This window comes from Arachis hypogaea, chromosome 4 (genome assembly GCF_003086295.3).
Source record: "Arachis hypogaea cultivar Tifrunner chromosome 4, arahy.Tifrunner.gnm2.J5K5, whole genome shotgun sequence".
Classification (NCBI taxonomy): Eukaryota; Viridiplantae; Streptophyta; class Magnoliopsida; order Fabales; family Fabaceae; genus Arachis; species Arachis hypogaea.
Window position 1 is genome coordinate 54682793 of NC_092039.1, and position 72089 is coordinate 54754881.

General features: G+C 41.0%; 2 protein-coding genes and 1 non-coding gene across 3 annotated transcripts; 1 reads left to right on the top strand and 2 right to left on the bottom strand.

The window, feature by feature from the left end:
• Positions 1–29528: 29528 nt before the first annotated feature.
• LOC140184126 (uncharacterized) lies at positions 29529–29930 on the bottom strand. Its single transcript, XM_072234414.1, has one exon. It carries the CDS (start codon positions 29928–29930, stop codon positions 29529–29531), a length of 402 nt encoding a protein of 133 aa, XP_072090515.1.
• Positions 29931–30016: 86 nt separating this feature from the next.
• On the bottom strand, positions 30017–31417 carry LOC112794867 (uncharacterized). The gene has a single exon (XM_025836839.1). It carries the CDS (start codon positions 31415–31417, stop codon positions 30017–30019), a length of 1401 nt encoding a protein of 466 aa, XP_025692624.1.
• LOC112799175 (small nucleolar RNA R71) lies at positions 31314–31420 on the top strand. Its single transcript, XR_003200753.1, has one exon. It is a non-coding gene; the product is annotated as a small nucleolar RNA R71 (small nucleolar RNA).
• Positions 31421–72089: the final 40669 nt, after the last annotated feature.

Sequence of the window (72089 nt, forward strand, 5' to 3'; positions counted from 1 at the left end):
TGTGAATTCAAAAGCAAAAAGCATCATGATCATAAACAAACAAGGCATTAAAGAAGATTTTAGCATGTGCATACAAGTATTGGAAAGCTAGTATGATTAATTGTTGCTCAATTGCATTGGATTTTATTTAATTGAAGTTTTTCATCTAGTACATTTTGTGAAATCTTTTGAAATCATGAAAACCTTGAAGAAGCAAATACAATTAAAGCAAGAAAAGAAAAAGGGAAAGAATGAGAAAGCTAAAGGCTCTGAGTACCAATGGCAATTTATTTGCTAAGTGCTTGTGGTGTTTATGTATCAAGCCAAATGCTTGAAAACAAAACACTTAGAAGTCAAGGCTAGGCTCAAGTGCAAAAGCACTCCCTCAAAGCTCAAGGCTCTGAGCATCAATGATTAGAGAGTCAAGAAAAGAAAAGAAAAATGAGCTTAATGAAGTCCTCTAATTAAATGCTTGTGGTGCTTATGTATCAAGTGGTAATACTTGAAAACAAAGCATTTAGAAGTCGTAGCTTTGTTATTAACTCATGGGGCAAAGCACCCAAAAGGAGAAAAAAAAAATCAAAAGCTTGTTTCAAGGAAGAATTATAAGAAAAAGATTTCATAAAATAAGCTAGATAGAAGCATCAATCATTTACATCTCTTTTGTAATTGTAGCATGCATAGAAAACTAGCTTGCCATGAACATTGAGTTGCTATTCTTCTTACCTTGGATTGTCAATCTTTATTGCATGATTCTTTTCTTGCTTGGGGACAAGCAAGGTTTAAGTTTGGTGTTGTGATGACAAGTCATCATATACCCATTTTTCAAGCTAATTTCACTTGTTTTGTTAGTTTTTATACACTTTCTTGCATCCTAAGTAAGTGATTTGGAATGAAAATGCATGAGTTCTTTAAATCAAGCAACCACCATGAAATTAATGTTAATCCATGAGGTTTAAGCTAATTTTAATTGAATTTTAATTGATTTATAAGCCTCTTGAATTTAGTGATACTTTGAGTGGTTGTTTTGGTTTATTGTAGGTGAAGAAAAAAAAAAGAAGAAAACGTGGCCTAAAGAAAGCGTGACTCAAGGAGAAGGAAGCGTGGTTAAAGGAATGAGAAGTGTGCCGCATGGAAGGGAGGAAGCAAACATTGCCCTCCACAAGGGCACACTGCCCTCTAGGAGGGCAACATAAGGAAACAAGCTTGAGAAGCAATTCTTCCCTGCCCTCCTCAAGGGCAATGTCGGGCTCACAAGGGCAGAATTGTGATGCAAAGTATGGTTGGAAGCAAGAATTTTCGCTAAGTTAAAATCTGGCCGCACACAGCATGACCATGCCTACTTCAAAGGGCTATAACTTGAGCTACAGACGTCCAATTGATGTGCTTCCAGTTGCGTTGGAAAGCTGACATTCAGAGCTTTCCAACGATATATAGCAATCCATATTTGGCGCAAAATTGAGGCAGGAACGAGAGGCATCTTTAAGGGCCAAAAATAAGCGAAAATAAACAAAAATGCTTCCATCAAGGTTCGAAGAGGGAGACACACGGTCAAGGAAGTGGTGCGCGCACAAGACACACCAAGGCAACATTGCCCTGCCCTCCACAAGGGCAGGGCAGCATCCTAAGCACCAAGCAACAAATTTGGCGCACCAATTTCCCCCCCTGGCAGCACCAACGCACGCACGCCTCAACCTTGGCAGCACCAACTTTTCTGCCCTGCCCTTGGCACGGGCAGGGCAGCGTTTTGCAATCCTGGCAGCACCATGGCCGCACCAACTCGCATCAACACACACCAAGGCCGCACCAACCTCATGCACCATGCACCAAATTTCTGCCCTGCCCTCCACAAGGGCAGGGCAGCCTCCTGGGAGTGAATTTTCATGGGCCGAAAATTCAAACTAAAATCCCATTTTAATTCATTTCTTCACCAAATCAAAAGCCCATCCAAATCCCAAAATCCAACAATAGAAAGTGTATAAATAGGAGCTAGTTTGATGTAATTAGGACCTTTTGCTTTGCTTTTGAATTTTGCACTTTCTTTGAGCTTTGAATTTTATTTTTGCACTTTGGAACTTCTCTTGGTGACTTCACTGAGAGTTCAGAGAGTTGGGGAGGAGAATTGATCTCTCTTCTTCCTCATTCTTGCTTGGGTCTTTTTAATTTCCTTGTTTTGAGTTTTGGGTGTGATGAGTTGAGGAAATTCTGTCTCAACCTCCATTCCAAAATCTCTTTAATTCTGTTTCTGCATAATCAATTGAATTTCAATTTCCTTTACTGCTTCTTCTTTAAATTTCTGTCAATTGCTTTGTGAATTTGGATCTAGGAAGGCAAATTGGGTTTTAGGCTCTGATACCTAAGCCCTTGAGTCCTGAGATCAGAATTCACTTGGGTTCTTCTGTGAACCTCTTCTGCATTTTATTTCCTTTCTGTCTGAATGCTTACTGTTTCTGAGTTAATTTTTGCTCTCTTAATTGTTGCAATTTACTTCTTCTTTGTTTAGATTCTGCAATCCCATCCCTCAATTCCCTTTTATATTCAAGTCATTTATCTTTCTTGCCATTTAAGTTACTGCAATTTACATTTCTTGTCATTTAAGATTCTTGCAATTTACATTTCTTGCTCTTTAAGTTTCAATGCAATTTACTTTCTGCAACTTTAAATTCCCTGTCATTTATAATTCTGTCGACTACACTTCATCCAAATTCACTTCAATGTTAGCTTGACTAAACTAATCACCCACTAAAGTTGCTTGATCCATCAATCCCTGTGGGATCGACCTCAATCTTGTGAGTTATTATTACTTGATGCGACCCGGTACACTTGCCGGTTGGATTTGTGTGTTGGAAATTCGTTTTTCCACAAAAACACCATCAAGTTTTTGGCGCCGTTGCCGGGGATTGATTAGATCAACAATGATTAAGTGGGTGAGAAGTCTAGATTAGGCATTTTTTTATTTTTATTCTCTTCTTTAAAGTGTAACCAAGGTGTTTGAGTTATTGCCTCACTAAGAAATTCTTTCTCTGTGACATGAATTTCAAATTTCATTGATGTTTACAAAATACAAATGGAGTTCAACTCATCTTATGGTCAAACAAAATTTTATGGGATATCATCCACCATCACCAATATCTAATGATGGTTGGGAATATCACCAAGAGAATACACATTATGAGCACTCCAACTCATGGAGATTTGCTTCAGAGACACAAGATGAGCAAGAAAATCATATGGGATACCAACCACCACCACAAAATGATTCATATCATTATCCTCATGATGGATGGAAGTATCCCCATTTTCTATGCTTTTTCATACAAGAAATTGATGATTTGTGCTTAAATATTGAATGCTTTTTGTACTTAAATGATATATTTTCTTGATATTTTAATTTTATAAATCTTGTAGGAAATAAGAAGAAAAAGAAGCAAAGAAGCACAAAAAAAGGAGAAAAAAAGAGCTTTGGGGTACACTTTGAAGTTGGGGTACACTTTGGAGCCTTAGGCCACGCTTTTAAAAGCGTGGCCCATGACCAAATCAAGGAAGGAAGCAGCCAGCACGCACACTGCCCTGCCCTTGCCAAGGGCAGAATCGTGATGCACATTGAGGATAGGAAGCAAGAATTTCGCTAAGGTAAAATCTGGGCGCTCACAGCATGACCATGCCTACTTCAAAGGGCTATAACTTGAGCTACAGACGTCCGATTGATGTGCTTCTAGTTGCGTTGGAAAGCTGACATTCAGAGCTTTCCAACGATATATAGAAATCCATATTTGGCGTCCAATTGAGGCAGGAACGAAAGGCATATTTAAGAGCCAAAAATAAGCAAAAATAAGCCAAGGAAAATGATGTAGCGTGTGCGTCCTCCCAGGTTCGAACACGGGACGAGAGAGTTGGAACATTGCCCTGCCCTTGGCGCGGGCAGGGCAGCATCGTGTGTGTGGCAGCACCATGCACGCACCAATTTCGATCCTGGCGCACCAATTTCCTCCCCTGGCAGCACCAACGCGCGCACTCCACAATTCTGGCGCATCAAACTCTTCCTGCCCTGCCCTTGGCGCGGGCAGGGCAGCATCCTGGCGCACCAAACCTTTCCTGCCCTGCCCTTGGCGCGGGCAGGGCAGCATCATACGCACCAAGGAAAATTTTGCCGCGCCAAGCTTGCACCAAGGCTGCACCAACGCGCACCAATTCTCGCACCAAGCTTCATTTTTCTGCCCTGCCCTCCACAAGGGCAGGGCAGCCTCCTGGGAGCATTTGGGCCAAAATGAACCAAAATTCAATTTAATTCAATTCCTCACCAAATTGAATCAAGGCCATCCAAGACCCATTTCTCTTCAAATCCAAAGCAAGCAAAGCCCACATCATCACTTAAAGGCACAAGAACAAGCTAGAATTAGGATTTTCATTTAATTTGTTTTTCATTTTCAATTTTATTTTGTAAAAGCCTATATAAGGCATCATTTCCATCTTTGAAAGGAGGCCGGCTCCATTAGGAATAGATAGTTCTCTCTTTAATATTTCTCTTGTTTTGAAATTTTGGATTGAGGTTGGAGGAATTCTGTTGCAATCTTTGATCTGAAATTCAATTGTGTTCTTCTGCATAATTAAAGGAATTGTGATTTGAATCAAGGCTCTCTTTGCTGCTTCTATTTTTCTTTCTTCTTCAATCTATTTGCTGTTGGATCAAGGAAGGGAGTGAGATCTAGACTTGTTTTCTAGTCTCATTGATTCCCTGAGATCTTGTCTCTTTAAATTTCAAAATCAAGCTGAGTTACATTCTGTGTTGCTTCTTCAAGCAATTTTCTATTTCTGTTTAAATCTGCTGCACTTATTTCATCTTTTACTTTTCTGTTTGATTGCTCCTTACATTCTCTTGTTGAATTTTAAATTCCCAGCACCCAAGTCCTTTTAATTTTCATGCAATTTAATTATTCTGCAATTATTCTAAGTGTTGCTTATTGCTTTCCTTTAAATTTTCTGCACCCATTCCCCTTTACATTTAATGCAATTTACATTTCTTGTCATTTAAGATTTTGTCAATTTACTTTTCTTGTTCTTTAAGCTTCCTGCCTATTTACATTCTGCAATTTAAGTTCACTGCTATTTACATTCTGTTGCCACAATTCTCACTTAAATGTTAGCTTGACTAAACTAATCACCCACTAAAATTGCTTGATCCATCAATCCCTGTGGGATCGACCTCACTCTTGTGAGTTATTACTACTTGATGCGACCCGGTATACTTGCCGGTGAGTTTTGTGTTGGATCGTTTTCCACCCATCAAGTTTTTGGCGCCGTTGCCGGGGATTGATTAGATTAACAATGATTAAGTGGGTGAGAAGTCTAGATCAAGCATTTTTTTTGTTTTTGTTCTCTGTTTTAAATTGATAGCAAGGTGTTTGAGTTATTGCCTCACTAAGAAATTCTTTCTCTGTGACATGAATTTCAAATTTCATTGATGTTTACAAAATACAAATGGAGTTCAACTCATCTTATGGTCAAACAAAATTTTATGGGATATCACCCAACATCACCGATCTCTAATGGTGTTTAGGAATATCACCAAGAAAATACAAATTCTAAGCACTCCAATCCATGGAAATTTGCTTCACAGACACAAGATGAGCAAGAGAACCATATGGGATATTTCCTTCCACCACAAAATGATGCAAGTCATGATTCTAATGGTGGCTGGGAAGGGAATTCTAAGGCTCCATATGATATTCATCCAAAGATATCATCACTTGATCATGCTTCAACAGAAAGCCTCTTTCAAAACTCACCACCCACACAAACTTCCATGAACCAAAGCCTCTCAAAGCTTGAGACCATGTTTGAAAAATATGAGAGGGAGGCACAGATATCATGGAACGAGCAAGAAAATTCATTCAAAAACATGGAAATAATGTTAGCTCAAGTGGTGAGTGCAACGAAGAAGGAGGAAAAACAAGAGGAAGAGGCTACTGCATCAAGTGAAATTGCAAAGAAGGAAGAGGTGATGGAAACATTTGAACCTAAAACTGCACTTGAGATGACAAGAGAACCTGAACACTCACAACCTCCTCAAACTTCCCTGGACCAAAATACCTCAACACTTGAATCCATGATTGAAAGGTATGAAGAGGAGATGAAGAAAGCTTGGGAAGATCAACAAACCTCCTCCATGAAAGAGCTACTAAAGCAAATGTTGAGTGTAAAAGAGGAAGGGGAAGAACAAGCTAGTGAGGAGGACAATCAAGAACGTCCAAACTCAAGGGAAACAGAGAGGCTCATGAAGGACAAGCTCATTGAACCACCAATTCAAAAGGCTCTGGATGAAGATCAAACTCCAAAAATCATACAGCAACCATGTCTTAACATCCAAGAAGTGAAGGCAACTAACAAGAGCATCAATTCTGTCCCTAAGCCAGCAAGCAAGATCAATCAAGCCATTTGCAAAAGGAAGCTTGCTGAGGAAAAGCCAAGACAAGGGACAAAAGCTGAAACTTCTCCTCCCTTGAGGTCATTCCTCTTAACAAACTGGAAAAAGAGGAAGAAAGTGAAGAACAACATGTCAAGCTAATGACACTAAAAGAGCACTTGTTGGGAGGTAACCCAACCGTAGGTACATTTCTTTCTATGCTTTGTTTAAATTCAATAAATTGGCATATGGTTACATTCTAAGTTTGGTGTTGCCTTGCAACAAATTGTTTTCAATCCTTTTGGATGATTGTATCAAATCAAAAATGAAAGTGACACACCAAGATTCTAAGTTTGGTGTGCCACTTATTTTCTATGCAATTCATTCAAGCAACACTACTTGTTTGCATAATCATAATGCTTCTGCAATTTTATTTTTCTCTTTCGGTTTAACATTTCAGTTTCCTTTTTGTTTTATTCATTTACTTGTTTTTAATGCTTTCTTTTGTTAACTGTGTTTGTTAATACATCACCAAAAGACCTTTATTCATGACAAGATTCTTGGCTTGGTGATTATATTTAACATACAACGGTTTCATTTAGTCTTATGTCAAATAAAATGGACATAGGATTGCATTCTAAGTTTGGTGTTGCTATGCAACACAAATTTGTTTCCACTCTTTATTGGATACGTGCATTAATTCCAAGTGAAAGTGTCACACTAAGTTTGGTGTGCCACTTATCTTTTATGCAATGTATCATGCACACCATCTTATGTTTGCAATCACAATGTTCTTATTTCTCTGTGCCTTGATGGTTACTCTTAATCTTGCTTGCCTAAACACATATGCTACTGACATCCTTTTGTGTGAGACATTCATGATCCATTTTAGACCCCACCACCATTGTTCTAATTGTTGCTTAAGGAAGAGCAAGCATTCTAATTTGGTATGGGAAGGAGAAGAATGGGAGGAAAGTGACAACAATAGAGAAGATGGATTACAAGGTTGTAAAGTTCCTTTTCCTCTCATTTGTTTCTAGCACTTTAAATTGCATGATTGTCTTTATATTCTTAGTATGCATGTGTGGTATGAATAAGCATAGCTTGAATTTTGATTTATAATATGTTGCTGTGGCATTATAACTACCAACTTGAGTTTTGTGAATTCAAAAGCAAAAAAGCATCATGATCATAAACAAACAAGGAATTAAAGAAGAATTTAGCATGTGCATACAAGTATTGGAAAGCTAGTGTGATTGATTGTAGCTCAATTGCATTGGATTTTATTTAATTGAAGTTTTTCATCTAGAACATTTTGTGAAATCTTTTGAAATCATGAAAACCTTGAAGAAGCAAATACAATTAAAGCAAGAAAAGAAAAAGGGAAAGAATGAGAAAGCTAAAGGCTCTGAGTACCAATGGCAATTTATTTGCTAAGTGCTTGTGGTGTTTATGTATCAAGCCAAATGCTTGAAAACAAAACACTTAGAAGTCAAGGCTAGGCTCAAGTGCAAAAGCACTCCCTCAAAGGTCAAGGCTCTGAGCATCAATGATTAGAGAGTCAAGAAAAGAAAAGAAAAAAAAATGAGCTTAATGAAGTCCTCTAATTAAATGCTTGTGGTGCTTATGTATCAATTACTTGAAAACAAAGCATTTAGAAGTCGTAGCTTTGTTATTAACTAATGGGGCAAAGCACCCAAAAGGAAAAAAAAAAAATCAAAAGCTTGTTTCAAGGAAGAATTATAAGAAAATGATTTCATAAAATAAGCTAGATAGAAGCATCAATCATTTACATCTCTTTTGTAATTGTAGCATGCATAGAAAACTAGCTTACCATGAACATTGAGTTGCTATTCTTCTTACCTTGGATTGTCAATCTTTATTGCATGATTCTTTTCTTGCTTGGGGACAAGCAAGATTTAAGTTTGGTGTTGTGATGACATGTCATCATATACCCATTTTCTATGCTTTTTCATACAAGAAATTGATGATTTGTGCTTAAATATTGAATGCTTTTTGTACTTAAATGATATATTTTCTTGATATTTTAATTTTATAAATCTTGTAGGAAATAAGAAGAAAAAGAAGCAAAGAAGCACAAAAAAAGGAGAAAAAAAGAGCTTTGGGGTACACTTTGAAGTTGGGATACACTTTGGAGCCTTAGGCCACGCTTTTAAAAGCGTGGCCCATGACCAAATCAAGGAAGGAAGCAGCCAGCACGCACACTGCCCTGCCCTTGCCAAGGGCAGAATCGTGATGCACATTGAGGATAGGAAGCAAGAATTTCGCTAAGGTAAAATCTGGGCGCTCACAGCATGACCATGCCTACTTCAAAGGGTAATAACTTGAGCTACAGACGTCCGATTGATGTGCTTTCAGTTGCGTTGGAAAGCTGACATTCAGAGCTTTCCAACGATATATAGAAATCCATATTTGGCGTCCAATTGAGGCAGGAACGAAAGGCATATTTAAGGGCCAAAAATAAGCAAAAATAAGCCAAGGAAAATGATGTAGCGTGTGCGTCCTCCCAGGTTCGAACACGGGACGAGAGAGTTGGAACATTGCCCTGCCCTTGGCGCGGGCAGGGCAGCATCGTGTGTGTGGCAGCACCATGCACGCACCAATTTCGATCCTGGCGCACCAATTTCCTCCCCTGGCAGCACCAACGCGCGCACTCCACAATTCTGGCGCATCAAACTCTTCCTGCCCTGCCCTTGGTGCGGGCAGGGCAGCATCCTGGCGCACCAAACCTTTCCTGCCCTGCCCTTGGCGCGGGCAGGGCAGCATCATACGCACCAAGGAAAATTTTGCCGCGCCAAGCTCGCACCAAGGCTGCACCAACGCGCACCAATTCTCGCACCAAGCTTCATTTTTCTGCCCTGCCCTCCACAAGGGCAGGGCAGCCTCCTGGGAGCATTTGGGCCAAAATGAACCAAAATTCAATTTAATTCAATTCCTCACCAAATTGAATCAAGGCCATCCAAGACCCATTTCTCTTCAAATCCAAAGCAAGCAAAGCCCACATCATCACTTAAAGGCACAAGAACAAGCTAGAATTAGGATTTTCATTTAATTTGTTTTTCATTTTCAATTTTATTTTGTAAAAGCCTATATAAGGCATCATTTCCATCTTTGAAAGGAGGCCGGCTCCATTAGGAATAGATAGTTCTCTCTTTAATATTTCTCTTGTTTTGAAATTTTGGATTGAGGTTGGAGGAATTCTGTTGCAATCTTTGATCTGAAATTCAATTGTGTTCTTCTGCATAATTAAAGGAATTGTGATTTGAATCAAGGCTCTCTTTGCTGCTTCTATTTTTCTTTCTTCTTCAATCTATTTGCTGTTGGATCAAGGAAGGGAGTGAGATCTAGACTTGTTTTCTAGTCTCATTGATTCCCTGAGATCTTGTCTCTTTAAATTTCAAAATCAAGCTGAGTTACATTCTGTGTTGCTTCTTCAAGCAATTTTCTATTTCTGTTTAAATCTGCTGCACTTATTTCATCTTTTACTTTTCTGTTTGATTGCTCCTTACATTCTCTTGTTGAATTTTAAATTCCCAGCACCCAAGTCCTTTTAATTTTCATGCAATTTAATTATTCTGCAATTATTCTAAGTGTTGCTTATTGCTTTCCTTTAAATTTTCTGCACCCATTCCCCTTTACATTTAATGCAATTTACATTTCTTGTCATTTAAGATTTTGTCAATTTACTTTTCTTGTTCTTTAAGCTTCCTGCCTATTTACATTCTGCAATTTAAGTTCACTGCTATTTACATTCTGTTGCCACAATTCTCACTTAAATGTTAGCTTGACTAAACTAATCACCCACTAAAATTGCTTGATCCATCAATCCCTGTGGGATCGACCTCACTCTTGTGAGTTATTACTACTTGATGCGACCCGGTATACTTGCCGGTGAGTTTTGTGTTGGATCGTTTTCCACACATCACCTGGGCGTTTAGCAAAACGCCCAGTGATGAAGGGGTTTCTGGCATTTAACGCTAGCCAGGGCACTTGGCTGGGCGTTAAACGCCCAAAAATGGCCAACAATTGGGCGTTAAACGCCAGAATGGATACCATTCTGGGCGTTTAACGCCAGAAAGGTGGGAGACAGAGATTTTGCTTTCCACTTCACATTTTTTCAAACTTTCCTGTTTTGATCCATAATCTTCTATAGAAATACATTTCAAATCTTCCTCATTCACCTTCAAATTTTCAAAATTAAAATCACTCTTCAAATCTCTTTCAAATCCTTTCCAAATCTTCTTCAAAAACTCATATATCTCTCAATTTCCTTCCATATCTTCTCAAATCTCCTTCAAAATTTTCGAACTCTCTCTCCTTTCCTTATAAATATATGTTTGGCCACACCCCCCTTCCCCACCATTCGAATTTGCTCTCCTCCTATCTCTCCTCTTTCCTTTCTTTTGCTTGAGGACAAGCAAACCTCTAAGTTTGGTGTGTTTTTCCGTGATCACTAAGTTAAAGCTCATCAAGATCATGGCCACCAAAGGAAAACAAACCAATTCAAGAGGCAAGAAAGAGAATGCTCCAAAAGACCTTTGGAGTCAAGAGAAGTTCTTAACCAAAGAACATGCAGACCATTACCACAAAATAATGGGTCTAAGGTCAGTGATCCCGGAAGTTAAATTTTATCTAAAAGAAGATGAATATCCGGAGATCCAAGAGCGAATTCGAAACAGAGGATGGGAAGTTCTAACCAACCCTGAGACAAAGGTTGGGAGAAATATGGTTCAGGAATTCTACTCAAATCTATGGCTGACAAATAAGCAGAGAATGACTGGAACCGCTTTTCATACCTACAGAACCATGGTCAGAGGGAGAATTATTTACTTCCATCTGGACAAAATAAGAGAGGTCTTCAAATTACCTCAACTACAAGATGATCCTGAATCCTTTAATAGGAGAATGGTGAGAGTAGATAAGGGGTTGGATCAAGTTCTAGAGGACATATGCCTCCCTGGAACCAAGTGGATGACCAATTCAAAAGGTGTCCCAAACCAACTCAAGAGGGGAGATCTCAAACCAGTTGCAAGAAGCTGGTTGGACTTCATAGGGCGTTCTATCTTGCCCACTAGTAACCATTCTGAGGTTACTATCAAGAGAGCTGTGATGATTCATTGTATTATGCTGGGAAAAGAAGTGGATATTCATCATCTGATTGCTTGTAAAATCTACACAATTGCAAACAAGAACTCCAATGAAGCCAAACTGGCTTACCCAAGCTTAATCTCTTTGCTATGTAAAGATGCTGGGGTGAGGATGGGAATAGGTGAATTCATCCCAATTGAGCACCCAATCATCAAGAGGTCAATGGAAGGACAAATGCAAGATAACTCTATCAAAAGGAGGGCGCAGGAGTTCCTCCCTGAACTTCCTGAAATTGACTACTGGACTCGTCTAGAAGAATCTATTGCCAAGCTGCAAGAAGCTATGGAACAAATTAAGGAAGAACAGCAGAATCAAAACTGCATGCTCTGCAAATTGCTGAAGGAACAAGAGAAGTAGGGGCGTGAGCTACAGGAGTTGAAGCGCCAAAAGCTTTCCCTTGAAGGGTCAAATACCCCACAAGTTGAGGGAGCATCCACTTCTCAAAATCAAGGTTGTTGAGTCCTAACTCTGTGATAACTTCTATCATTAGGAGTCTCTTTAAATTTTTTGTTCTCTGTTACTATTAGTCTTATCTTATATCTATTTTTGAGTCTTGTTCTTAATTCATGATTAATAAAAATTTAATGTTCATGTCTTAAAGCTATGAATGTCCTATGAATCCATCACCTCTCTTAAATGAAAAATGCTTTAATCACAAAAGAATAAGAAGTATAGGATTTCAAATTCATCTTTGAAACTAGTTGAATTAGTTTAATGTGGTGACAATACTTTTTGTTTTCTGAATGAATGCTTGAACAGTGCATATGTCTTCTGAATTTGTTGCTTTAAGAATGTTAAAATTTTTGGCTCTTGAAAGAATGATGGAAAAGGAGAAATGTTATTGAGGATCTGAAAAATCATCAAATTGATTCTTGAAGCAAGAAAAAGCAGTGAATACAAAAAAAAAGAGAAAGAGAAAAAAATAATAAAGTTGTGATCCAAGGCAAAAAGAGTGTGCTTAAGAACCCTGGACACCTTTAATTGGGGACTTTAGCAAAGCTGAGTCACAATCTGAAAAGGTTCACCCAAGTATGTGTCTGTGGCATATATGTATCCGGTGGTAATACTGGAAGACAGAGTGCTTTGGGCCACAGCCAAGACTCATAAAGTAGCTATGTCCAAGAATCATCATACTTAACTAGGAGAATCAATGACACTATCTGAGTTCTGAGTTCCTATAGATGCCAATCATTCTAAACTTCAAGGGATAAAGTGAGATGCCAAAACTGTTCAGAAGCAAAAAGTTACTAGTCCCGCTCATCTAATTGGAGCTAAGTTTCTTTGATATTTTGGAGTCTATAGTATATTCCCTTCTTTTTATTCTATTTTGATTTTCAATTGCTTGGGGACAAGCAACAATTTAAGTTTGGTGTTGTGATGAGCGGATAATTTATACGCTTTTTGGCATTGTTTTTAGTATGTTTTTAGTATATTTTAGTCAGTTTTTATTACATTTTCATTAGTTTTTAGTCAAAATTCACTTTTCTGGGCTTTACTACGAGTTTGTGTGTTTTTCTGTGATTTCAGGTATTTTCTGGCTGAAATTGAGGGACCTGAGCAAAAATCTGATTTAGAGGCCGAAAAGGACTACAGATGCTGTTGGATTCTGACCTCCCTACACTCGAAGTGGATTTTCTCGAGCTACAGAAGCCCAATTGGCGCACTCTCAACGGCGTTGGAAAGTAGACATCCTGGGATTTCCAGCAATGTATAATAGTCCATACTTTGCCCGAGATTTGATGGCCCAAACCGGCGTTGCAAATCAGCCTCAGAATTCCCGGCGTTTAACGCCGGAACTGGCACAAAAATTGGAGTTAAACGCCTAAACTGGCATAAAAGCTGGCGTTTAACTCCAGAAAAAGTCTCTACACATGAAAGGTTCAATGCTCAGCCCAAGCACACACCAAGTGGACCCTGGAAGTGGATTTTTACGTCATTTACTCATTTCTATATACCCTAGGTTACTAGTTCACTATTAATAGGACCTTTTGATATTGTATCTGTACCGGATGACACTATATACGTTTCTCATTGTATCTTCTACAGCATGAGTCTCTAAACCCCATGGTTGGGGGTGAGGAGCTATGCTGTGTCTTGATGGATTAATGCAATTACTACTGTTTTTCATTCAATCACGCTTGCTTCTATTCTAAGATATCACTTGTTCCTAAACCCGATGAATGTGATGATCTGTGACACTCATCATCATTCTCACCTATGAACGTGTGCCTGACAACCACCTCCGTTCTACCTTAGATTGAGTAGATATCTCTTGGATTCCTTAATCAGAATCTTCGTGGTATAAGCTAGAATTGATGGCGGCATTCAAGAGAATCCGGAAGGTCTAAACCTTGTCTGTGGTATTCTTAGTAGGATTCAAGGATTGAATGACTGTGACGAGCTTCAAACTTCTGAAGGCTGGGCGTTAGTAACAGACGCAAAAGAATCACTGGATTCTATTCCAACCTGATTGAGAACCGACAGATGATTAGCCGTGCTGTGACAGAGCGCGTTGAACATTTTCACTGAGAGGATGGAAGGTAGCCATTGACAATGGTGAAACCCTACATACAGCTTGCCATGGAAGGAGTCTTGCGTGCTTGAAGAAGAAGACAGTAGGAAAGCAGAGATTCAGAGACAGAGCATCTCCAAAACCTCAACCTGTTCTCCATTACTACAAAACAAGTACTTATTTCATGTTCTTTTGCTTTTTACAATCAACCCTGATAATTATTGATATCCTGACTAAGAGTTACAAGATAACCATAGTTTGCTTCAAGCCGACAATCTCCGTGGGATCGACCCTTACTCACGTTAGGTATTACTTGGACGACCCAGTGCACTTGCTGGTTAGTTGTGCGGAATTGCAAAAGTGTGATTGCAATTTTGTGCACCAGTATGTATGGGGGAAAGAGACTTGAGGGAGTAAGTCCTTAGGGGTGTCTCAACACCTAGCACCTTGAACCAACTGGTTCGGGATTGTTGGATGAAAGCTTATCATAAAGAGTCACCCTCTCACAGAGCACTTAGCCTAAAAAGGAATGCAATAAACCTTGGAAAAGAAGGAAGGATCAACAATAAGAAGTCTCAAAGGATGCAATCAAGCAAGTGTTCAAGGGCATGATAAAGGCCTGGAAGCCAGTGAAGAAATGAACCTAAGTTGCTACGCATGAAACCCCATAAAACCAAGGACTTGACTTCCACAATAATGACTCATTTCTCTTGTCATTTCATTCATCATTCTCATGTTTCAGTACTTGCTTAGGGACAAGCAAGCTTTAAGTTTAGTGTTGTGATGCCAGGGCATCTAGGCCAGTTTCACTGACCTTTTCTTTACTGTTTTAGGGTAGTTTCATGCATTTTCTTAGTAAATAGGCAAGTTTTGGATGAAAATACACTTACACCTTGATTCAAGCAAGCATTGTGAATTTTACATGATTTCATGAGGATTATGCAAGGATTAAATGATAAATTAGATAATGCATGATCTCATAACTTGGATTAGAGCTTTGATGCACTTTATTTGCTTGATTTCAGGACAAAGGAAGCAAGGAAGAGCCACGTTAGTATCCACGTTAATATAATTAACGTGACTACTAACATTGAATGGGAATGAGCTTGCAATATTAATGAGAAAATTGATCGCCAATAACATCTTCGAAGCCATCATAGCCCACTTAATTGCCATGTTAACTACATTAAAGTGGTAGTTAATATGGAGGAAAAGGGAGCTCCAGCGTTAGTGGTAAAAGTGAATACCACTAACGCTCCAAATTGGCAATTGGCCACGTTAAAAGTCACGTTAACTCAGTTAACGTGAACTATAACGTGGAAGGGGTAGACAATGCCAACGTTAGTGACACTCACCTTTGTCACTAATGTTGGATTAAGCCAACATTGCCCACGTTAGTGGTCACGTTAAGACCACTAATGTGAGAGATAACGTAGAGCTAAGCATGATAAGCCAACGTTAGTGACACTCACCTTTGTCACTAACGTTGGAGATGGCATTCACTACCACGTTAATCTAATTAACGTGAGCTCTAACGTGGGAAGGAGGGCGTTTGGAGCGTTAGTGACAAAGGTAAGTGTCGCTAACGCTCCCGAAGCGTAGCCATGCCCACGTTAAGAGTCACGTTAGTTATACTAACGTGAACTCTAACGTAGGGAAAGGGGGCATAAGGCAACGTTATTTGAAAAAGGTGATTCCCAATAACGTTCGCGAAGGACCAAGAAGCAACGTTAGTGGTCACGTTAGTGCCACTAACGTTGAAGTTAACGTTGATCATTTCGGGTTGGAACGTTAGTGGAAAAGGTGATTGTCACTAATGTTCACGAACCCACATCCTCACTTAACGTTAACGCCACTAACATCCTAACTAACGCCCATGCCTAACTCACACTTTTTCTGCAAACAAAGTTGAGCTCACTGAAGATTGTAACTGCTTTAAGTCAATATCAAAGGCCCATATCCAAGACTTGGAGAACTCACTAGAAGATCAAGAAGAGTAGTATATATAGGAGTAGCTTTGAACCATTAGGGAGCTTTTTCACTTTTGAGAACTACACTCTGTATATTTACTTTCAGCGTGTATTCTATTCTACTCTTTTTCATTTCCATTCCCAGAGCTATAAACAACTAAACCCCTTTCATTGGGTTAGGGAGCTCTGTTGTAATTTGATGGATCAATTATAGTTTTCATTCTTCTTCCTCTTTCTTTTCTCTTGATTTACTAGAAAGCTTTCGATCTTAATCTAATTGGTTAGTTATCTTGGAAAAGAAACTCTCCATAATTGGATCTACTCTGAGCCTTGGAAAAGGGATGAAGAGATCATTCTAGAAATGCTTTCTCATGTTGGACCAAATTGGGGTTTAGGCGGATATAGTGACATGTAATCCTCCCAATACTTTGATTTGGATATACATGTGGTATAATCAGTGACCACACTTCATCTCTTCCCATGAGCAATTAAATCAAGGAATTGGGCAATTGTTCAAGCTTAGAGAGATTGGATTGCCAAAGAATTGGGATCTAATCACTTAAGATTGCCAAGGAGATCAATGAATGCATTGATTAAGGAAGAGATGAGAATGAATTTGATCTGGAGAATGCAACATCTCCTAAGCCCAATGAATCCCCATCTCTGATCTTACCCATTCTTTTTACTTTCTGCCATTTATTTCCATGTTCATCTTCCTAATTCCCCATTTACAATTCTGCACTTTATTTTCTGCAATTTACTTTCTCGCCATTTAATTTCCTGCAAATCTAAACTACATTCTGTTTAGCTCAACTAGCACACTCTTCAAACTAAAGTTGCTTGACCAATCAATCCCTGTGGGATTCAACCTCACTCTATTGTGAGTTTTTACTTGACGACAATTCGGTATACTTGCCGAAGGGAAATTTGTTGAGAGACAAGTTTTCGTGCATCAGCATGACTGGATGAAGGCAGTAGGAAAGCAGAGATTCAAAAGGAACAAAGCATCTCTATATGCTTATCTGAAATTCCCACCAATGAATTACATAAGTATTTCTATCTTATTTTATGTCTTATTTGTATTTTAGCTATCAAAACCCCATAACCATATGAATCTGCCTGACTAATATTTACAAGATGACCATAGCTTGCTTCAAGCCAAAAATCTCTGTGGGATCGACCCTTACTCACGTAAGGTATTACTTAGACGATCCAGTGCACTTGCTGGTCAGCTGCACGGAGTTGTGAAGAAAGTGTGTGAGATCACGATTCTGTGTACCACTTAGTAAACCTACTACTCTTTTTATTAACCTCCTAATATGTATGTTTAACTTTAAATTAATATATATATACACATATATATCCATTGGAAATGTGAAATAAGTAATTAAGTACTATACTGTACCTATGACTAATTAGTAACAGGAAGTGAGATTTTCATAATAGTATTATTAAGGAACATTCCTAATGATGATTGTTCTTTAGAGCTTCTTGGAAACCCAATATTAGTGGCTAGTGTAGTGGATTCTACTTCTACACACAAAAATTACAGCTGCTACACATTCCTTGTGCTCAGAAATCTCATGATGTTCATTTGCAAAAAAGTCAAGCATTGCCAACTAATTTGTCATACTTTGAAAAATTAATATTCTCTCTTATCCACTAGCATAACATAATCTGAGGGAAAGAAGCTACAAGCATTAAATCAAGTGAGCTTTCTTCCAGAATTAATAAATTGAGCTTTAATTCTATCTTTTTTTCCTGGTAAGTGAAATTCCCTTTTTTTTCCTGGTTATCCTTATGTAATACATATTTGAATGAATCAGAAACCATTCGTGGGACAGAAGCAATAAATAAGAAAAGGTGTCACGTGTGGTGAATGAGCATCTCTTTGCCAAATGCCATGTTGTGTGATTCATGATTAAGATTATATGATCGGTTTCGTGTTATCAAGTGAGAAAGTCGTCCCTTCCCCCACATGCTCATAAGCTAAGGTTTTGCTTTTTCAGCCTTTTCTTTTCCTCCTTGGAAATTCCCGTCCACACTCCAAAATCCCAATCCCAACTTAAAAAAATTCCCTCAAAACACAAATAGAATCGAATAGTAAAACATTTACAAATAAGTAGTTTTAAGAAACAAGTTAAACTTTCTGTTTATGAAATTTAGTTAAATTTATACATTTATTATCAATTGTGCCAACAGGTGAATAGACGGTGGGTACATTTAGTTAAATTTAGTTAAATTCATACATTTATTGTCAATTGTGCCAACAAGTGTTGTTTTAGACAAAAAAATTTCATAAGACAAAAATACATAAGTGGAAAATTAAAAGATAACAGCCAAATAGCAATCACAAAGAGCAAAACCATTTGTCCTAATTAGCTTTTGAAACTAACAGTTTAAAACTACATTATGCATATAACTCTGACTAAACCAATTAGATTCCAGCCACAATATAATTTTACAAAGTTTAATCAGAGTGTAGCACATAACATTAACATACCTTAACTGCAAGTTCTACAATAGCCCAGCATGCATTATTTGCTATTGAAATAGCCTCTTTAACCTTAGAAATTTTCTGTATAAATAACATAGTACATTAGTAAAATAATTGAAAAAATACAACCACTCAGTTGAACCCTAAACTAATACTAGTTTATATTAAACTATTCAACAACAAAGTGTTTTCATAAGTCATAACCAAATCAAATAACTCCTAAGCAATTTCGTAAATTTTGTATTAGGTCTTCTCCCTTTAAAGCCAAGATAAATCCAAGATAAATCCTAAAAAGTTAAAACCCCAACACCAATAAGCATGGTTAACGAAACCGAAACGGCACTGACAGGGTCACCTTTTTTACCTAAATAAATTATTATAGAAAAAATTAATGAAATTGCATAATAAAATCATACATCTGAAGAGCTAACATGGCGAGGGGTGATGGAGCCTCTAACCTGCACCAGTCCTCCAGCGGTGAACAATGTAATTCTATCCTCATGAACCCATTGAATTTCTGAGAAATCATTGAAACAAATTAGCAATATAGTACTTAGCAAATAAATTACACTCCTTGGGTGCGGCCCTTCTCAGGACCATGCATGAACGCAGGATGCTTGTGAACCGGGAAAGATCGAAAAGGATCATCACCGGATAGGTTGGAAGATTCGTCGGTGGCTTTGACCACGATATGATAGAGAGAAGAACGAGATGATGAGAAATTGAATGAGGATCTGAAAAATGGGGAGAGAGGAGATTGATGACAAGTCATCATATACCCATTTTTCAAGCTAATTTCACTTGTTCTGTTAGTCTTTATGCACTTTCTTGCTTCTTAAGTAAGTGATTTGGAGTGAAAATGCACAACTTCTTTAAATCAAGCAACCACCATGAAATTAATGTTAATCCATGAGGTTTAAGCTAATTTTAATTGAATTTTAATTGATTTATAAGCCTCTTGAATTTAGTGATACTTTGAGTGGTTGTTTTGGTTTATTGTAGGTGAAGAAAAGAAAAAAAAAAAAGGAAAAGCGTAGCCTAAGGAAGTGTGGCCCAAGGAAAAGAAAGTGTGGTCAAAGAGAGAAGAAGTGTGGCGCACAACATGAGGAGAGGCAGGCATTGCCCTCCACAAGGGCACACTGCCCTCCAGGAGGGCAACATAATGAAACAAGCTTCCAAAGAAATTCTGCCTACCAATGCTTGCCACAAGGTTCGAACTCATGAGCAAGGGGGAATGGGGGAGCGCTACTCACAAAGGAAAATAAGCCAAAAATTGGCCAAAATGCTCCAAGCCAGTCTCGAACACAGATCCTTCACAAAGAAAGCAAGGAAGCTGCACCACTTAAGCGCTACCTTCATGATGTCCAAGACTTGGCACGCAAAATATTTCAAACGCACCATGACGCACATTGCCCTGCCCTCCGCGAGGGCAGGGCAGCATTTTGTTGGCATGATTCTGGCGCACCAAGAAACAAATCTGGCAGCACCAAGCACGCACCGTGGCACATCCTGGCAGCACCAATTTTTCCTGCCCTGCCCTCCGCGCGGGCAGGGCAGCGTTTTGCGCACCAACATGCACCAGGCCGCACCAAAGCCACACCAACATGCACCAAAGCCGCACCAACATGCACCAAATCTTGCCCTGCCCTTGTGGTGAGTGGTGAGCCTCCTGGGAGCTACCATTTTGGGCCGAAAAATTCAATTAAAATTCCAATTAAATTCTTTTCTTCACCAAATCAAAAGCCCATCCAAATCCCAAAATCCAAGAATAGAAAGTGTATAAATAGGAGCTAGTTTGATGTAATTAGGACCTTTTGACTTACCTTTTGCTTAGCTTTGGAATTTTGCACTTTCTTTGAGCTTTGAATTTTATTTTGGCACTTTGGAGCTTCTCTTGGTGTCTTCACTGAGATTTCAGAGAATTGAAGAGGAGAATTGATCTCTCTTCTTCCTCGTTCTTGCTTAGGCCTTCTTAATTTCTTTGTTTTGAGTTTTGGGTGTGAAGAATTGAGGAAATTCTGTCTCAATCTCCATTCAAAGTCTCTTTAATTTCTTTTCTGCAAAATTGAATCAATTTACATTCTCTTTATTGTTTCTTCTTCAATTTCTTGCCAATTGCTTTGTGAACTTGGATCTGGGAAGGCAAATAGAGATCTAGGCTCTGCTACCTAGTCTCTTGAGACCTGAGACCACGATTTACTTTTGGTTCTTCTGTGAACCTCTGCTGTACTTTATTTCCTTTCTGTTTGAATGCTTATTGCTTCTGATTCAATATCTACTCTCTTAATTGTTGCAATTTACTTTCTCTCTGTTTAGATTCTGCAATCCCAGTCCTCAAATCCCCTTTACATTCAAGCAATTTACATTTCTTGTCATTTAAGTTACTGCAATTTACATTTCTTGCACTTTAAGTTTCAGTCATTTAATTTCTTGTTTTTTAAGATTCAGTCTATTTTACTTTCCTGTTCTTTAATTTCCTGCAATTTCCCCTCTCCCTTTACATTTCAAGCAATTTATCTTCTGTTAAATACAACCCACTCAACCAAAACTTGATTCGCTTGACTAAATCACCCACTAAACTAAAATTGCTCAATCCTTCAATCCCTGTGGGATCGACCTCACTCATGTGAGTTATTATTACTTGATGCGACCCGGTACACTTGCCGGTGAGTTTTGTGTTGGATCATTTTCCACACATCAGAGATGATAGCGTAGAACGAGAAATTGATGCAAGAGAAGAAGGGAATCTGAATCTTGAGTGATGATAGCAGTGAAAGAAGCTCGTTCGATGGAGAGAGGAAGAAATGGTGATGGCGAAGTGGAAAAGGGAAAAGGAGTGATGGTTCTGGAGTGGTGAGTGGTAAGCGGGGAAGAGGAGTGACGGTTCTGGAGTGGTGAGTGGTGACACCGTGAAGATGAGTGACGGCGAACCAGGGATTTGGGGGTGATGAGTGGAGAACAAGGGAAGAACTGAAGAAAGGTGAGTGTTATGTTCTCTGATGATTTGGCTAAGTGTTAGTGTAGTATGGATGAAAAGGAAAAAAGATTTATACGTCTCGTATGGGTTTGGGCCTACATAGATTAGACAACACTTCTGAAGCGCACCCAAAACATAATAAATTGGTTACTTTTTAAAAGCACTCTCTTTAGTCAAAAAAAGTATATCTATAGCCTTTTAGATTAGGCTATGCTTTATAAGTGATATTTAAAATATCTAAGGAGACGCTTTTAAAGTGATGTCTCAATAGTGTTTCCTTTTCTCTTATAAAAGGGCACCATCAAAAAAAGCATAGCCTATTCTAGGAATAGGCTACGCTTTTCAAATGTAGCTTAAAAAAAATGTAGCTGAATGGGTGCTTTTCTTGTAGTGCTAATTGCCAAAAATTTTCACAATGAGTTCATGCCTCTATCACCAATGCTTCCCAAAATTCCCCCACACTTAGAATTTACACACTAGTCCACCCAAGCTAATCAAAGAGTAATTCGGGGACATCAATGGTTTTTCGCTTAAGGGGGGTAATGTGCTATCATCAGAACAAATGGGAATCTATAGGCTCAAAGGGGTTCATAAAGGCGCATACAAGGGTGGCCATATAGGTTAGTGAGTTTGTCATAAAAAAATGGCCTCAATCATGCTAAATACATTCACACACCATTACAGGACATAAAGAATCATGAAAATCAATGATCACAATAAAAAAGGAGTAATAATCACACACAAGAAAAACATTATGGTTGAAAAGATGCAACCATCTATTAAGGCTCAAGACTCACAAGGTATGTTGTTCGAGCTCTTTTTCTATTTTCTACAAACAATTTACTCCAAGCAAGTTGGCAAACATAATATATCCTTCAATTCAATCAATGGTATGCCTTAGAAAAAGATTTCATAGAAATTCCCTGGTGTTTCACCCACTGCATGCTTATGCTCCGGGGGGGTGAAAAGGGGTCACCTTCAGCTGGTGGATTTGGAAGTGGGTTGGTCAACGACATCATGCTCCTCCCCAGCTAGCTCAGATGAGGCTCTAGGAGGTAGGTCGGGGTCTCTTCCCTTTAGTTTTGTCGCTCTCCACTCAAAACACTTTTGCTCCAAATGCTCCTTGCGATGGATATTGTGCAAGATGTCTTCGAATAATTTTGGAAGAGGACGAAGAAAGGGTAAAGCAGTTGACGAAGTTGGTAAAACTTGGTGGTGGTGCTTTGGGTGTCTTCCTCTCGGAGGGTGTTGTGTTTGTTGATCTCTCCAAATCTCCACTCGAAATGAACTTGTTGCCTCTAGGAACCTTGAACATGATGTCACTTGGATGCCACACTACCCCCGCTGCTGTTGCTAGACGCATCACTATCGATGGAAAAGGGATACTGATATTCTTCTTCTAAATCAGTTTCCATACCGATGTGCGTAATAAAGGCACAATGGCTATGTTCTTTCCTTCCATGATAGCCCAGAGTAGTAAGGCAGTCTTGAATCTCACATGGGTAGCATGGGTGTTGGGAATAATGTAATCCGCCATAATTTGATGCCATATACGAGCTACGACATTCAAATCAGAGTAAGCTATAGTTGAGGGAATAGAATTTTTCCTTTTGCTATACTCCCATGATGCACCGAGACGGCCAATCCTCTCAAGAATGGGAGTCAAAGACATCCTCCCCTTGGACACACGTGCTTTGATCCTTGAATAGTCATCATTCTCAGGCAGAATGTTGGGGATCTTCAGAAAAGCTTCAATAGCTCAGTTGGAAATATCCAACCTTTTTCTCCAGAGGAATACCGACTCTGCTTCCCAATTTTGGTAGTTGGCGTAGAATTCCCGCACCATGTTTTCATTGACTTCAGTTGGGTCTTGCTGTAAAAACTCCCAATGAAGTGAGGCAATCCTCTCATGGATGACCGTTTCGTACTTGAGCAGAACCTTAAGCCTATGTTCCCAATTAATTGACCTTTTCTCAAATTTTTCATATTGGAACTCGGCTCTTTGGTTGAGCAAGATATTCAGGTCATCACTCAGGCGATCCATGAAACATGATCTTGATGCGCGGGTTGTAGATTGCACAACCGACAAAGCGACCAGTTTCTTACCCTTCTTTCACATCCTAAAAAGAAAACAGAAAAGATCAAGGTCATAGGACAACAAGAATATTAGAACACCAAGGAAGCACCTAATAAAGTCAAGAGAATCAAATTCTTAGTTGAAAGCTTGAAGATAGTGTGATTCATAAGAATGGCGGTGTGTATATTCCAAAGGTGTGCGCGGTTGGAACACACACACCGGCCGCACACAACGGCAATCACACTCTTAAGGTAACTCAAAGTTCAAAGCTTCACAAGCAAGTCCTCAAGTTACAAATATAAAACATAAAAATGCAAGCAACTTCAAGCAGCACCAAAAAGGAATTGTCAATTGTTCATCCGCAACAAGTGGTAATCACATATACAATGCTCTATAATTGGAAGCCAAAAGATGTTTGATCAAGAAATCACCAAAGGTTGAACATTCATAAAGTGATTATTCAATTTAAATCCTAATATGAACAATGAAACTCAGATTCTACCAACACAATGCATTTACAACTAAAGTCACCCATGAACAAGGCACACAATTCTTTGAAAATACGGGTGGGTGGACTCAAAGTAAATAAGAAAAGAAATGCATTGATAAAACAATATGATCAACATCAAAATTCACAAATGAAGTTGCACAATTCATATGATATGCCTAACAAAAGATAAATTGAAAGCATATGATGGCCAAGCCATATGAATCAAATAAGATGTTCATTGAGACATTTTACTGAACATGTGGTATGCAATGTGCAAGTTCATCACGATTAAGCTCAAAATTGAGCCTAACCAACCCAATAATCAAGAAACAACACTTTGCAATACAGCGAAGCAACAAAGAAAGCAACAAATTTAATCTATGCAACATAAAAGAAATTAAACAAATGTAAAAATATTAACATAAATAAAAGAAAAGAAAAACAAAACCCTTAGGTATAAAAGTTGAAGAGAACAAGAACTAGGGAGGAACAATGGCACTTCTCATAGCCACTGTGAAATCACGGCATTTGGGTTTGCTAGAAAGAACACTGGCAGAAAGAACTCACCGGTGGTGAAAAGAGAAGAGAGATGAGAAAGAAGGAAAGAAATGAAAGGAGAAGAGAAGTAAGAGAAAGAGAGAGAGAGATGGTGGTCACTGGCGGTGGGTTGACGAAGGTGGTGGCCGGCGGCAGGCTGAACGGCTGGGCTGGGCAGAGAAGAGAGGGAGAGGGCAGCTATGAAGAAAGAAAGAAAAGAGAGGGCTACCTCTGCAGGTTGCCCTGTTAATGCCCAGAACGCGACCTGTATGGACGCACAAGGACCTGTGCGGACGAACAGAGATGAAAACTTGGAAGGGTGCGAATGCACAGAGCATGCGAACGCGGCGGCCAGAGAGGTTGTATTATGGTGTGCTGGCACACAAAGGGCTCTCTCTCTTTTTTTATGTGGACACAAGCAGGTGTGCGTGCACACACTGGTCCGTGTGCACGCATAGAGGTTAAGAATGGAAGAGGTTGTTCACGTGCACAGGCTTTTCGCTTGCTCCCACGGAGGGGTTTGCAATTGGTGTGCGGACGCACACATCTGTGCGGCCGCACAGATGAAGCATAAAAGGGAATGTGTGCATACGCACGTAGCTGTGCGCAAGCACAGGTCAGAGAAAAGGGGGCAGCACGCATGCATAGGTTGTGCTAGCGCTGCGACCAGAGAGCATGTCAAGGCGTATGCGGATGCACAGGCTTGTGCGTCCGCACAGATGGCGAAAAACAGTTTTCTGCGCACACACAGCTTGGTGCGTATGTGACGTTGGGATTTTTCCTAGTAAAGAATTTTGTAAAAATATAGTCGGGTTGTGAGTATAGATTTTAAACCAACATAAAATCCCTTCGTACAAACGTTTTGGTTGTCACAAGTACCAAATCCCTTTGAAATTGATAACCGAAGTATTTAAACCTCGGGTCGTCTTCTCAAGGAATTGCAGGGAAGTATGAATTATTATTGGTTATGCAAAGGTATAATTCGGGGTTTTGAGAAATAAATTGTAGGGAATTAATAAAATAATAATTAATAAAACTCTTGGCAAGGTATGAAAGCTGGAAGTCATATCCCATTTATCCTTATCAATTATGATGAGAATTGGATTTTTCTCCCCCTAAGTTAACCTCTAACTATGAAGGTAAGTCAAGTGGATGGAATAAGTTTGGTTCCTCAGGTCCTAGTCTTTCCTTGGAAAAGGCTAGAGTTATCGGAACTCGAGTTAATTCTTGAAGAATTCCAATTTTCAGTCAACAACGAGTTTGACAACTCAAGAGTTACCAATTAATCAACCAAGGCCAAAAGGGAAGAAAATCCACTTGAATGAAATTAATTTGGATAAAGCCATAGCATCCATAACATATAAGTCTGAAATATCTCAATTTATATCAAATAAAGAAAATCCTAACATGAAAAGTTCATAAGCCAATTGGGCAACATAAATCAGATACAAAAAAAGCATCAGAGTAAATAAAAGTAAAAGAGAAACATAAATTATTGAACCTGGTATGAAGAAACAATCCTAATGACTAAAAGAAATCCTAAATCCTTTAAGAGGAATCCTAATCCTAAATCATAAGAGAGAGGAGAGAACCTCTCTCTCTAAAAACTACATCTAAAACCTAAAATTGTGAGTAATGATTGAATTGATATCCTGAGTCTCTGCATGTTCCCTGACTTTAATCTGTGTTTCTGGGCCAAAAACTGGGTTAAAATGCGGCCCGAAATTTGTGCCAGCGACTTCTGTAATTCTGCAGCTCACGCTCGTCACGCGTCTGCGTCGTCCACGTGTTCGCGTCACTCAGCATTTCTCGTACCACGCGTGCGCGTCGTCCACACTTTTGCGTCATTCATGCAGCTTCGAATCCACGTGGTCGCGTTAGGCATGTGAGCGCGTCACGGTGATTCCTTCTATTTCGTGCGGTCGCGTGAGCCATGTGACCGTGTGATTTCTTACTGGTCATCTCCTCAATTCCTTGTGTTCCTTCCATTTTTGCATGCTTCCTCTTCATTCCTTACGCCATTCCTGCCCTATGAAGCCTGAAACACTTAACATACAGATCACGGCATCGAATGGTACGAAGGAAGATAAAAATATACAACAAAAAGGTCCTTAGGAAGCAAGTTATTAATCATAGGATACTTTTAGGAAGGAATTGTAAATACATGCAAATCATATGAATAAGTGGGTGAAAAGCTTGATAAAACCACTCAATAAAACACAATATAAACCATAAAATAGTGGTTTATCAACCTTCCCACACTTAAACATTAGCATGTCCTCATGCTAAACTCAAGGAGACTAAATAAATGAGTAGGGAAAGGCAAGACTCATGCAATGCAACCTATGAATGTGAATGCAACTACATGCTAAAATAATTCTACCTAATTGGTGAAAAAGTAAATAAATCTTTCAAGAATAAATATGAGCTGGATTTCACTAATTCAAATCACAAAATAAAGTACAGATAACTTGCAAGAAGAAGATAGCTCATGAAATCAGGGACCATAGAATTAAGCACTGAACCCTTACTGGTAGTGTATATCACTCTAGTCTCTCAAGTGTCTAGGGTCAATTCTCTCAATTCTCTACTAATCTTGCTTTCTATAGCTTGCTCTTCATCTAACAATCAACAAAAATTTAATGCACCAATACACAAATCAAGAGGTCTTTTAAGGATTGTATTTGGTCAAGTGGACTAAAATCTGAATCCTTAATTAACTTAAACTTTCCACCTAACTTAGGACAATCCATGTAATCATAATATAAAATCAATAACTACCCATTAACTGCGTTTACTACATATATATGCATTCCAAGTTTTGAGTATAGTACATGTGCATTGCTATCACCATTTACTTTGGGGCATTTTGTCCCCTTTTTATTTTTCTGCTCTTTCTTTTTTTTCTTTTTTTCTTTTTTTATTTTTCTTTTCTTAAATTAGTGAAATACCATAAAAAATTTCTTGAAAAAGAAAATATTACTTCAACCAAGTAGTAACTAAATGCAAACAATCAACTACACATGTAATCTATTATGCAATGCAACAATGAACTAATAAAGAAAATAAGACATTGGTGTTGAGAAGAGAATAACTAACCCGTGGAGATCGGTATCGACCTCCCCACACTTAAAGATTGCACCGTCCTCGGTGCATGCTAAGATGTATAAGTGGACGGGCTGCTCCAACTGATGCCTTTCGCTATTGATTGTGCAGATTGACTTGTTTGTCTCCCTATTTAGAAGCTTTCCCTTTCCCTTCCTCGGTGGCCATCCTGAAAGAAGAGGAAAAGAAGGAAAGTAACCCAGAAGTAAAGATAAGAACATAAATGAAATATGGGTCTTACTGCCAAATAATAAAGGTCTCAATTACATGGTAGCTACAACATGCAAGGGAGAAAATAGTGGAAGCAAATGGCATATCAAGAGTGCCAAAATTGCAACAATAAGGAAGAGAGTGGGTAAAGAGAGATAATATAACAAGAATAAAACAAGAATAAACCAAGACTTACCAATTAATCAACCAAGGCCAAAAGGGAAGAAAATCTACTTGAATGAAAATAATTTGGATAAAGCCAAACCATCCATAACATATAAGTCTGAAATATCTCAATTTATATCAAATAAAGAAAATCCTAACATGAAAAGTTCATAAGCCAATTGGGCAACATAAATCAGATACAAATAAAAGCATAAGAGTAAATAAAAGTAGAAGAGAAACATAAATTATTGAACCTGGTATGAAGAAACAATCCTAATGACTAAAAGAAATCCTAAATCCTTTAAGAAGAATCATAATCCTAAATCCTAAGAGAGATGAGAGAACCTCTCTTTCTAAAAACTACATCTAAAACCGAAAATTGTGAGTAATGATTGAATTGATATCTTGAGTCTCTGCATGTTCCCTGACTTTAATCTGTGTTTCTGGGCCGAAACTGGGTTGAAATGCGGCCCGGAATCTGTGCCAGCGACTTCTGTAATTCTGCAGATCGCGCTCGACACGCGTCTGCGTCGTCCACGCGTTCACGTCACTCAGCATTTCTCGTACCACGTGCGTGTCTTCCACGCTTTCACGTCGTTCGTGCAGCTTCCAATCCGTGCGGTCGCGTTAGGCACGCGAGCGCGTCACGGTAATTCCTTCTATTTCGTGCGGTCGCGTGAGCCATGCGACCGCGTGACTTCTCGCTGGTCATCTCCTCAATTTCTTGTGTTCCTTGCATTTTTGCATGCTTCCTCTTCATTCCTTACGCCATTCCTGCCCTATGAAGCCTGGAACACTTAACATACAGATCACGGCATCAAATGGTACGAAGGAAGATAAAAATATACAACAAAAAGGTCCTTAGGAAGTAAGTTATTAATCATAGGATATTTTTAGGAAGGAATTGTAAATACATGCAAATCATATGAATAAGTGGGTGAAAAGCTTGATAAAACCACTCAATAAAACACAATATAAACCATAAAATAGTGGTTTATCAATACGCATAGATGCCCTATTTCCGAAATTTCTTTTCTCTTCAAAACTAAGGTTCCTAAACTTAGCGCAGCAACATCCTAACCTCAAATCATTGAAACAAGCACAAAATCATAGTCCACAAGTAATTTAACTTATACAACTCAAAATCATCAAAAAAACCTAAGCTAATCATTGTAACACTAGAAAACAAATGGTTCAAAAAGCTATAAACAAGAGATAGAATTGGAAAAATGTCACCATGGTGGGGTGTCTCCCACCAAGCACTTTGGTTTAGAGTCCTAAGTTGGACTTGCATGGCTTTCTTGATCACTTAGAAACTTCCCCAATGAGGAAAATCTCTAGCTCTTTGGCTTGCTTTGGTTGAGTATGATCCTTTGAATTTGACTTCTTTGCACTATCCTCTTTTCCTTGCTCCTTGCCATCTTCACTCACTTTTTCTTAAACTATGTCGCACCCAAAAATAGAGTAAGCTTCAAGGATAGGCTTGTTGGACTCTTCCAAAGTGAACTTGACTAACCTGTCATCCGACTCAAAAGAATAGACCCCCGAGTGTGCATCTAGCCTGAAACGGGCTATTTTCAAGAATGGTCTTCCAAGGAGTATTGCTGATGGCTTAGTTGAGTTAATGGGAGGGGTCTCCAAAATGTGAAAATCAACTGGAAAGAGCAATCCTTGAATATTCACTATGACATTCCCTGCAATCCCCACAACTGACATAATACTCTTGTCGGCTAACACAAACCTCGCCCCGGACCTCTTTAGGGGGGATAAGTTCAATCTTTCATAGATGGGGAGTGGCATGATGCTTACACATGCCTCCAAATCACACATACAGTCCATGAACTTAATCCCACTAATCAAACAAGTCACCAAACTTGGGCCAGGATCATCGCATTTTTCAGGAAGTAAAGAAGAGATAGAATCATCTACCAGTTTTTGTTGAGGTTGCCAACCTTGTCTTTGTGAGTGCAAACGTCCTTGAGAAACTTGGCATATTTCGGCACTTGTTGAATGACTTGAAAGAGAGGGACGATAACTTCAACTTTCTCAAAAACTTTCACCATAGTGGGGTCAAGATCTTCTTGCTTTTTTGCTTTCTTGGCTAGAGTTTGGAATGGAATGGGCAAGGGCTCTTCAAGCAAGGTCTTTCTCCTCGGCTCCTTGACCTTTGGTGGTTCTTCTTTGCTTGTGTCAACATTTTTATCTTCACCCTTCATCACCTCCACTTCATCTTCTACCTCCTCATTGTTTGTCTCCTTACTCAACTTTGAAGGTATAGCCACATTCTTATCCAACTTCGTACCACTTCTAAGAGTAATAGCATTTATGCTTCCTTTAGGGTTGGGTTGAGGTTGGGAGGGCAAACTTCTTGAGGTTGAATCTTGTTGGGTGCTTTGTGTGGTTTCAGGAGGGAGAGTTAAAAGGATAAGGGATTCGGCTATTGTAGCCATGTAAACATCTTGTTTCTTATGGAAAACTCTTTGTTCTTGCATGAAGGTGTGAAATGTGTCATTCATGTGGGATTGATTGGAGGGAAGGACTTGGTACATTAGAGAAGGATTGGATCGACTGTTTGAATGCTGGTACTTCACTTGAGACTGAGGGTGTGGGGGTTGTTGGTATGGTTGTTGGTATTGTGGTTGACCTTGGGGGTGTTGATGGTAGTAGACTTGAGCATTTTGGTTGGGTTGAGCTTGGGGAACTTGGTTCCACCTTTGGTTTGAGTTATCTCTCCACCCTTGGCTTTGATTACCTCCTTGTGGGTAGGATCCTTGGTTGTAATTGGGCCTTTGTGGATAAGGTTTAGCAACCACCAATGTTGTGTCCTCTTGGATTTGAGGACACTCATCGGTGTAATGAGTATTACAAGCACAAACACCACATATCCTTGATGGTCCTTCAATCAGTGGAGGTTGAGCTGGAGCATTTATCAAAACTTGACGGATTTGTTGCCCTTGGGTGATTTGCCTCAACAAAATTGTCATCTCACCAAGGGTCTTAGTCAAAATTACATCTCCGGAGGGAGAAACCTCACTAAAGGCTTTTGGTTGCGGACTTCTAGCCCTAGAGTGTTGAGTTGAGTCCACTAGATCCGATATAACTTCCCATGCTTCTACAACGGTCTTGTTTTTGGTCAATGATGCTCCACTCGCGGCATCTAGGAGAAGCTTGTCTTGGTGGTGCATTCCTTGACAGAAATAACTTATCAAAACCAACTCATCAATCCGGTGGTGAGGGCAAGCCTCTAACAACTTCTTGAATCTTTCCCAGTATTCATACAAAGTCTCCCCATCTCGTTGCACAATGCAAGAAATCTCTCTTTGCATCTTGTCTGTTTTCTGGGGAGGGTAGAACTTCTCCAAAAATTTATTTTGCAACAAGTCCCAATTGGATCTAACTTCACCCGGCTGAGTATAAAACCACTCCTTCGCTTTTCCCGCTAGAGAAAACAGGAAAGTGACGACCAACACCGCGGCTTCATCCACCCCATGTCTTTTCGCAGTTGCACATAGTGCTTTAGAGGATCTTCCCCAGGTTGTCCATTGTACTTAGGGAGCAAGTTGATTGTGCCCGACTTAAGCTCGAAATTTGGGTCTAAGGCTAGATACAGAACCTGAAGCAGTTGCAAGTCTAGATCAGGAGCTCCGGCCTCCTTCAAGGTGATCCTTCGCGGTAGGTCCGCCAAGACGGTGTCACCTGAGTCACTCAAAGAAAATTCAGTACTCCCCACAAATGAATATAGAGTCTCCTCGTTGATTGGAGAATGATGGTCATGGATTGGCGGTGATAGTGAATGGGAGTGATCCTCAAGGGAACCCGATTCACTATTCACAAAAGCTAGCCAACGCCGAGCTTGCCTTATACGAGTTAAAGTTCTTTCAATTTCTGGATCAAAAGTGGCCAAGCTCATGTCTGGAAGCGACCGTGTCATTCAACTGAGGAGGCAACGAAAGCATGTAATTATGAAAAGTAAAACAAAAGTAGGCAAGTAATCAAGAACTAACTTAACAATTTACAACTACTAAGACTAACTATAGAGGAAAATAGTATCTACAATTAATGCCAAATAGCAAAGCAAAAATCAAATATTCACACTATTCACATATTTACACAACCAAAATCATAGCACTCATTGTACTTAAAGTGAAAGTCCCCGGCAACGGCGCCAAAATTTTGACGATGCCCAGTTGCTTAGCTTCGGATTTTTCACACTAAAAGAGGATTAACGTTGCAAGCATAGACCAAGCCAAACAATCGGTCACCGATCAAAATTGGAAATTCACAGGATGTGTCACAACCCAAAACCAATTTAAAACTGAGAGTATTTAACTCCTGGGTCATCTCCCAAGGAATCACTTGAGGGCAACGAGTGTGCAATTCACCATATAAGATCAATGGGTTGTCAATGAAGAAATGAACATATAAAGCAATAAAAGAACATGCAAAATTATAACGATTGAAGTAATAAAGAAATTGAAGAACCGACTACGTAATATAAACAAGTAAAGTATAAAAGAGATTAACATATCAATGTATGAATGATTTAAAGCATAAAAAGGGGGTCTTGGCTTAGAGTGAGCAAAGGGTTCTTTCCTTGATGGAACCACAACTATGATAATCATGATGGATTAATCTCACTTGATCAACCCTCACATCGGAAGGTAAGTTAAATGAACATAAGTGTTCTTAACCCACAAATCCTAAATTGCTTGCTAATTGCTTTAGTAACAAATTAGCGTTAGTGGGAACAAGAACAATTAACAATCCAAGAATTGCACTAAATGTTGGACATTCTAACTCTAAGAACCCAATGGCTCACTTTACCCAAGCCAAGAGACAAAAATTTAGCCTAAAACCATGTTTGACATTTTGTCAAACACTTGGTGGGAAAAAAGTTTAAACATGAGAAAAATAAGAAAATACTTGAAATTAAAAGCAACAATTGATCTCAATCAACAAGTATAACATAAGAAAGCATAGAACAAACATCAAATACCAAATTCATCAACAAGAAATTGAAATTGCAAAGGAGAAGTGAAATTGAACTATAACTTGAAATAGAAGAAAGAGTAACGACAATGTAACTATAAAGAGTAATAACAAGAGAATACTTACAATGAGATTAGCAAACTCAAAAATGAAGAAAATTAAAACTAAAAACCTCTACTCCTACTCCTAAACTATACTAATGATATGCTATGTTATCCCTTTCATTCCCCCTCCAATATGAGCTAAGAGACTTTAGAAATGGGCCTCCAAATCCCACAAATCGTGAGTCACGTGCTTCTTTAATTAAGTCATGCGCGGACACCTGTGCGGACCCACAGGCATGTGCGTCCGCACACTTTGCGAAAATCCCATCCTGTGCGTATGCACAAGTAGCTGTGCGCACGCACACTAGGCGGTGCTTGGCTGGATAAGCGACGCGCTCGAAATGATCCACGCGCTCTGGGTGGGCTCCTGTGTGGACGCACAAGAGGCTATGCGCACGCACACGTCTCTGAACTCATCTCCTTTGATTCTTCATGCTTCCTCCACTTTGCATGCTTTTCTTCCATTTTCTCCAACCCATTCCTACCTTATACAACTGGAATCACTCACAAACAAGATCAAGGCATCGACTGGAAGGCAAATAGAATAAAATATATCAAATTGGGCACAAAAGAGCATGTTTTTATAATCAAGCATAATTTGGGAGGAAAGATCAAAAGCATGCTATTTAAGGGAATGAGTGCAAGTTTATGTCATGAAATCCGTTCAATTCTAACCAAAAAATCATCATCAAAAACAGATTCATTAGTTTGTTCCAAGTGACACGCCCTCTTCACACTCCCAGCTTTTACTTGTTGTGTTCTTCCCTTTTTATTGCTCCTTTCTCCTGAAATTCAACACAAACCCATTTCAAAGCAATGTACCATAATACTTATCATTTAGCTCATGAAATTGCATTGAAATAATGAATATGTGCTCTTTTTATGATCCTTTTGCATAGGTAAAAAAGGTAAATAATGCAAGTCATCACAACACCAAACTTAAGCTTTGCTTGTCCCAAGCAAATCAATGTGAGTTATTCTTTAATGAATTGAGACTTCAACCACGAATAAGTGCATTCATTACCAAGGATAAGGCTAAGTGTTAACACATGCATGAGTATTGTTGTTTCATTGCCATAATGAACTCCTAGACTCTTAAGGATATTTCAAATGTCTGCCTTAGGTGCCCTTTTTATTGATTGTCACCATGAAGTAGCAAGAGTTGTTTCATTTCTTTCTTTTCAATTGACCATGACTCTAAGTGTTTTGTCTCAAGACAACCCTTTTGATTAGGCTTTCAATTAGCACTCCCAAACCAGTTGGTCTTAGGGTGCTAGGTGTTGAAACACCCCTAAGAATTTACTTGCCCAGGTCTCTCTTCTTTACACATCTTCACCACAAGCATCTACTAGGATCTTTAATTCTTTTGAGTTAATTGGTGCTTCCTTTTATCCTAGTAGGTGATGCTCAGAGCCTTAGGTCTTTTTATTGCTTACTACTTCTTGGTTCTATCGATATTCAAGGGACATCCTTAGCCTTTATTTGTCACTTCCTCTAAGTCTAGTTACTCACCATGACTCATTTTCTTTTTAATTCATTCAAGGTCCTACACTTAGTTTCTTTATCTCTTGGTTTTGAATACCCTTACTTGGCCTTAATCTCTTTTACTCTTGTTTTGCAACAATTCACCATAGATTCTTATTGAAACAAACAAATTCTTTTATTTGATGATTTAAAACTTAGCAACATTGCATTCTCTTTCTTGAAAACATAAAGGACTCATAAAAGAAACTTTAGGGAATCAAACATGAAACATAAACTATCCTAACATTGCAATTTATTTTTAAACAGAAATTAAACATAAAGAGAACTAAACATAAATTCATTGGCCCATTTCCCTTGTCTTTGTTTTTGGAAGGGGAGGAGTCATCATCCTTCTTAGAGGATCCTTCTTGTGCCTTTGTGTCCTAGGATTTCCAAAATCCCAACCTTCTCATGTAGTTCCTTTCATCCTCCTTATGCTTAGCCAGAATTTCCTCTTGTCTCGCGCTTACCTCCTCCATTCCTTGCATGAATGTTGGATATCCGGGGTTCAAGGCTGCCATAGCATTACACAAGTGATTCAGCTTCGCTTGTGTGTTGATATCATATTGCCTCCTTGAAATGGTTCTAGCATCATAAAGATGCCTGAACTCAGCAAGGTTCTTATGATGCCATTTGTTTTGCTCCACTATTTTGTTGAGTGCACCTTGTATTTCACCCCCAGTCAACTGTTCTTGCTGTTCCTTTGTTTGATCCACACTTCATTTGAGTTATTGTATGTACTCATTCATTTGGTCCCAATGTTGTTATTGCTGTTTGAGTTGGTTGACATCCTCTCTCAGATGGTGTATGTCTCCTCTCATTTGGTGTATGTCTCCATGCAGTTGTTCCCAATTGAATCCTTCAGGGAATTATTGGTATTGTTAGTACAGTGGTGGTTGAAGTGCTAGGTAGTGTGGTTGTTCCTCAGCCTCTTTTTCCTGTTATGGTTGCCCATGTGGCACATGAGCATGAGCTCTGTGCCCCCTGGCCCTTTGAAGTGGGTTAACAGCTACCACTTTGGCCATCTTCTTGGCAGTTATGGGCTTTTCTTGATCCACTAGCACCTCATCAATAATCTTCTCAACCCTTGCTTCATCACATAGTCTTTGGATGATGCTGGGAAATGCCAACTTTGTGCTATCCTTGGTGCTTTTCAGCACCCTATTAATGTTGTTGGTGATCGTCTCCCCAACATTCACGTTTTCTCCATTCATGATGCTATATATGAGCACAACCCTCTCCAAAGTCACCTCAGAAGTGTTGGATGTTGGGTTGAGAAATCTTCTCACAAAGTCAAGCCATCCTCTGGCTTGGGGGTTCAAATCTCTTCTCCTCAGCTGGTTAGGTCTTCCATCCATGTCATTGATCCACTGTACATTCAGCACGCAAATTTTATTTAGGGTTTCATCAAATCCTGGGTCTTGTTGCTTAATCCTCTCTTCAAAACTCCGGGTGGAGCTTGTTTGCTTCACCATCAACATCCTATCTATGTTGGAGTGGCTATAGTCGATGGCCATCCCCTCACATAGCTAAGATACCCATAGGGTTGCCCTGGTTGAAGCACTGCATTAGTGTAGAATTCTCTAACCAAGCTCTCCACCACCTTCCTTGGTGGGTTGCACAAGAGTGCCCATCCCCTGCTGTTGATTTCTCTGATGATTTCAGGATACTCATTCCTCCCAAGTTGGAAGCCAACCTCTAGAATAATTTACCTCTCGCTCACCCAACCATACAACTGGTTTTGGTTGAATGATGAGAGGAACTTATATTCATTTTGGCTTGAGGATCCTGAGGTTGATTCCTTGGTCTTTCTCTTCTTTGATGATGAGGCTCTTGGTGGTGCCATTGGGTGAGAAAAGAGGTTTGAAAGGTTGAAGAGAATGGAAGAAGAAATAGAGAACGGAGAGCAAAGTAAGGGTTTGCTCCACAACACCAAACTTAGGACTTGATTGTCCCTAATCAAGTAAAAGAAAAGAAGGTAGTAGCGAGAAATAAAGGGAGAATAAGGGAAATGTGATGGTTCTTTCACATGTGAAACTTGGGGATTGAAATAAAGAGAGTGATGCGCGTGCATCATTGCCTACTTTTAGTAGTCATTTTAGTAGATTTCTGTTTAGTTTTCATACAAATTTTGCCAAAATATGAGTAATAGCATGAAAAATCTCTGCATGAAACAAAATCTCAAGCATAGGTAAATTTTAGCTAATATACAAGGTAAATATGATAAAATAGATCACACTAAGTGAAGTTTTGATTTTGAGTATTATTATCACATTTAGTATATAAAGATCATCTTGTATGTTACCTTGATGCACTTTGTTTGTTTGATTTAAGGCAAAAAAAAAAAAGCAGAGAAGAGCCACGTTAGTGGCTACGTTAATCTAATTAACGTGACCACTAACATGCAAGGAAGGAAAATTAGAACGTTAGTGGGAACGTTAATGGCATCAACTTTGAAGAAGGAGCAGCGTTAGTGGCAAAAGTGAGTGCCAATAACGCTAGCGAAGGCCAAGAAGACCCACGTTAGCTTCCACATTAGTTACATTAACGTGGAAACTAACGTGGAGGGAAAGAGAGATGCCAACGTTAGTGGAAAAGGTGAATGCCACTAACGCTAGCGAAGCAAAGGAAGACCCACGTTAATGGCCACGTTAGTTACACTAACGTGGGCAAAAGTCTTACCTGGCAGTCTGACCATGCCTTCTTTAAACAAGAATAACTTGAGCCACAAAGCTCCAAATGAAACGATTCTGGTGGCATTGAAAAGTAGAATTTTAGAGCTTTCCAAACATATATGGCAATACATGGTGGACAATAAATTTGAGGGAGAAAACTTGCCCCGAATGTGCAAGGATGAACATGGTATCAACCTGTAGTAAGGCCAGCTGACCTCTTCACCTTCCAAGAAGTGTACCTCGAGCTGTAGAGCTCCAAATGATGCACTTCTAAAAGAGTTTGAAAGTAGACATCGAGGGCTTTCCAACAATATATAATTGTATGGGGTGGATATTAAGTTTGAGCTCCAGAACCTGGCAATATTAAGCCCTGATCGCTAGTGTTATCGTGACTCACCTTTTCCAGTAACGCTAGCGACTATGCCAGCAACCTTGTCCACTTCAAAGGAGCATAACATGAGTTACAGAGGTCCAATTGAGGTGATTCTAGTTGCGTTAGAAAGCTGACATTTAGAGCTTTCCAAAGATATATAATAGTATATAGTGGGCATGAAATTAAAGCACAAACAAGAGGCATCTTTTAAGCCCCAAAAATACCAACTGGGTAGCAAGTGCAACGTTAGCCACAATAACTTTAGCATTAACGCCACACTTACAGCATTAGTGTGGCTAACGGCAGCATTAATGCTAAGCAACTAGACCTCAACTTGATTCACTTCTCTCTCAAGTCCAATTCAAAGCTGAAGCAAGCAAGCCCAAAATTGTCAACCAATCAAGGCCACAAGAGCATCTAGAATAGAAATTTTCATTTAATTGTAATTTGCTTTTAATTTCATTTCATTTTGTAATTTAGGAGAGCCTGTATAAGGGCCTTAGTTTTTACATTCAAGACATTCTGGAACAGAAATTGAAGGAAGGGGGAGAGAGTGAAGACCAATTCGAACTTCTGTGAATTGGCACACTCTAAGGGGATTGGGTCTTCGGACCCCTCCCCTCCTACACTCTTCTTCCTTTTCTCTTATTTTCTTCCTTAGGAGTTGTTTCTTTTCTTTGTACTTTTCATTTATGAATTTGGAAGTTTCAATGTTAGTTTTAATCTTCATCTTTACTTTTCTGCACTTTCTTTCTTTTCTATTTTGGGTAGAGCAATGATCAACTTACTCTTTTCATTGGGTTAGAGAGCTCTATTGTGATTCAATGGATCAATTGTATTTTTCATTCTTCTTCTTCTTTCTTTTCTCTTGATTTTACTAGAGAGCTTTCGATCTTAATTCAATTAGTTAGTTGTCTTGGAAAAGAAACTCTCTATAATTGGATCTCCTCTGAGCCTTGGAAAAGGGATGAGGAGATCATGCTAGAAATGCTCTCTCACATTGGATTAGGTTGGGGGTTGGGCGGATATAGTGATATGTAATCCTCCCAATACTTTGACCTATGAATGTGTGTGGTATAATCAGTGACCAAACTTCATCTCTTCCCATGAGCAATTAAATCATGGAATTGGGAAATTGTTCAAGTTTAGAGAGATTGGATTGCCAAGGAATTGGGATCCAATCACTTAAGATTGCCAAGTAGATCAATGAATGCATTGATTGAGAAAGACATGAGAATGAACTTGATCCGGAGGATTGTAATATCTCTTGATCCCAATGTTCATTTTATTTTTAGTTCTTACATTTACTTTTCTTGCCATTTTACTTTTCTGCACTTTATTGCTTTCTTTACTTTTATGCCATTTACATTTCCTTGTTACTTATCACTCCAATATGATTCGTCTAACTAGGATAATCAATTAACCATTAATTTCTTAATCCGTTAATCCCTGTGGATTCGACCTCACTCTATTGTGAGTTTTTACTTGACGACAAATTTGTTATACTTGCCGAAGGAAAATTTGTTGAGAGACAAGTTTCTGTGCATCAGAGAGTAGTGGAAAAGTGTTTAGCTTTTATAAGAGGGAGAGATGCAGTCTGGAAGAGGTCTTTGTGATGGAAAGTAAAAGCGACTCAACTTTTTCACACTTGGGAAGTGGCGCCTAGCGTGGGAAGAGGCACCAACCCTTTTCTCGTCATGTGTTGAGTTCCAAAGTGTAAGTACACTTTGACTCCCTCTCTCAGTGAGCTATCAATCATGTGATTCCCATTCTCTCTCCTAAAATTGAAAACCGAAAACCCATTAGTGAAAAGAACCTCTTTATATTACCTTTTTGTAACATGCAATTAAAAAGCATTTGATGAGTGCCCATTGGGACACCAAACTTAATTTCTTTGCATCTAATAAATTAGGTTTATCATTGGATTTTTGATGTGTTCATAAGGGTGAAATAAATTCACTTCTTTCACATTCTTTCTTCTCTAACTCCATCCGAACACATTAAAGTGGCCTTACATGCCTAACCAATTTATTTAATGCATTCAAACTAAGAACATGCTGGGCTTGCTATGCGAACATCATATGGTGGTGGCCACACCAAACTTAATTTTTGGGCTTACTTTCAAAGTTAATTCATTCAGTGGTTGTAAGCCTAAATTAAGTGGGTTAGTGGCCATACCAAACTTAGCTCTTTAGCTAGATCTGCAGCCCAATTCAATCAATGTTAATGAGTGAACCCAGTAGCCTTGCACTTCCAATGGAATAAAATATATATCTACTAACTAACAATCACTTTTAACTCCCTAAGTTACCATAACTATTTATGAAAAGCAGAAAACTGAAAAGATTAACTGGAACTTAAAATACTTAAACCAACTATCCTAAACTACTTTTAGAAAGCAGAAAATCAAAAGGATATAAATGTTGGGGTGCCTCCCAACCAGCGCTTCTTTAATGTCATTAGCTTAACATTCCTCCATCTTTAGTTGATGTTGTAGCTCACTCTCTGCTCTTCGAAATAGTCCCCCAAGTAGTGCTTTAACTTCTGGCCATTGACAGTAAAAGTCCTTTGTGTCTTGTCTTCCATAAGCTCTACATGCCCATAGGGAGACACCTTGAGGATTGTGAAGGGTCTAGACCACCTTGACTTAAGCTTCCCTGGGAAGACCTTGAGTCTTGAGTTGTATTGTAGCACCTTTTGACCTTCTACAAACTCTCTTCTTGCTATCTTTTGGTCATGTAATTTTTTTTCTTTCTCCTTGTAGATTTTAGCATTAGTATCAAAATTTAGTAGCTTGAGTTTCCAGAAGGCTTTGTGTTCAAGCTCAAGGGGTAGGTGACATGCCTTCAAAGAGCGTTTAAAGAGCGTGTTTTGAAGGCCGTCCTATATGCCCAAAGAGCGTCATCGAGCCTCTTTGACTAGTCCTTTCTTGAAGCTCCCACAGTTTTCTCTAGGATCCTTTTTAGCTCTCTGTTGGATACCTCTGTCTGCCCACTTGTTTGAGGGTGATAAGGTGTTGCAACCTTATGTTTCACTCCATATCTCATGAGGAGGGCTTCCAATGATCTGCTGCAGAAATGGCTTCCTGATGAGCGGATATTTTATATGCTTTTTGGTGGTATTTTCATGTAGTTTTTACTATGCTTTAGTCACTTTTTAGTATATTTTTATTAGTCTTTATGCAAAAATCAAATTTCTAGACTTTACTATGAGTCTGTGTGTTTTTCTATGATTTCAGGTATTTTCTGGCAAAAATTGAGGGACCTGAACAAAAATCTGATTCAGAGGCTGAGAAAGGACTACAGATGCTGTTGGATTCTGACCTCCCTGCACTCGGAATAGATTTTCTAGAGCTATAGAAGTCCAATTGATGCGCTCCAAATTGCCTTGAAAAATAGACATCTTGGGCTTTCCAGCAACATATAATAGTTTATACTTTTCCCAAGATTTGATAGAGCAAACTGGTGTTTAAACGCCAGTTTTTTACCCTTTTCTGGCGTTAACGCCAGAACTGGCATAAAAGTTGGAGTTAAACGCCCAAACTGGCACCAAAGCTGGAGTTTAATGCCAGGAATAGCCTATGCACGTGAAATCTTCAAAGCTCAGCCCAAACACACACCAAGTGGGCCCCGAAAGTGGATTTCTACACCATTTATCTTAGTTTACCCATTTTCTATAAACCTATGTTACTAGTTTAGTATAAAAACTACTTTTAGAGATGCATTTTGTACCTTATGACATTTTACATCTAAATTTGTATCTTCTACGGCATGAGTCTCTAAACTCCTTGATTGGGAGTGACGAGCTCTGTTGTGTCTCAATGGATTAATGCAATTACTACTATTTTTCATTCAATCATGCTTGTTTCTATTCTAAGATATTCATTCACATTTCAACATGATAAATTTGATGATCCGTGACACTCATCACCGTTCTCAACCTATGAACACGTGCCTGAAAACCACTTCCATTCTACCTTAGATTGAGTGGGTATCTCTTGGGCTCTTGGTTCATGAGTTTGATTGTCTCTCCTAACAACAGAGCATTCAAATCCGTGAGATCAGAGTCTTCATGGTATAAGCTAGAATCAATTCGCAACATTCTTGAGATTCGAAAAGTCTAAACCTTGTCTGTGGTATTCTGAGTAGGATCTGGGAAGGGATGACTGTGATGAGCTTCAAATTCATAAATGTTGGGCGCAGTGACAGTGTGCAAAATGATCAACAGATTCTATTCCAACACAAATGAGAACCGATAGATGATTAGCCATGTACATAGACCATTTTCACTGAGAGGACGGCGGGTAGCCATTGACAACGGTGATCCACCAGCATACAGCTTGCCATGAAAGGTGCCTTGCATGCGTGGAGAAGAACATAGTAGGAAAGCAGAGATTCAGAAGACAAAGCATCTCTAAAACCCCAATCTGATCTCCATTAATGCATAACAAATACTCTTTATTTCATGTTCTTTTACGTTCTGCAATTAAAACTAAGAATCATTATTGATATCCTGACTAAGAGTTACAAGATAACCATAGCTTGCTTCAAGCCAACAATCTCTGTGGGATCGACCCTTACTCACGTAAGGTATTACTTGGACGACCCAGTGCACTTGCTGGTTAGCTGTGCGAAATTGCAAAAGTGTGATTGTGATTTCGTGCACCATTTCCTCTATCACTAATGAGGGCTCTGGGAACTCCAAAGCGGCTGAAGATGTTCCACCTAAGGAAGTTTATGACTATCTTATTATCATTTAATGGGGTTGCAATGGCCTCCACCCACTTAGATACATAGTCCACTGCCATTAGAATGTACTTATTTGAGTATGAGGTTGGGAAGGGACCCATGAAGTCAATTTCCCATACATCAAATAGCTCAAGTTCTAGGATGAGTTGCTGTGGCATCTCAATCTTCTTGGGTAGATTGCTAGCTCTTTGGCATTCATTGCACCTTGACACTAATTCCTTTGCATCTTTGAATATCGTTGGTCAAAAGAATCCACATTGGAGCACCTTTGCTGCTGTTCTTTCTCCACTAAAATGGCCTCCATATGCAGATCTATGGCATTGCCACAACATTTCTTGCCCTTCCTCTTGTGAAATATACCTTTTCAAGACTCCATTAACACCCTTTTTAAACAAGTAGGGTTCATCCCAAATGTAGTGTTTAGCATCATTGAGTAGCTTCCTCCTCATGTACTTGTTGATGTTGGTGGGCAACTCCCCAATAGCCTTGCAATTGGCTATATCAGCAAACCAAGGGCTTTCTTGAATCGTCATCAACTGCTCATCAGGGAAGCTTTCATTCACTTCAAATTGTTGTGCTTTGGTACACAAAATTGTGATACACAACTTTGTGCAACTGACCAGCAAGTGTAATGGGTCGTCTAAGTAATACCTTACGTGAGTAAGGGTCGATCCCAAGGAGATTGTCGGCTTGAAGCAAGCTATGGTCATCTTGTAAATCTCAGTCAGGCGGATTCAAGTGGTTATGGAGTTTTGATAATTAAAGGAACGAAATAGAACATAAAATACGATAGAAAATACTTATGCAATTCATTTATGGGAATTTCAGATAAGCGTATGAAGATGCTCTTTTCCTTCTGAGCCTCTGCTTTCCTATTGCCTTCATCCAATCATTCATACTCCTTTCCATGGCAAGCTGTATGTAGGTGGATCACCGTTGTCAATGGCTACCATCCATCCTCTCAGTGAAAATGGTCCTCTACGGTTTCCTGCATGGCTAATCTTCTGCCGGTTCTCGATCATGTCGGAATAAGATCCATTGATCCTTTTGCACACTGTCACTGCGCCTAACACTCGCGAGTTTGAAGCTCGTCACAGTCATCCCATCCCAAATCCTACTCATACTAAAAACTACCTAAAAACAATGCCAAAAAGCGTATAAATTATGCGCTCATCACAACACCAAACTTAAATTGTTGCTTGTCCCCAAGCAACTGAAACAAAATAGAATAAAAAGAAGAGAATATACAATGAATCTCACAATATCAATGAAACTTAGTCCCAATTAGATGAGCGGGACTAGTAGCTTTTTGCTTCTGAACAGTTTTGGCATCTCACTTTATCCTTTGAAATTCAGAATGATTGGCATCTATAGGAACTCAGAATTTTAGATAGTGTTATTGATTTTCCTAGTTCAGTATGTTGATTCTTGAACACAGCTACTTTATGAGTCTTGGCCGTGACCCTAAGCACTTTGTTTTCCAATATTACCACTGGATACATAAATGCCACAGACACATAACTGGGTTAACCTTTCAGATTGTGACTCAGCTTTGCTAAAGTCCCCAGTTAGAGGTGTCCAGTGTTCTTAAGCACACTCTTTTGCTTTGGATCACGACTTTAACCACTCAGTCTCAAGCTTTTCACTTGGACCTTCATGACACAAGCACATGGTTAGGGACAGCTTGATTTAGCCGCTTAGGCCAGGATTTTATTCCTTTGGGCCCTCCTATCAACTGATGCTCAAAGCCTTGGATCCTTTTTACCCTTTCCTTTTGGTTTAAAGGACTATTGACTTTTTTTGCTTGCTTTTTCTTTTTCTTTCTTTTTCTTTTATGCCATTTTTTCTTTCCTTTTTTTTCACTAATTTTTTTCTTTCACTGCTTTTTCTTGCTTCAAGAATCAATTTCATGATTTTTTAGATTATCAATAACATTTCTCTTTGTTCATCAGTCTTTCAAGAGCCAACAATTTTAACATTCATAAACTTCACTATAAAAAATATGCACTATTCAAGCATTCATCCAGAACACAAAAAGTATTGCCACAACATCAAAATAATTAAACTAATTTCAAGATAAAATTTGAAATCCAAGTACTTCTTGTTCTTTTTGTAATTAGGCACATTTTTCATTTAAAAGAGGTGAAGGATTCATGGAATTATTCATAGCTTTAAGGCATAGACACTAGACACTAATGATCATGTAATGAAGACATAAACATAGATAACACATAGAGCATAAAATCAAAAAATTGAAAAATAAGAACAAGAAAATCAAAGAACGGGTCCACCTTAGTGATGGCGGCTAGTTCTTTCTCTTGAAGATCCAATGGAACGCCTGAGCTCCTCTATGTCTCTTCTTTGCCTTTGTTGCTCTTCCCTCATGGTTATTTGATCCTCTCTAATTTCATGGAGAATAATGGAGTGCTCTTGGTGCTCCATCCTTAGTTGCTCCATGTTGGAACTCAAATCTCCCAAAGAGGTGTTGAGTTGCTCCCAATAAATGTGTGGAGGAGAATGCATCCCTTGAGGCTCAAGGATTTCTTGATGAGGAACTTCCTCATGTTCTTGTTGATGTCCATGAGTAGGCTCTCTTATTTGCTCCATCCTTTTTTTAGTGATGGGCTTGTCCTCTTCAATAAAGATGTCTTCCTCTATGACAATTCTAGCTAAAATTCATAGGTGACAAATGAGATGAGCAAAGGCTAACCTTGCCAAAGTGGAAGGTTTGTCAGCCACTTTGTAGAATTTTAGAGATATGACCTCATGAACTTCTACTTTCTCTCTAATCATGATGCTATGGATCATGATAGCCCGATCTATAGTCACTTCAGATCGGTTGCTAGTAAGAACGATGGAGCGTTGGATGAATTCCAACCATCCTCTAGCCACGGGTTTAAGGTCATGCCTTCTCAATTGAACCGGCTGGCCTTTGGAGTCTCTTTTCCACTGAGCACCTTCCACACATATGTCCATGAGGACTTGGTCCAACCTTTGATCAAAGTTGACCCTTCTAGTGTAAGTGCGTACATCTCCTTGCATCATTAGCAAGTTAAATGCCAACCTTATATTTTCTGGACTGAAATCTAAGTATTTCCCCCGAACCATGGTAAGCCAATTCTTTAGGTTCGGGTTCATACTTTGATCATGGTGTTTGGTGATCCATGCATTAGCATAGAACTCTTGAATCATTAAGATTCCGACTTGTTGAATGGGGTTAGTGAGAACTTCTCAACCTCTTCTTCGAATCTCATGTCGAATCTCTGGATACTCATTCCGTTTGAGCATGACAGGGACCTCAGGGGTCACCTTCTTCTTGGCCATAACTTCATAGAAGTGGTCTTGATGGACCTTTGAGATGAATCTCCCCATCTCCCATGACTCAGAGGTGAAAGCTTTTGCCTTCCCTTTCCTCTTTCTAGAGGTTTCTCCGGCCTAGGTGCCATAAATGGTTATGGAAAAACAAAAAGCAATGCTTTTTCCACACTAAACTTAAAATGTTTGCTCGTCCTCGAGCAAAAGAAAAAAGAAGGGACGGAGAAGAAGAAGAAATAGAGGAGAAAGAGGGGAAAAATGTTCGGCCAAGGAGGGGAGAAGTGTGTATGATGTGTGAAAATAAAGGAGTGATGATGGGTTTATATAGGAGTGGAAGAGAGGGGTGGCCGTGTGTGAGGGTTGGGTTGGAAAGAAAAGTTTTTGAATTTTAAATGGTGGGGTAGGTGAGGTGTTTGGGGAAGAGTGGATGGAGGTGATTGGTGAAGGGTATTTGGGAAAGGGTGTTATTGGAATGTGTGAAGAAGAGAGAGAGTGAGTTGAGGTAGGTGGAGATCCTATGGGATCCATAGATCCTGAGGTGTCAAGGATTTCTCATCCCTGCACCATTTCTCGCATTAAACACCAGCTTTTCTTCCCTTTCTGACGTTTAATGCCAGCTTAATGCCCTTTTCTAGTGTTAAACGCCAGTCCGGTGCCCTTTTCTGGCGTTAAACGCCCAGAATGGTGCCAGACTGGGCGTTTAATGCCCATTCTGCTACCCTTACTGGCGTTTAAACGCCAGCAAGCTCCTCCTCCAGGGTGTGCTATTTTTGATGCTATTTTTGAATTTGCTTTGATTTTTGCAGTTGTTTTTGTGACTCCACATGATTATCAACCTAAAGAAAACATAAAATAACAATGGAAATTAAACACAGATAAATAAAAATTGGGTTCCCTCCCAATAAGCGCTTCTTTAATGTCAATAGCTTGACAGTGAGCTCTCATGGAGCTTCACAAATATTCAGAGCATGGTTGGGGCCTCCCAACACCAAACTTAGAGTTTGAATGTGGAGGTTCTGTTTGACTCTGTATTGAGAGAGGCTTTTCATGCTTCTTCTCCATGTGTACAGAAGAAGATCCTTGAGCCTTAAACATAAGGTAGTCCTCATTCACTTGAAGGACCAATTCTCCTCCGTCAACATCAATAACAGCTTTTGCTTTGGCTAGGAAAGGTCTGCCAAGGATGATGGATTCATCCTTATTCTTCCCAGTGTCTTGGATTATGAAGTCAACAGGGTTGTAAAGGCCTTCAACCTTCACTAAGACATCCTCTACAAGTCCATAAGCCTATTTCCTTGAATTGTCTGCCATCTCCAGTGAGATTCTTGCAGCTTATACCTCAAAGATCCCTAGTTTCTCCATTACAGAGAGTGGCATGAGGTTTACACTTGAACTCAAGTCACACAAAGCCTTCTCAAAGGTCATGGTGCCAATGGTGCAAGTTATTAAGAACCTTCCGGGATCTGATTTCTTTTGAGGTATCTTCAGTTGAGCCAAGGTGTTTAGTTCATTAATGAGCAATGGAGGTTCATCCTCCCAAGTCTCATTACTAAATAATTTGGCATTCAGCTTCATGATTGTTCCTAGTTACTGAGCAATTTTCTCTTCAGTAGTAACTTCATCTTCTTCAGAAGAAGAATACTCATCAGTGCTCTTGAATGGCAGAAGTAAGTTCAATGGAATCTCAATGGTCTCTGTATGAGCCTTAGATTCCCTTGGTTCCTCAGAGGGGAACTCCCTAGTGGTCAGTGGACGTCCCATGAGATCTTCCTCACTGGGAATCACTACCTTTCCCTCCTCCACATGTTCGGCCATGTTGAACATATGGACGGCGTTGCACTCTCTTTTTGGATTCTCTTTTGTGTTGCTTGGGAGAGTGCTAGGAGGAGTTTAAGTAACTCTCTTACTCAGCTGACCCACTTGTGCCTCCAAATTTCTAATAAAGGATCTTGTTTCATTCATAAAACTTAGTCTGGTCTTAGATAGATCAGAGACTATGGTTGCTAAACCAGAACAATTTTGCTCAGAGTTCTCTATTTGTTGCTGAGAAGATGATGGGAAAGGTTTGCTATTGCCAAACCTGTTTCTCCCACCATTATTGTTATTGAAGCCTTTTTAAGGCTTCTGTTGATCCTTCCATGAGAAATTTGGGTGATTCCTCCATGAAGAATTGTAGGTGTTTCCATAGGATTCTCCCATGTAATTCACCTCTTCCATTGCAGGATTCCCAGGGTCATAAGCTTATCCTTCAGAGGAAGCTTCTTTAGCACTGCCAGATGCAGCTTGTAATCCAGTCAGATTCTGAGAAATCACATTGACTTGCTGAGTCAATATTTTGTTCTGAGCAAATATGGCATTCAGAGTATCAATCTAAAAAACTCCTTTCTTCTGAGTTATCCCATTGCTCATAGGATTTTTTTCATAAGTGTACATGAACTGGTTATTTGCAACCATTTCAATAAGTTCTTGGGCTTCTATAAGCGTTTTCTTCAGATAAATAGATCCACCTGCAGAATGGTCCAATGACATCTTGGATAGCTCAGACAGACCATCATAGAAGATACCTATGATGCTCCATTCTGAAAGCATGTCAGAAGGACACCTTCATAGAGGGATTCACCTTCCTTCTATTTGAAGGTTTGAACTTCCACTCTAAGCTTACTCATCTTTTGAGGTGGAAAGAATTTAGCTAAGAAGGCATTGACTAGCTTTTCCCAAGAGCTCAGGCTGTCTCTAGGTTGTGAATTCAACCATATACTACCTCTGTCTCTTACAGCAAAAGGGAAGAGCATAAGTCTGTAGACCTCGGGATCAACTCCATTGGTCTTAATAGTATCACAGATTTGTAAAAATTCAGACAAGAACTGATGAGGAACTTCAAATGAAAGTTCATGAAACTTACAATTCTATTACATTAGAGAAACTAATTGGGGCTTAAGCTCAAAGTTGTTTGCTCCAATGGCAGGAATAGATATGCTTCTCCCATAGAAATCGGAAGTTGGTGCAGTAAAGTCACCAAGCACCTTCCTTGCATTGTTGGCATTGTTGTTATTTTCAGCTTCCATGTCTTCTTCTTTTTCGAAAATTTCTGTGAGGTCCTCTCCAGAGAGTTGTGTTTTAGCTTCTCTTAGCTTCCTCTTCAGAAACCTTTCAATTTCAGGATCAGTTTCAACAAGAATGTCTTTATCTTTGTTCCTACTCATATGAAAGAGAAGAAAACAAAGAAACTATGGAATCCTCTATGTCACGGTATAGAGATTTCTTGATGTGTCATAGGAAAAGAAGAATAGAAGGATGAGGTAGATAAAGAAGAATGTGAACATATAAAGAGGGGAGAGTGTTCGAATTATTAAGAGAGGAGGAGTGTTGTGATTAAATAGAAGGAAATGAGAGAGGGAATTTTCAAAAACTTTAAAATTAAAATAATTGGTTAATTAAAAAGATTTTTGAAAAAGTGGTTAGGTGATTTTGAAAAAGATAAGAAATAGTGATTAGTTGAAAAAGATTTGGAAATAATTTTGAAAAGATAAGAAGTTAGAAAAAAATAGTTTGAAATCAAATTAAAAGAGATATGATTGAAAAAATTTGATTTTAAAAAGATATGATTGAATAGATATGATTGAAGAAAATTTGATTTTTAAAAAGATATGATTGAAAAGATATTGTTGAAAAAGATTTGATTTTTAAAATTGATGACTTGACTAACATGAAATTAAAAGATATGATTCTAAATTTCAAATATTGAACCTTTCTTAACAAGAAAGTAACAAACTTGAATTTTTTTTGAATCACAACATTAATTGTTAGCAAGGATTTTTGGAAATATTAAAAGAAAAATGAAAAAGATTTGATTTTGAAAAAGATATGAGAAGATATGAAAAAGATAATATTTTGAAAATCAGTTTTAAAACTTGAAAAATTGGAAAAGATATGATTTGAAAACAAAATTTCCTCCTTGGTGCTATCCTGGCGTTAAACGCCCAGAATGGTATCTGTTCCGAGGGTTACCTGAAACATGTAGCTCGGTCGTCTTGGAGAGGCCCGAGGTGGGGGTCAGGGACCCGAGCTTGATATGTGGAGTGGTTGGTGGTTGTACCTGCAATGACACTCCGATGCTTAAGTTAGCATGGGTTCAAGCAGATATGTGTAGAATGTGGAATGTATGTCATACCTGGGTGCTCCAGTGTATTTATAGTAGTTGGCCGTGATCTTCCCTGGATAAGATATTCTTATCTTATCTTATCTTTTGGGAGTTTTATCTCTATCTTTGTGGAACCGCCTTTCCTAGGCCTTTTCGGCCTTTAGGTTTTGGGCTGCGTTCCTTTTGATGGGCCTTCTTAGCTTTATTGTCCGAGGTCCGACCTCAGGCGTGGGCCTTGGGACGAGGTCGGACTTTTCATGGATTTTGCCGAGTTGGAGGAGCCCGGTCAGGGTATGAACAGTGCCCCTGCCCGAGTTCGTCCTTTTTGGGAGGTCGAGCTCGGGCATAGTAGTTTTTTCAAAATTCAAAAATGGCCGTTCCTGCATTTATTGCATTTTACCGTTTCTCCTCGATTTCCGTTCGGGCTCTGTGAAGGCATTATTTATTTGCTCCCTTCCTTCGTTTATTCCGTTCCTTCCTGCTTTTCTAAGTTTTCGCCATTTCTTTTTCGAGCACCGCTTCTTCTTTCTCTTTGTTCTTCTTCCCCGAATCTTTCCGTGCGTTTTTCCGGGGTTTCCTCTGCGCCGCCGTTTCGGTCTCCTTGCTTTTGGAGCTCGTCGTTTTCTTTCTTTCTTCCAGGTTTGTTCTCATCTCTTTTCTTTTGTGCACGTATGCTTCTGTTCTTTTGTGTGGCTCTTTGTCTGTTTCTTTTTCTTTATGCCTGGGTTGCCCCAAAAAGAGGCACCGCCGTTGTTGTTTGCATGTGGGGGGGGCTCTTTTTTGTTTCTCTGACGTTTTTGTTTCGGGTTTTGCTGAATGGGTTTTTTGCTGTCTTCTTTTATGTGATTTTTGCTTGCTGTTGTATTTCTTCTTTGTAGGTAAGAGTTTTATGTCTCGAAAGGTTCTTCAAGCGATGTCGACCAAGATTCCAAGTGGTCTTGGTTGGGTAGACCCTCTTCCTTTAAGAGTCCCTTCTGTGGTAGATTCTGAATATTTAGCTAGGTTCCGTAGGCACTGTAGTATATGTGAAAATAGAGAGTCTGAGAGAGATTATGAACTAGTAGCCCCGGATTCCGAGGAGAGAGTGTGCTTCCCGCCCTTAGATAGTTCCGAGAAGCTCTTCTTTTATGCTTATGATTGCTTTTTCTCTAAGCTGAGTGTCCGACTTCCTTTTACCGACCTGGAGTCCGAGGTGTTATGGTCTTGTAACCTTGCCCCTACGCAGCTTCATCCAAATTCTTGGGCGTTTTTAAAGCTGTTTCAACTTTTGTGTTAGTTTTTGGGCGTCTCTCCCTCTATTTCTCTTTTTTCCTATTTGTTTGTGTTGACGAAGCCGGGTTCGGGTGGAGGGAAGGTATCTTGGGTCTCTTTTAGGGCTAACCAGGGGAGGAAGTTTTGTACCCTGTATGATGAGTCTTTTCACGATTTTAAGAACTTTTATTTCAAGGTCCGGGCTACTGGGGACGTCCGACCTTTCTTTCTAGATGAGAGTGGGGAGCCTTCTTTTCCTCTTTGTTGGCAGGAGAATATAGTGTCTGCTAAGTATACTTTTGAGAGTCTAGATGAGGTGGAGCAGGCTTTTGTGGGTGTGGTGAGCAGTTTATGGGGTCGGGCACCTCACTTGGACACGAAGAAAATGTTGGGAGATCCAAGCCTTCTCCGTTCCGAGTTAGGTAGTTCCCGACCTCTTCGAGATCCATCTTTTCTTAGTATTTTGGTTTTGCTTGTTTTGGTGGAATTTCTATTGTGGTAATCCTTTTCTTTTTATTTCTGCAGAGATGTCTTCTCAGGCGGATTCCATGAAGTTTCTTCGTCGGACGAAGAAGTCTGTGGCTCCTCGAAATATCGAGGCTGGGGAGGCTTCTGCCCGATCTTCTCCGCAGAAGACTACTGTGGGTGTTCAAACTCGGTCGAAGACTATTCCGACTCCCCAGTTCCGAGCTATAAGTCAGGATCCTCCGACCTCTGGGCCTGCTACTTCTTCTCCTCCTCCGTACTCGGGTCCTCCTCCCAAGAAGCAGAAGACCTCTCAAGAGCTCGCCGGTTTCAATGATAAGGACTTTGATGCTCTTGGTTGGATTGAGCAGCATATTCTCCCTCAGACCTTTATTTCTACTGATGATGTGTCTATGGAGCATCATTTTCAGTATATGGCGCGGAGCTGTGTCCGGATGGCTAGTCTTCATGCCGCTATTGCCCGGGAGTTCAAGAAATCCCCCATTGGTGCGACCAGCTCCCGACTTGAGAAGGCTCAGTCCGAGCTTGATAAGATTAGTCAACTGAAGGCTGCCAGGATTACTGAGCTGGAGGCCTCTTTGGAGAAAGAGAAAACTAAAGCTACCGCGGCTGTGGCGGCAGCGAAGACATCTGAGGAGATGGCGAAGGCGGCGACGGAGAATTATACTCGGATATATGCCGAGCTTGTGGAGACAAAGGAGAAGTTGCAATCTGCTCAGGATGATTTTTACGAGCTAGAAGGTCATGTGGCCAAGGGTATGGATGCTATGTTTGAGAATTTGAAGGCTCAGGTCCGAGTTCTTGCTCCTGACCTGGATCTGAGCTTATTTAGTAAGGATAACGTTGTTGTGGAGGGAAAGATTGTTCCTGCTCCCAATGAGGATGAGGTTCCGGTGTCCGACCCCAAAGTTCCGGTGGAGAACCCGACTTCACCTTTGGCCGGGGATGGATCTGGTGTGGAGGTTTCAAACCGGGATGACGTTGCCGTCGATGCAGTCCCGATATCTATGTTTCCTCCGCAGCCTTCTGTTGATGTGGAGTCCGGAAAGGACCTTGATCCTCTGTAATCTTTTTATTTTTGGTGTTTTGCCCGACCTGTGGGCTCTTTTGTTTTTGGATGGTTTCTGTGAACGCTTTGGACACCTTTTTGCTTTTTAGCTACTTGTAGTAACTTTTTAGCTTATTTTTGCGGTGTTTTTGTTCGCGTTTTGACTTTTTGTTCCGCTTTTATGCTTTTTAGTTGTTTTTGGATAACAACTTTTTAGCTAGCGCTTGGAACTTTTGCTGTACCCTTTCTTTTGATTTCGTTTTTTTTTTTTGTCGCTTGTACTTTTTAGTTGTATAGCAACTTTTTAGTAAGCGTTTTCGAAATCTTTGTTTTCGTTTTTTCGCTTGTACTTTTTAGTTGTATAGCAACTTTCTAGTAAGCGTTTTCGAAATCTTTGTTTTCGCCGTTTTAAGGCTTCTTTCTTTGGATCCGGGCTCTTTCTCGGACCTCGGGCGTTTCGAGTACCTCCTTTTGTTGGGTCCGACCTTGTTGTTGGTCGGCCTTTTTAAGTTATTTTTGTAATCTCTTTTTATTTGGCTTTTCTGAGCCTTTTTAGAGTTACTTTATAACTTCTCACATTAATTTGAACCTCGTCGCTTTATCTTTGCCGACCTTGTGTGGTCTCTTGGCAAATGATTTTTTGCGTTTTGCCGAGCATAAATTAATGCGCCTTGGCGGGGTACTTTCTAGGATTTGTTTCATCATGAGGAAAAAATAGAAAAATTTGATTAGTATTAAAAAAGAAAGAATATTTACAGAGTGTTTACCCTTGACTAGGTCGGGTGTCTTACTTAACCGGGTGTCTCATTAAAAAACCCTTGTAGGGAAAAAGAGTACACCTCGGGTTAAGTTTTTCTAGCTGTAGTACCGTCTTAGATTACAGGCGTGCCAGGCCCTGGGTAGCTCATTGCCTTCTAGGTCGGATACTTTGTAATAGCCTGTCCCTAAGACTTCTGTTACCTTGTAGGGCCCTTTCCAATTTGCGGCTAGCTTTCCTTCTCCCGACTTTTGCGTTCCGATGTCATTTCGGATTAGAATCAGGTCGTGAATGGAGAAGCTTCGCTTTATTACTTTCTGATTGTATCTGAGGGCCGTTCGCCGTTTTAAGGCTTCTTCTCGGATTCGGGCTTTTTCTCGGACCTCGGGGAGGAGGTCGAGTTCTTCCTTTTGTGCCTGCGGGTTGCCTTCTTCGTTGTAGAAGATGACTCTGGGTGACCCTTTATCTATTTCGATAGGAATCATTGCCTCCATCCCGTAAGCTAGTCGGAACGGTGATTCTCCCGTTGCAGAGTGTGGGGTTGTCCGATATGCCCATAGTACCTGGGGGAGCTCCTCGGCCCATGCCCCTTTGGCCTCTTGGAGTCTTCGTTTTAACCCTGCCAAGATGACTTTATTTGCAGCCTCTGCTTGTCCATTGGCTTGTGGGTGCTCGACTGAGGTGAATTGCTGTTTGATTTTTAATTCGGCTACTAAGTTCTGAAAACTTGTGTCCGTGAACTGTGTTCCATTGTCCGTTGTGATGGAGTAGGGGCTCCGAACCTTGTGACAATGTTTTTGTATAGGAATTTGCGGCTTTTCTGAGCCGTAATGGTGGCTAAGGGTTCAGCTTCGATCCACTTTGTGAAGTAGTCGACCCCTACTATGAGGTATTTGACTTGCCCCGGTCCTTGGGGGAACGGGCCGAGTAGGTCAAGTCCCCATTTTGTGAAGGGCCATGGTGCGGTGATGCTGATAAGGTCTTCTGGTGGTGCCTTGTGGAAATTGGCGTGTTTTTGGCAGGGGGGGCATATTTTCACAAATTCCGTTGCATCTCTTTGCAAGGTCGGCCAGTAGAACCCGGCTCGGACTATTTTTTTGGATAATGCCCGAGCTCCGAGATGGTTCCCACACATACCTCCGTGGACTTCCTCGAGGACGCTCTTTGTTTCTGAGGTCGGAACGCACCTAAGGAGGGGGTTTGAGAATCCTCTTCTGTATAACACGTCGTGGATTAGTGTATAATTCTGGGCGTCTTTCGTGAGTCTTTTAGCTTCCTTTCTTTCGGCGGGAAGAGTTCCCGACTTCAGGTAGTTGAGTATGGGGGTCATCCATCCTTGCTGTTGGTTGGATATATTTAGCGTTTCTCCCTCTCTTAGCACGGAGGGAGATTGTAAGGTTTCTTGGAGGAGACTTTTGTTGTTGCCTCCGGGCTTGGTGCTGGCGAGCTTTGAGAGGGCGTCTGCCCGGACGTTTTGTTCCCGAGGTATGTGCTGGATTTGTATTTCTGAAAAGTGGCGTAATTGTGTCTGTGTTTGGTCCAGGTATTTTTTCATAGTTGGGTCTTTGGCCTGGTAGCTTCCATTTACTTGTGATGTGACGACTTGGGAGTCGCTGAAGATCGTGATTGGCTCCGACCTCTTCGGCTAGCTTTAGACCTGCTAGTAGGGCCTCGTATTCGGCTTGGTTATTTGAAGCCTGGAACTCGAATTTTAGGGATAGTTCTATCCGTGTTCCTTGGTCGCTTTCGAGTATAACCCCGGCTCCGCTTCCTGTTTTGTTTGAGGACCCGTCGACATACAGGTTCCATGAGAGTGGGGTTCCAGGGGTCTCAGTGTATTCTGCGATGAAGTCGGCTAGATACTGAGATTTTATGGCAGTCCGGGTTTCTTAGTGGAGGTCGAACTCGGACAGCTCCACCGCCCATTGCAGTATTCGTCCTGCTAGGTCTGTTTTCTGGAGGATGTGTCTCATGGGTTGGTTTGTCCGGACCTTGATGGTGTGGGCTTGAAAGTAGGGACGGAGCCTCCGAGCTGTGAACACTAGGGCGTAGGCGAATTTTTCTATCTTCTGATAGTTTAATTCGGCCCCTTGTAGTGCCTTGCTTACAAAGTATATGGGGTGTTGTCCTTGGTCATTTTCTCGTATTAATGCCGAAGCGACTGCTCGATGTCCAACCGAGAGGTATAGTACGAGCTCTTCCCCTTTTAGAGGTCGGGTTAGGATTGGTGGCTGCCCGAGGAATCCCTTGAATTCTTGAAAGGCTTTTTCGCACTCCGGGGTCCATGAGAAGGGTTTCCCTTTCTTTAGGAGCGAGTAGAGAGGTAGTGATTTTATCGCCGATCCTGCCAAGAATCTTGATAGGGCGGCTAGCCTTCCATTCAGTTGTTGTACTTCTTTGACACACGTCGGGCTCTTCATATTGAGTATTGCTTGGCATTTGTCCGGGTTTGCTTCAATGCCCCTTTGAGTCAGCATGAAGCCTAAGAACTTTCCGGCTTCTGCGGCGAAGGTGAATTATGTCGGGTTAAGTCTCATGTTGTGTTTTCTGAGGGTGCTGAAGACGCTGGTGAGGTCGGTCAGCAAGTTTCTGTCTTCTTGTGTCTTTACCAGCATGTCGTCGACGTACACCTCCAGCTGTAGTCCGATGTGCTCTGAGAATACTTTGTTCATTAGCCTCTGGTAGGTTTCCCCTGCGTTCTTCAGCCCGAAGGGCATTACTACGTAGCAGTAGTTTGCCCTTGGGGTTATGAACGAGGTCTTTTCTTGGTCGGGTCCGTACATCGGGATTTGATTGTATCCCGAGTATGCGTCCATGAAGGAGAGATATCTATAGCCTGAGGCTGCGTCTACTAAGGCGTCGATGTTTGGTAGTGGATAGGGGTCTTTGGGGCAGGCTTTGTTGAGATCCGTGTAATCGACGCACATCCTCCATTTTCCGTTGGGCTTTTTTACCAGGACCACGTTTGCGAGCCATAGGGGGTATTTTACTTCCCGAATGAACCCTGCATCTAGTAGTGCTTGTACTTGTTCTTCTATTGCTTGCATGCGTTCGGGTCCGAGCTTCCTGCGTCTTTGTTGGACAGGTCGGGATCCCGGGTACACTGATAGCTTATGGCACATCAGGTCGGGGCTTATGCCTGGCATGTCGGAGGCTTTCCAGGCGAAGAGGTCGGAATTTTCTTTTAAGAGGGTTATGAGTTCCTCTTTTAGGCCCGCTTCGAGGTTTGCTCCTATGTTTGTTACTTTTTCAGATGTGTTCCCGATCTGGACTCTTTCGGTTTCTCCCTCTGGTTGTGGCCGAAGATCTTCTCGGGCTTGAACTCGCCCGAGTTCTACTGTGTTGATCTCTTTTCCTTTTAAGCTCAGGCTTTCGTTGTAGCATCGCCGCGCCAGTTTTTGGTCGCCTTTTAAGGTAGCGATTCCTTTTGCGGTAGGGAACTTCATACAGAGGTGTGGGGTCGAGACTATAGCTGCCAGTCTGTTTAGGGTTGGTCGCCCAATGAGGGCATTGTATGCTGAAGTGACGTCAACTATAATGTAGTCGATGCTTAATGTTTTAGATTGCTCGCCTTTTCCGAAGGTAGTGTGTAGCGAGATGTATCCTAAGGGATGGATCGGGGTATCTCCTAGCCCAAATAGGTCGGTGGGATAGGCCTTTAGTTCTTTTTCTTCAAGTCCGAGCTTGTCGAAGGCCGTTTTGAACAGGATATCTGCTGAGCTTCCCTGGTCGATCAGTGTTCGATGTAAGTTGGCGTTTTCTAGGATAATGGTGATTACCATTGGATCGTCGTGCCCGGGTATTATCCCTTGAGCATCTTCTCGGGTAAACGAGATAGTAGGTAGTTCGGGCAGGGGACTATCTTCTCGGACGTGGTAGACTTCTTTGAGGTGTCTTTTTCGCGAGGATTTGGATGTTCCTCCGCCTGCAAAACCTCCATTTATCATGTGAACGTGCCTTTCAGGGGTTCGCGGGATTTGTTCGGCCCGACCTTCGTTATCTCCCCGCCTTCTCTTCCTGGTCTCTTCTCCTTTCTCTGCTATGTATCTGTCGAGTTTCCCTTCTCTGGCTAGCTTTTCTATAACATTTTTTAGGTCGTAGCAGTCGTTAGTAGAATGACCGTAGAGCTTGTGATATTCACAGTATTCGGACCGATCTCTCCCCGCTCTCTTGTGTTTTAGCGGTCGGGGCGGGGGGATCTTCTCGGTGTGGCATACTTCTCTGTAGACGTCTACCAGGGAGACTCGGAGGGGGGTGTAGTTGTGGTACTTCCGCGGCCTGTCCGAGTTGGGTTCTTCTTTCTTCTTCTGTTCCCGATCTCGATCTCGGAGTGCGTAGTTTGATTCCTTCCTAGAAGAGTCTCTTAGCTGGGAGGTTTCCTCCATGTTGATATATTTTTCTGCCCGCTCCTGCACCTCGTATAGGGAGGTCGGGTATCGTTTGGATAGGGACTGGCTAAACGGTCCCTCTTTTAGGCCGTTTGCTAGTCCCATGATGGCTGCTTCAGTGGGCAAGTGTTGTATGTCCAGGCAGGCTTTGTTGAATCGCTCCATGTATTCTCGGAGAGTTTCTTGGTTACCTTGTTTGATCCCGAGTAGACTGGGGGCATGTTTTGTTTTGTCCTTTTGAATGGAGAACCTTGTTAGGAATTTTTTGGTTAGGTTTTCGAAGCTGGTGATTGATCTTGGTGGCAGGTTGTCGAACCACTTCATGGCCGACTTGGTGAGAGTGGTGGGGAAGGCTTTACACCGAATTGCGTCGGAGGCGTCGACTAGGTACATTCTGCTTCTGAAGTTGCTGAGGTGGTGACTTGGATCGGTGGTGCCGTCGTAGAGATCCATATCGGGTGGCTTGAAGTTTCGTGGTACCTTCTCCTTCATGATCTCTTGCGTGAAGGGATCATGGTTGCATTCGGGGGTGGTGCCGCGTTTTGTCCGGTCTTTCAGATTGGCCTCTATTTTCCGTAGTTTTTCTTCTAATTCTCTGTGCTTTCGAGCCTCCCTTCTTAGATCTTGTTCAGTTTCTTTCTGCTTCTTTATGTCCTCTTCGAGTTGTTTCAGTCGGTTTTGTTGTGCCCGGACTGCTTCTAAAATTTCCGAGCTCTTTTCCTTTTCGGAATTTTGTGGATCTTTGTTTGGGAGTGATGTCTTTGGGCGATTCTGTTTGTTTCCTCCTGGAGTGCGTGGTGATAGAGGGCTGTCCGGTCGTTCTCCGGTGTCAACTTCGTCCTCTTGTTCTGATGCAGCGTGGTCATTGTTGAGAGGGTCGTCTGCCATGGTAAAGGGATGACTTCCAGGTCCCCGGCAACGGCGCCAATGTTCCAAGGGTTACCTGAAACGTGTAGCTCGGTCGTCTTGGAGAGGCCCGAGGTGGGGGTCAGGGACCCGAGCTTGATATGTGGAGTGGTTGGTGGTTGTACCTGCAATGACACTCCGATGCTTAAGTTAGCATGGGTTCAAGCAGATATGTGTAGAATGTGGAATGTATGTCATACCTGGGTGCTCCAGTGTATTTATAGTAGTTGGCCGTGATCTTCCCTGGATAAGATATTCTTATCTTATCTTATCTTTTGGGAGTTTTATCTCTATCTTTGTGGAACCGCCTTTCCTAGGCCTTTTCGGCCTTTAGGTTTTGGGCTGCGTTCCTTTTGATGGGCCTTCTTAGCTTTATTGTCCGAGGTCCGACCTCAGGCGTGGGCCTTGGGACGAGGTCGGGCTTTTCATGGATTTTGCCGAGTTGGAGGAGCCCGGTCAGGGTATGAACAGTATCCATTCTGGCATTTAATGCCCACTTCTCTACCTTTTGGGGCGTTAAACGCCCAGCCAGACGCCAGAATTCCTTCTGTATTATTGAATTGAAAAGACATAATTTTGAATTTTTTTTTGAATTTTTAATGATGAGAGAGAAAAACAACAAAATGAAACTAATCATGAAAAACTAAGATCAAATAAACACTGCATGCAAGAACACTTTGAATGTCAAGATGAACACCAAGAACACTTTGAAGATCATGATGAACATCAAGAAAAGAGATATATGCAAGACACCAAACTTAGAAATTTTCATACTAGAGACACTAACAAGTTGAGAATGCACATGAAAAATAACAAAAGACACAAAACAAGAGAATTTAAAGATCAAACAAAGAAAATCATCAAGAACAACTTGAAGATCAATAAAGAACACAATGCTTGAGTTTTCGAAAAATGCAAGAAAAAAATAAAAACATGCAATTGACACCAAACTTAAAATTTGACTCTAGACTCAAACAAGACACACAAATTATTTTTTTGATTTTATGATTTTATGAAATTTTTTTTGAAAATTATTTTGAAAAAGAAAATAAGAAACTCAAAATTTTTAATAAGAATTCCAGGAATTATGCAATGTTAGTCTAAAGCTTTAGTCTAAAAAGGATTAGACAGGGCTAAATAAGCTTCAGCAAGACATTACATACAACAGCCTAATTGATGGGAATCATCTAGCTCCTGTGATGATAAAAGCATCATCTGAAACTCTAGAATTCATTCTTAAAAATTCTGAAGAAAAACTAAAAAGAAAAATACCCAATCTAAGCAACAAGATAAACCGTCAGTTGTCCAAACTCGAACAATCCCCGGCAACGGCGCCAAAAACTTGGTACACGAAGTCATGATACACAACTTCGTGCAACTGACCAGCAAGTGCACTGGGTCGTCCAAGTAATACCTTACGTGAGTAAGGGTCGATCCCACGGGGATTGTCGGCTTGAAGCAAGCTATGGTCATCTTGTAAATCTCAGTCAGGAAGATTCAAGTGGTTATGGAGTTTTGATAATTAAAGGAACGAAATAGAACATAAACTAGGATAGAAATACTTATGCAATTCATTGATGGGAATTTCAAATAAGCGTATGAAGATGCTCTATGTTGAATTCTTGAAGTAGCAAGACCCACCTTATCAACCTAGGCTTGGATTCTTGCTTGGTCAGCAGATATTTGAGGGCTGCATGATCAGTGAAAACAGTAACTTTAGAGCTAATAAGATATGATCTGAATTTATCAAAAGCAAAGACAATGGCTAAAAGTTCCTTCTCTGTAGTGGTGTAGTTCCTTTGATTCTCATTGAGAACTTTGCTAGCATAGTAGATAACATGTACTAGCTTGTCTTTCCATTGTCCTAGAACAGCACCAACAGCAAAATCAGATGCATCACACATCAATTCAAAGGGTAGATCCCAGCTAGGTGGTGCTATAACAGGTGCAGAGGAAAGGTCTGTTTTTAAGTTCATCAAAGGCTAACATGCACTCTTCATCAAAAACAAAGGGGGTATTTGAAACAAGTAGGTTTCAGAAAGGTTTAGCAATCTTTGAAAAATCTTTAATAAACCTCCTATAGGACCCAGCATGCCCCAAAAAGCTTCTAATTGCCTTGACATTGCATGGTGGAGGTAATTTCTCAATTACTTCCATCTTTTCCTTGTCCACTTATGTACCCTTTTTAGAGATCTTATGGCCAAGAACCACCCCTTCAGTTACCATAAAGTGGCACTTCTCCCAGTTTAAAACTGTTCCGAGGGTTACCTGAAACTGTAGGTCGATCTCGGTTGAGATCTTCTGTGTTGGTCGGAACCGACATGTCCGGCAGGTGTATAGCGGCCAAAGTTGGTGTGTCCGACATGTGGGACTGAAAGTGCTTGCTGATCCTTCGTCCCCGGAGGGTGGGGGTACCTGCAAAGGACTCCGATGCTTAAGTTAGCAAGGGTATTAAGCAGGTATTGTGTAGAATTAGAGCATGAGTTATACCTGGGTGCTCCAGTGTATTTATAATGGTGAGATGTGGCCTTCTGTGGATAAGATAAGTTAGTTACCTTATCTTATCTCTATCTTATCTTTAAGTGAGGTCATCTTATCTTCAAGGGAACCGCCCTTCTCTTTGTAGGCTTGGGCCGCCTTAGGATTTGAGGCGTGTTCCTCTATTTGGGCCCTTATTTGGGCTTTCCTAGGGACTTTGACCGAGCTCTTTGGGAAGAGGTCGGGTTGTCCTGACCTGAAGAGGTCGGTCGCTTTGTCTATCGAACATCCCGGGTCGGACACCTCGACCCAGGGTATGAACAGTGCCCCTGCTTGAGCTCGGTCTTCTTTTTGAGGTTGAGTCCTTGACTTCGGTCCTTTTTTCGGTGAAGCCGAACTCAAGCATTTTGTTGATCCCTTTGTAGCAGCTTTTGAATGTAGAACTTTTCCTCTAAAAATCGCGCGCATTTATATCGGTGCTTTGGGAATGTGCGAGGGTTTAATGCTTTCCTTAATTTTAGCATTAATTGCCCCGTTTCCTTTTTGGCTCTTTTTTTTTATTTTGAAAGCCCAGAAACGGTTTCTCTTCTTTCGCCTTTTTCATAACTTCTTTTCTCTGCTCTCTCCACTCTTCTATTTTTGTGGCGTCGCTTTGGCATTTCTGGAGCTTCTATTTTCGCCTGGAGTTTCGTGTTTCTCCCTGCAACATTACCCTTTGTTCGCGTTCTTTCCTTTGCTTGTGATGAGGCATTCCCAGATTCCGACTTCTGTTCCGAGGGTTTCCTGAAACTGTAGGTCGATCTCGGATGAGATCTTCTGTGTTGGTCGGAGCCGACGTGTCTGGCAGGTGCACGGCGGCCGGAGCTGGTGTGTCTGACTTGTTGGACTTGGTGGTGCTGCTGATCCTTCGTCCCCGGCGGGTGGGGGGTACCTGCAAGGGACTCCGATGCTTAAGTTAGCAAGGGTATTAAGCAGGTATTGAGTAGAATCAGAGTATGAGTTATACCTGGGTGCTCTAGTGTATTTATAATGATGAGATGTGGCCTCCTGTGGATAAGATAGTTTAGTTATCTTATCTTATCTTTATCTTATCTTTAGTTGAGGTCATCTTTAAGGGAACCACCTTTATCTCTATGGGCTTTTGGGCTGCCCTTGGACGTGTTCCTTTATTTGGGCCCTTTGTTTGGGCTTTTCTGTGACTTGGCCGAGCTCTTTGAGAAGAGGTCGGTTTGTCCTGACCTGAAGTGGTCGGTCGCTTTGTCTGTAGAACATCCCAGGTCAGACAGCTCGACCCGAGGTATGAACAGTGCCCCTGCTTGAGCGTGGTCTTCTTTTTTGAGGCCGCGTCCTTGACTTTGGTCCTTTTTTGGTGAAGCCGAACTCAAGCATTTTGTCGATTCCCTCTCTTCGTAGAGTCTTTTTTGAATGTAGAACGTTTTCTTCTAAAAGATGCGTGCTTTTATGCCGGCGCTTTTTTGGGAACGTGCGAGGGTTTAATGCTTTTTAATTCTGAGAATTAATTGCCCCGTTTCCTTTAGGCTCTTTTACATTGGATTTTGAAACCCCGAAAACGGTTTCTCTTCTTTTTGCTTCTTTCGTAACTTCCTTTCTTAGTTCTCTCCACTCTCTATTTTTTCGTTTGCATTTCTGTTTTCCTTGTGGTGCAGCGTCATTTGGCGTTGGAGCTTGGGGCCTTTGTGTTTCTTCAGGCGACATTGCTCTCGTTCGCATTCCCGGATTTCGTCTTCCTCCTTTGGTTTTTATTGAAGCTCGCTTTGTTCTTTCCAGGTTGGTAATAACTTTTTTCGTCTTCTTCGTGGCTTCGTTTTTAATTTTGGTGAAGTTCTGGTTTTGCATGTTTAAAAGTTTTGGATCTTTTGCGATCTTTTACTCGTTGCTTGTGATATGCTTTTCTTATCTTCCTTCTTGTGATTTTCTTGGAATTTCTGTTGAGGCTTTATGGGGTTTTGCTGTTGCTTTCGGTTGCTTTTGATACTGGTAAAAGATCTGTATTTGTTTCTTACTTTTGGAGATTGCTTCCTGTCTGATCTTTTTCAAAAAAGGTTTCGTCTTTAATGGTCTCTGCTTGTCGTTGTTTGATGTTTGGGATTGCTTGGCAGGCTTGTAATGATTTGCTGTGTTTTTCTTTGGTGAAAGGCATTTGTTGTTTTTTGAATCCTTTTCGAGAGATGCTAGGGTGTAAACTGTACAGTATTTGTGGAAACCTTGCTTTGTTACTGCCTCCAAAGGATGCCCCAGGACTTTGGTTTGAGTCTTGGGGTTTTCTTTTTCATGGTTTCATCGCCTGAGATGTTTTGGCCGAGTTGTTTTCTCCCTTTCCGAGATGTTTGTAGTAACCCCTATCTTTTATCTTACTTTGTTGGATTTAGTTGGCCTCATGTCTTCTCGCAATAACATTGTAGAGATGTCTTCCAGAGTTCCCGAGGGGATGTCCGATTGGCTGGACTCCCTTGTTTTGTTGTGTGTTTCCATTGTGGATGCTGAGTTCTGCACAGAGCTGAGGAAGCGTCATAGGATTTGTGGGACAATGCTCGCGAGGGGGGTTACGAGCTTGTTGCTCCTGATTCTGACGAGAGGGTTTGTTTTCCGACTTCCATCGAGGGGGAGCATCCTTTCTTTTATGCCTATGAATACTTTTTCAGCCAATTGAATGTTACTTTTCCTTTTACTGCTTTTGAAACCGACCTGTTGTGGTCGTGTAATATTGCTCCATCCCAGCTTCACCCCAAATCATGGGATTTTATTAAAATTTTTCAACTTCTCTGTCATGAACTGGATGTAACACCTTCCCAGAATTTGTTTCTTTACTTGTTTGTTTCTGCCAAGCCTGGCGGCTCTTCAAAGAAGAAAGCCTCTTGGGTTTCTTTCCGGTCCGCCCAGGGCCATAAAGTGTTTGCGATGTATGATGAGTCTTTTAAGGACTTCAAAAACTACTTTTTTAAAGTTTGAGCTGTTGAGGGGGCCCGCCCCTTTTTTCTTGATGAGAATGACAAGCCTGCTTTTCCCTTAGAGTGGCAAAAGAATGTAAGAGTGCCACGTTACACATGGGAAATGCTTAGTGAGGTTGAGCGGGCTTTTGTAGTTGTTCTTGAAGATTTGTGGGGAAAACCTCCCCATCTGGATACAAAGAGTTTTCTGAATGATCCGTCCTTGGTTCGGCCTGCTTTGGGTATTTGTTCGTCTATTGGCCCGACTTGCCTCTATATTTATTTCTTTTTTTGTTCCTCTTTCGTGACTCTTTGTCTTGGTTGTTTTTATGTTTGCAGAGATGTCTAAAAACAATGACTCCATGAAGGCTGTTCATACCCTGACCGAGCTCCCCAAAACCGGTCAAGATCATAGAAGGCCCGACCTCGTCCCAAGGCCCAAGCCTGAGGTCGGACCTCAGACAAATAGGCTAAGAAGGCCCATCAAAAGGAACGAAGCCCAAAACCTAAAGGCCGAAAAGGCCTGGGAAAGGCGGTTCCGCAAAGATAGAGATAAAACTCCCAAAAGATAAGATAAGATAAGAATATCTTATCCAGGGAAGATCACGACCAACTACTATAAATACACTGGAGCACCCAGGTATAACTCATACTCTAATTCTACTAAATATCTGCTTGGACCCATGCTAACTTAAGCATCGGAGTGTCATTGCAGGTACAACCACCAGCCGCTCGGCTCATCAAGCTCGGGTCACAGAACCCTCACCTCGGGTCTTGCCAGACGACCGAGCTACGCGTTTCAGGTAACCCTCGGAACAAAGGCCTTCAAGAAGGCGAAGAAGGCAACTGCTGCTCGGAACATCTCGGCCAAGGTGGCCAACGAGGGATCTTCACAGGTCCCCCTGAAGCCCCCTGTGCCGAGTTCTTTGGGGCCGAGGAAAGTGATTCCTACTCCCCAGTTTCATCAGGTCGATCCTCCTCAAACTTCTGCTGCTGCTTCTGGTGCCCCCCTTTGAAAAAGCAAAAAACATCCGAACCCTTTTAATTTGGATGCTCCGGACTTTGATGCCATTGAGTTTGTTGACCAGCAAATTGCCCCCTATGGTGGGCTTTCCATGGACGATGTGTCTCTTTTAAAGCATTTGTACTTTATTACCCAAAATAGTGTGAAGATGGCCCACATGGGTGCGGCTATTTTTTGAACAATTCAGGGGATTCCGGTTCATGCTACCAAATCTTTTATGGAGGAGGCCAAGTCAGAGTTTGATCGAATCAAGGGTCTGAAGGAGGAGTTGGAGGTGACGTTGGCCAAGGTGGAGAAGGAACTGGAAGGTGAGATGGCGAGCTCTATTGCCCTTGCCGCTTCTCTGAAGCTGGCCGAAGACATGGCTTTGAAACATAAGGATAGCTATGTCTCGGCTTATAGGGAATTGATGCATCTTCGAGAGGAGGTGGAGAAAGCTCGGACTAATTATAGTGAGCTTCAGGGTCATCTTGTGGGTAGCGTAACTGCTGCCTCCGAGAACCTGATGGAGCAGTTCCGTGTTGTCGCTCCTGATGCCGACTTGACTCTCATTAGTCTGGATAATGTTGTGAGAGATGGTAAGATTGTCCCTGATGACCAGGATGATGAAGAGACTGATCCTCCCCCGGTGCCTTCTCTTAAAGTGTCGACCTCCTCTGTTCCTCCCGTCATATCTGATCCGGATTGCCAGATTCTGAACCGAGATGATGGAACCGTGGATGCCGTGCCCCTTCAGACTCGTCCTCCTTCTCCTCATACTGATGCTGCCGGGAAAGCTCCCGATCTTTAGCTGATCTTTTTCTGGACATTTTATGTAAATAGCTCATTTTGTGGGTTTTTAAACTTTGTTTTGTTTGATACTTCTAGTTGTCTTGCAACTTTTTTGGAAAAACAAAAAGTAGCTTCTGAGGTTGATTTTGTGGTGATCTCTTGAAGCTTTTATCGTATTATGCATGATATCTGTTTGAAATTTTGCTGTTATAACATCTTTAGGTTGTTTGCGTGCTTTCTCGTTTGTAGCTCAGATCCTTTTGAGGTCGTGCCTGTGGGGGTCCGACTTTTTCTTCGATTTCCTCGCTCTTTGTTTGTATTTTTGACGCCTTATGACCGTTTTCTTTATGTTGGTCCCCCTCAAAAGTTATTTTGTGATCCCCTTTTCTAGGCTTTTACTTGATCTTTTTCAGGGACTACTTGTATAACTTTTCCGATGGTAGGAATCCAACTTGGTTGTGTCGGTCTCTTTTAAGTTATTTTTCGTAGTCCTTATTGTTGGATCTTTGTCAGATCTCTTTTTGGGACTACTTGTATAACTTTTCCGATGGTAGGAGTCCGACTTGGTTGTGTCGGTCTCTTTTAAGTTATTTTTCGTAGTCCTCTTTGTTGGATCTTTGTCAGATCTCTTTTAGGGACTACTTGTATAACTTTTCTGATGGTAGGAGTCCGACTTGTTTGTGTCGGTTTCCTTTAAGTTATTTTTTGTAGTCCTCTTTGTTGGATCTTTGTCAGATCTCTTTCAGGGACTACTTGTATAACTTTTCTTATGGTAGGAGTCGGACTTATTTGTGTCGGTCTCCTTTAAGTTATTTTTCATAGTCCTCTTTGTTGGATCTTTGTCAGATCTCTTTTAGGGACTACTTGTATAACTTTTCTGATGGTAGGAGTCCGACTTGTTTGTGTCGGTCTCCTTTAAGTTATTTTTCGTAGTCCTCTTTGTTGGATCTTTGTCAGATCTCTTTCAGGGACTACTTGTATAACTTTTCTAATGGTAGGAGTCCGACTTGTTTGTGTCGGTCTCCTTTAAGTTATTTTTCGTAGTCCTCTTTGTTGGATCTTTGTCAGATCTCCTTCAGGGACTACTTGTTTAACCTTTTAGTTTTGGGCTGACTTTGTTATGCCAGGCCCTTCTAAGTTAAAGTAATCCTCTTTAATAGGGTTGGCCAGACCTCTTTCCAGGGTTTACTTATAACTTGGGTTGACTTGGTCCGATTTCTAAATGTCGGCCAGTCTTTTAAGTTATTATATTTGCTATCCGTAAGACCTCGTCAGGTTCTTTTTTGGATTATTATTCTGTGTTCATCTTTGCCGATTTGTAGAAAATGGTTGGCGTCTTTAGATCATCTTTCGGGTGAATCGCGTTTTCACCTTTATCGGACGATTGTCTTTTTCATGGTCGCGCAGTGAATTTCTTTTTCACTTTCTGCCGACCTGTTGCTTTATAATCGGACGATGAATACTTCAGATTAATGCGTCTTGACATCTTGTAGAATATCTAAATAATCTTTATTCAAAGGAAAAATGTAAACATGTACATGTGGAAATTTCCTTGTCCCTTTACGTTGGGTACGATCTAAGTCTCGATATGGTGCCTCATTAAAAAACCTTTTCAGGAAAAAGAGCGCATCCATTTAGTGAGATCTTTTACCTTTTTCTAACTGTAGTACCTTCTTAGGTTGCAGGCGTGCCATGATTGAGGAAGCTCTCATCCATCGAGCTCGGACAGTCTGTAGTATCCCTTCCGCAGTACTTCAATGATTCGGTAGGGTCCTTTCCAGTTTGCTGCCAGCTTTTCTTCTCCGAGTCGAGTTGTTCCGATGTCATTTCTGATTAAGATGAGATCATTCTCTGCAAAATTTCTCGGTACTACCTTTTGATTATATCTGGAAGCCATTCGTCGCTTTAGGGCATCTTCCCTGATTCGAGCTCTTTCTTGGATTTCGGGCAACAAGTCGAGCTCTTTTCTCTGGAGTTGGGAGTTTGCTTGTTCATTATAGTGGACTACTCGGGGAGATCCTTCTTCGATTTCTATTGGAATCATTGCCTCCGCTCTGTATGCTAGTCGTAATGGTGATTCGTTTGTAGTGGAATGAGGGGTTGTTCGATATGCCCATAGGACCTGTGGAAGTTCCTCAGCCCAAGCTCCCTTTGCTTCTTGTAGCCTCCGCTTTAATCCAGCCAATATAACTTTGTTGGCCGCTTCGGCTTGTCCATTAGCTTGGGGATGTTCAACGGAGGTGAACTGGTGTTTTATGTTCAAGTCGGCCACCAGTTTTCTGAAGCCTGCCTCTCTAAATTGGGTACCGTTGTCCGTGGTGATGGAGTATGGTACCGCGAACCTCGTAATAATGTTCCTATATAGGAATTTTCGACTTCTTTGAGTGGTGGCGTTGGCCAGGGGTTCTGCCTCGATCCATTTTGTGAAATAATCTACTCCTACTATGAGGAATTTTACTTGTCCCGATCCCTGTAGGAAGGGTCCGAGAAGGTCGAGTCCCCATTTCGCAAATGGCCAGGGTGAGGTCACGCTGATGAGCTTTTCTAGTGGGGCGATGTGAAAGTTGGCATGCTTCTGGCATGGTGGACATGTCCTTACGAATTCTGTAGCCTCCTTTTGTAGAGTTGGCCAATAGAATCCTGCCCGGAGTATCTTTTTGGTGAGAGCTTGCGCTCCGAGATGATTACCACAAATGCCGCTGTGTACTTCCTCCAAGACTTCTTTTGTGTTAGAAGTTGGTACGCATTTTAGTAAAGGTGTTGATATCCCTCTTTTGTACAGTGTGTTGTTTATGATGGTGTAGTACTGTGCCTCCCTTTTCAGCCTCTTTGCCTCCTTTTCATCTGTAGGGAGTTCTTCTGTTTTGAGGTAGTTTATTATGGGTGTCATTCATCCTTGATCCCGACCTATTATGGCTAGGATTCTTTCTTCTTCCGCTATTGACGGGTTCTGTAGTACCTCCTGGATGAGGCTTCTGTTGTTGCCCCCTGGTTTGGTGCTGGCTAATTTTGAAAGGGCATCAGCTCGGGCATTTTGCTCACGAGGTATGTGGTGGATCCTATATTCCCCGAGCTGTCCGAGCTGTTCTTTGGTTTTATCCAAATATTTTTTCATGGTCGGATCTTTGGCTTGGTAGCTTCCCGTTATTTGTGAGGTGATAACTTGTGAGTCGCTGTAGATGTTGAGTTTCCGAGCTCCAACCTCCCTAGCCAGCTTCAGACCAGCTAGTAGTGCTTCGTATTCTGCTTGGTTGTTTGAGGCTGGGAATCCGAATTTAAGGGAGAGCTCAAGTTGAGTTCCTTGATTGCTTTCAATTATCACACCCGCACCGCTTTCTGTTTTATTCGAGGAACTATCCACATATATGTTCCATTCTATGGGGATTTCCGGGATGTCTGTAAATTCCACGATGAAGTCGGCCAGGTGCTGCGATTTGATTGCTGTACGTGCCTCGTATTGGAGTTCGAATTCGGACAACTCGATTGCCCATTGTAGGATTCTTCCTGCTAGATCTGTTTTCTGCAATATCCCTTTTATGGGTTGATTGGTTCGAACTTTAATGGTATGCGCTTGGAAATATGGGCGAAGCCGCCGGGATTTGAGGATCAGAGCGTAGGCAAACTTTTCTATTTTCTAGTAGTTCAACTCGGATCCCTGTAGTGCTTTACTAATGAAGTAGACGGGTTGCTGTCCTTTTTCGTCTTCTCGAATCAGTGCTGAGACTATTGCCCGACTTCCTACTGCGAGGTATAGTATGAGCGATTCTCCCTCTTGTGGTCGAGATAGGATAGGTGGTTGCCCTAAGAATATTTTGAAGTCTTTGAAGGCTTGTTCACATTCTGTTGTCCATTCGAAGTTCTTTCCCTTCTTTAAGGTAGCATAGAAAGGGAGGGATCTTATCGCTGATCCTGCTAGGAATCTGGACAAGGCTGCCAATCTTCCATTGAGCTGTTGTACCTCTTTGACGCAGGTTGGGCTCTTCATGTTGAGTATGGCCTGGCATTTATCTGGATTTGCCTCGATTCCCCTTTGTGTGAGCATAAATCCTAAAAATTTACCTGCTTCTACTGCGAAGGTGCATTTAGCCGGGTTGAGTCGCATGCCATGTTTCCTTATGGTATCGAATACTTGAATCAGATCGGTTAGCAATGTCTCTTCACTTTGCGTCTTTATCAACATATCATCCACGTAAACCTCCATGATTTTTTCGATGTGATCTGAGAAGACTTTATTCATTAGCCTTTGATAAGTGGCTCCTGCGTTTTTCAGGCCGAAAGGCATCACAATGTAACAATAATTTGCCTTAGGTGTAAGAAATGAGGTTTTTTCTTGGTCTGGTGGATACATTGGTATCTGGTTGTACCCTGAGTATGCGTCCATGAATGAGAGATACTTGTATCCTGATGAAGCATCTACTAGCGCGTCGATGCTTGGGAGTGGGTAAGGGTCTTTCGGGCAGGCTTTGTTGAGGTCAGTGTAGTCGGAGCACATTCGCCACTTCCCATTTGACTTTTTTACCATGACGATGTTTGCTAGCCATAGTGGATATTTGACTTCCCTTATGAACCCGGCCTCATAGTGCTTGTATTTGTTCTTCTACAGCCTGAGCTCGTTCTGGTCCAAGCTTTCTCCGTCTTTGTTGTATCGACCGGGATCCCGGATAGACTGCCAATTTGTGGCTCGTTAGTTCGGGATCGATACCTGGCATGTCGGCGGCTTTCCATGCGAAGAGATCAATATTGTCTCGTAGGAACCGTATTAGTGATTCCTTTATGTCTCCTTTTAGGATCGTGCCAATATTAGTTGTTTTATCCGGGGTATCTCCGATCTGGATTCTTTCTAATTCTCCTTCAGGTTGTGGTCGGAGTTCTTCTCGCCTCTGAACTCCACCGAGCTCGATTATGTGGAACTCCCCTCCTTCACCTCGGAGGTTTAGGCTTTCGTTATAACAGCGACGTGCCATCTTTTGATCTGCCTTTATCGTAGCTAACCCTTCCGCAGTTGGGAATTTCATACATAGATGTGGAGTTGAAACTATTGCATCGAGTTGATTTAACATTGTTCGACCTATTAAGGCATTGTAGGCTGAGCTTACTGATGACATGTCATCATATACCTATTTTTCTATGATTTTTCATACAAGAAATTGATGATTTGTGCTTAAATATTGAATGCTTTTGTACTTAAACGATATATTTTCTTGATATTTTAATTTTATAAATCTTGTAGAAAATAATAAGAAAAAGAAGCAAAGAAGCACAAAAAAAGAAGAAAAAAAGAGCTTTGGGGTACACTTTGAATTTGGGGTACACTTTGGAGCCTTAGGCCACGCTTTTAAAAGCGTGGCCTAAGACCAAATCAAAGAAGGAAGCAGCCAGCACGCACACTGCCCTGCTCTTGCCAAGGGCAGGGCAGAATCGTGATGCAAAGTGAGGTTGGAAGCAAGAATTTTCGCTAAGGTAAAATCTGGGCGCTCACAGCATGACCATGCCTCCTTCAAAGGGCTATAACTTGAGCTACAGACATCCAATTGATGTGCTTCCAGTTGCTTTGGAAAGCTGACATTCAGAGCTTTCCAACGATATATAGCAATCCATATTTGGCATAAAATTCATGCAGGAACGAAAGGCATCTTTAAGGGCCATGAGGAAGCAAGAAACTAGGCCTTACTGTGGTGCCAAGAAAACCAAGGAAAAGAAGTAGCGTGTGCATCCACCAAGTTTTGAACTTGGAACTTCACTTTTGGAAACACTGCCCTGCCCTCCGCGAGGGCAGGGCAGCATTTTGGTGATGCACACACACGCACCATTCTGGCGCACCAAGGGAAGGCTCGGCAGCATCATTCTGGCGCACAGGCATCACTCGGCAGCACCAACAGCACGCACGGGCACCATTCTGGCGCACCAAAAAGTTCTGCCCTGCCCTCCGCGAGGGCAGGGCAGCATCCTGCAGCACCAACACGCACCACACGCACACACGAGGGCCACACACACCATTTTCTGCCCTGCCCTCCACAAGGGCAGGGCAGCCTCCTGGGAGCAACATGGGCCAAAATTCAACCAAAATTTCAT

Bases quoted from the DNA above. Each gene is read 5' to 3' on its own strand.
- LOC140184126 (XM_072234414.1), bottom strand. From the start codon at position 29,930: ATGGACTGTATGTGTGATTTGGAGGCATGTGTAAGCATCATGCCACTC.
- LOC112794867 (XM_025836839.1), bottom strand. From the start codon at position 31,417: ATGCAAAGAGAGATTTCTTGCATTGTGCAACGAGATGGGGAGACTTTG.